The sequence below is a fragment of the Lycium ferocissimum genome, chromosome 1, assembly GCF_029784015.1.
Source record: "Lycium ferocissimum isolate CSIRO_LF1 chromosome 1, AGI_CSIRO_Lferr_CH_V1, whole genome shotgun sequence".
Classification (NCBI taxonomy): domain Eukaryota; kingdom Viridiplantae; phylum Streptophyta; class Magnoliopsida; order Solanales; family Solanaceae; genus Lycium; species Lycium ferocissimum.
Window position 1 is genome coordinate 23365664 of NC_081342.1, and position 72089 is coordinate 23437752.

The 72089-nt window shown below is 37.6% G+C and overlaps 5 protein-coding genes across 7 annotated transcripts; 2 read left to right on the top strand and 3 right to left on the bottom strand.

Moving 5' to 3' along the window:
- Positions 1-2814: 2814 nt before the first annotated feature.
- LOC132063421 (uncharacterized) lies at positions 2815-5201 on the bottom strand. Its single transcript, XM_059455951.1, has 3 exons — positions 4506-5201; positions 3481-4424; positions 2815-3315 (listed from the first exon to the last, which is right to left on the bottom strand). The coding sequence occupies exons 1-3, from the start codon at positions 4630-4632 to the stop codon at positions 2815-2817; spliced, it is 1572 nt and encodes a 523-aa protein (XP_059311934.1). The 5' UTR covers positions 4633-5201.
- Positions 5202-16255: 11054 nt separating this feature from the next.
- Positions 16256-23398, top strand: LOC132052657 (uncharacterized). Of its 3 annotated transcripts, none has more exons than XM_059444299.1 (6): positions 16256-16547; positions 16630-16722; positions 17757-18006; positions 18101-18197; positions 22548-22646; positions 22755-23398. In XM_059444299.1, exons 1-6 carry the CDS (start codon positions 16403-16405, stop codon positions 22953-22955), a joined length of 885 nt encoding a protein of 294 aa, XP_059300282.1. In that variant the 5' UTR covers positions 16256-16402; the 3' UTR covers positions 22956-23398. The 3 variants fall into 3 exon arrangements, with proteins under 3 accessions (XP_059300282.1, XP_059300290.1, XP_059300301.1); XM_059444307.1 differs by having other exon boundaries at positions 22581-22646; XM_059444318.1 differs by lacking the exon at positions 22548-22646.
- Positions 23399-23851: 453 nt separating this feature from the next.
- Positions 23852-25355, bottom strand: LOC132029541 (transcription factor MYB15-like). Its single transcript, XM_059418796.1, has 3 exons — positions 25118-25355; positions 24792-24921; positions 23852-24456 (listed from the first exon to the last, which is right to left on the bottom strand). Exons 1-3 carry the CDS (start codon positions 25266-25268, stop codon positions 23979-23981), a joined length of 759 nt encoding a protein of 252 aa, XP_059274779.1. The 5' UTR covers positions 25269-25355; the 3' UTR covers positions 23852-23978.
- A 13389-nt stretch (positions 25356-38744) lies between these two features.
- LOC132063430 (putative ribonuclease H protein At1g65750) lies at positions 38745-39747 on the top strand. Its single transcript, XM_059455963.1, has 2 exons — positions 38745-39032; positions 39082-39747. The coding sequence occupies exons 1-2, from the start codon at positions 38745-38747 to the stop codon at positions 39745-39747; spliced, it is 954 nt and encodes a 317-aa protein (XP_059311946.1).
- Positions 39748-44767: 5020 nt separating this feature from the next.
- On the bottom strand, positions 44768-46376 carry LOC132029547 (transcription factor WER-like). The gene is made up of 3 exons (XM_059418811.1): positions 46125-46376; positions 45831-45960; positions 44768-45704 (listed from the first exon to the last, which is right to left on the bottom strand). The coding sequence occupies exons 1-3, from the start codon at positions 46270-46272 to the stop codon at positions 45230-45232; spliced, it is 753 nt and encodes a 250-aa protein (XP_059274794.1). The 5' UTR covers positions 46273-46376; the 3' UTR covers positions 44768-45229.
- Positions 46377-72089: the final 25713 nt, after the last annotated feature.

The window sequence follows — 72089 nt, forward strand, 5'->3', positions numbered from 1 at the left end:
TTTGGCAATAGAAATCGGGCATCTTTGAAATAAACATGATGGGTCTAACATGGGATTGGCGCAACAAATACATCGACTACTTGCAAGATGGAAAGCTCCCGAGTGACCCAAAAGAATCACGGTCACTATGGACAAAAGCAGCACGGTTCTGCTTGGTAGACGGTCAATTGTATCGACGGTCTTTCTTCGGATCCCTGGCCAAGTGTTTGGGTCCCGGTGTAACCGAATATGTGATGAAAGAAGTACACGAGGGGACCTGCGGTAATTACTCCGGTGCTGAAGCTTTAGTCCGAAAAGTTATCAGAGCCGGTTACTACTGGAACCAGATGGAGGAAGATTTGAAGAATTTTGTCCGAAAATGTGACGGGTGTCAAAGACATGCCCCGATGATTCATCAACCGGGGAGTTCTTTCGCACTTGTGATGTCACCTTGGCCCTTCATGAAGTGGGGAATGGATATTGTTGGTCCTATGCCATGGGCACTAGGTAAGGCCCGTTTTATTTTGTTTATGACTGACTATTTCTGCAAATGGGTTGTAGCGCAGGCCTTCGAAAAGATTAGAGAAATGGAAGTTATTGACTTCATATGGGACCACATTATTTGTTGTTTCGGCATCCTGGCCGAGATAACTTGTGATAACGGTCCTCAGTTCGTTGGCGGCAAAGTCAATGATTTCCTCGAAGGGTTGAAGATCAAGAAAATCGTATCAACTCCGTATCACCCGAGTGCGAACGGACAGGCGGAATCCACGAATAAAACAATAATTCAAAATCTGAGGAAAAGACTTGAAACATCAAAGCATCACTGGAGGGAAGTACTACCGGAGGTATTGTGGGCTTACAGAACCACATCGAAATCAAGCACGGGAGAAACACCTTTTTTGTTGGTCTACGGGGCTGAAGCCCTCATCCCCGTAGAGGTCGGCGAACCGAGTCTCCGGTTCAGATACGCCACCGGTGAATCAAACGAGGAGGCCATGGCCGTAAAACTCGACCTCACGGATGAACTTCGCGAAAATGCGTTGGTCTGAATTACAGCCCAGAAACAGAGAATGGAAAGGTACTACAACCGGAGGGCCAATTTTTGACATTTCCAAGTCGGGGACTTGGTGCTTCGGAAAGTTACTTTGAACACCAAGAATCCCAACGATGGTAAGTTGGGTCCGAACTGGGAAGGGCCATACAAGATAACCGAAATAACGGGTAAAGGGTCGTATCAGCTGGAATCCATGAACGGACAGCGGTTGCGCAATAACTGGAACGTGGCGCATTTGAAGAGATACTACTGCTAAGGTATGAACACTTGCCCTTGTGTTATATTTTGCTCATCTTTCTTCCTCGCAAGAATTCAAGTACCGGATGAAGCTAGGTGTTAGGTCTGAAAACACGTGTTGCACTCTTTTCCTTAGTACAGTTTTGTCCCAAAATGGGTTTTCCGACAAGATTTTTAATGAGGCAACAGGTACAACGTGTTACTTGATAAAAACAAAGTTAAGTGTCCAGAAACCCGGGGGTATACCCTACGAGTGGGACTGGATAGTGCTTACCCGATCATGCAGCTCGGATAAACACTAGGAGACTACTATACCCACATCGAGGCCTACCCCGGTAAACAGAAAATGAAGCAACTCAACAAAGCAGAACACCGTTGGGTCCTCAAAATTTTGTTTCTCACCTCCGTCCAAAATCGGACCTTCTGTATTAGGTTTTGATGTAAGGACCAAACGATCAGAATGAATCGTGTCCACTTAATATTTGCTACGGCAAAATCAAAACCGGACCTTCTGTATTAGGTTTCGATGTAAGGACCAAACGATCAGAATGAATCGTGTCCACTTAGTATTTGCTACGGCAAAAACAAAAGGAAACAGACAAAATTCTCATATTATGTACGTACAAATACTTGCATTACAAAGATTATTGAAAATTCGGATTATTGCATTTCGTATATGTCTTCTTGTTAAAGCACCCTACCCCGGTGATTACCGCCGAATTTCGGCATCGCTTTATTCATATACCCTACTCCGGGCACTACAGTCGAAATTCGACAAAGGCAACAAGGTCACATTGAACCGAGCCAAAATCTTTAACACCCTCGAATGGGGAATCGCTACATCGAAATTGGTAAGGCGAGGATTCAGTGTCCGAACCTAATCTATGATACGTGAATAGCCGAAAAAATATCGGCCCTAAAAATGCCTAACGTGATTCGGAGACGTCTGAATTCACAACGCATAAATAAGTCGCACGGGCAAACCACTCGATCAAATTCCCAGACAAAACGTACCGGACGAAGACAAAAGCCAATATTCAGGCACAGTCCAAAAAAATGACTCCGAGTCTCTGCTTGTCTTTAAAACGGACCGACAATTCGGGCAAAATTCATAACAAGCATTCAAGCAAAAGAATTAAGAAAGTCAACAAGAAAAATGCACATTTCATATATGTAAGGTTTTTTACACCTGAAATTCCTACGAAGTTGAAAAACAAAAATCAAGCCAAAAAGGAAAAGACAAAATAAAGGCTAAGTACAGGCCCTGGTCTATCCGGTGCGGCTGGATCCAGAATGATCGGATATTGTCAGCTCGGAATCTTCGGAGTCAGTATCGAGGGCTCTCTTAGCTTCTTCCTCAGTCCTTTTAGCTTCGAGTATAAGGGCCGGGAGATCCGCAAAGCCATGCTCGGCTTTCTCAAGGGTGGCCCTCCGGGACTTCCACCGTTAATACTCCACCCCAATCGTGGTATGAGCCTCGGTAGCCTGTACACTCCTAAGGGCATCTGCCAAATGAGCCTCAGCCTGGGCCAGCTTGGCCACTAATTCATCTCTCTCTTTATCAAGGATTCTTTGGATTGAGTGTCCAACTCGAGCTCGGCTTTGAGAAGGTCATTAGCCTCGGCCGTCTCCTCGAGTTCGATTTTCAACTCGTCGCATATCCGGGCCTTGTCCTCGGCTTTTTGCTCGAACACCCTCATCCTCTCCTTATACTTAGCACTCTCAGATTCAAGCAGCCAATGCCTCTCGGCCATGTTCACAGCATCAGACTTGACCGAGTCAAGCTCCCCCCGAAGTTGAGAGATAGTGGTTTCGAGCTCACCAAGCCTTGAAGAAAAACGAGCATTATCTTGGCTAAGGCCAACCTTGTCCGCTTCCAGAAGCCGGTTCTTCTCGACCATCCCGGCTAACTCATCCTTTAATCGAAGGTTTTCGGCCTTCGCTGCTTCGAGCTCAGGTTGAAGGTTGAAAAGGGCAACAGCTCGGTTCAATTCATCCTCCTTCACTTGCAAAAGGTGCTGGAACTTCTCTGCTTCTCGACCCTGGCATCCAGCTGGCCCTTAAGGTTATCAACTTCTTGCTGGGCACGGATGAAGGCTTCATTGACGAGCACCACACTCTGTAAAAAAGAAACGAGAAGTTAAACTTATATAAACGAGAAGCTAAAATTCACATTGAGTTATGCAAGGATAGGCTGATAAGCTTACTCGATTGCCCGCGTGCATGCCCTCGTTAATGAGACTCTGCCAGGGGACTCCGATCATCTTCCGCTTATCCGATTCCGAGACGAGGGGCCTCAGATAGCTTGCTACTCCCACCGGACGAGATAAAAAGTTGCAGTCCTCGAGGACGGTAATCACGGCCGATCTTGTCCTCCTAGATTCCACACTTGGGGCCGGAAAAATGCGCACCAGGCTATCCCTTGCACCAGTTTCGGTGGAGCGACTAGCTTCCCTCGTGACTCGAGGGATAGGGAGATGTCCGAAACCGGCAGCTAACTCGGTAGCAGGAGGAGTATCCGAGAACATATCATCAAAGTTATCCGACCTCGAAGCTGGAGTCGGAGAAACTGGAGTTGGAGAATTTGGAGCAGCCTCGGTAGAGGCAGGGATCTCGGAAGTTGCAGCAGTCTCGTCGCCGGGCAGTGGACCAACATCCATTGGAGCCTCGGTCTCGGGGACCGGCTCAGCCCTCTGATCGGCTTCGGCAGCTGGAGCTTGCCCGGACCTTCTAGTCCTTTGCAGGGGGGTCTCCTCGGATGAAGCATCACCTGAAATGTCAACATATTCAATTGACCTTAGAGGAGTCGGGTAAAGAACTTCTTCCCCACCTGTTTGCAATGCCGGAGCTGACAGTCCTTCCTCGGCTGAAGGAAGTGGTGGAATGGTGACATCCTCTTCCGGAATAAAAGCAACGGAAGGGGTCGCACCGACCCTCCGAACGAGGAAATCGGGCCCTGTTTCATCTCTTAAAGTCCGAACGACGCTTCTGGCCCTCTTCTTCGGTTTCTGCCCTTTGTCCGAGGGGTTTCTCCTACTTTTGTTGGTAGCAGCAATAATACGGGATGTACCCGCTGAATCAAATTCGGGTGCCGGCGCAGCGGGTTCGGCTGCTGGCTCCGGTCTTGGGTCCACCGAGCCCTTGGGTAGACCTGAATACCGAAGAGGTTACAAAAAGGGGGGAAAGGAAAAGGTAGAAAATGCGATAAATTCCGACCCAAGCATAGTATTACCGTGGTTTTGAGCGACCCATCGGCCACGCGACAGGAGTCCCCATGTCCGTGCTTCATGGGTGTGTTGGCTAAGGAGAGCACCAACCCATTCGTTCATGTTTCGGACAACCGGAGGTATCCATGCCATGACTGGTATAAAAAAGGGGACGAATCGTGATAATATGAAAGGACAAGCGTTTGACAAAGCATTCAAAGGTAACTATTAAAAGAACTGAGACACTTATGATTATCATTCCACCTCTCCGGAAAGGGCATATAGTTGGACGGAATAATGTCCGCGGTCCTCACCCGGACGTAGCGCTCTAGCCAACCTCAGTCTCTATCTTCATCCATCTTCGAAAAGATTGGGTTCCGGCTTCGCTTGGCGAGCTTTATTACACCCCTCGGAACAACCTTGAGGAATATAATTAGATGAAATGAGCCATCGTAAACTCCTTCTTCAAGTTGTTGGCCAACAGCCGGAGGCAGGCCACGGTCCTCCAGACTATGGGACCAATTTGGGCCAAGGTTACGTTATATGTATGGCACATATCCAAAATAACCGGGTCGATTGGGGGGTCGAGCTTGAGTGTAAAAGGATAGGTGTAAACGTACAGGAAGCCCTCCCAATGATCGGTGATCGATTCATCAGGTCCGGGGGCAAACACTTGTACCGGACGGTTATCCCATCCGCAATCAGCCCAGACTTGATCAAGTTTGTCCTCGGTAATGGATGACGGGTACCACCTTACATCAAACCCTCTATCAGCAACCGGAGAAGGCTTCTCAACTTCAAACTCCTTGTTATAGTTGGGTTTGGACGGTACAATGTCCAAAGTAGTGGGCTCAACGATGGTTTTTCCTTTAGGTTATAAAGTTGGCTCAGTTCCTTGAGAAGAAACCAAGGGAACATCCTGGGAGGTGGTTTCGGTGTTGGCAGACATTTGGAAGTTATGGAAAAGGAGATTGGCGAATTCGAAAAGGGAGAAGGAACAAAGCAGCACTTTCGATAGGAAAACAACAAATGAAAAAGTTGGCAAAGTTGGTTTTCTTACACACAATGTAAGCAACGAATTGAGGGGAGAAAACGGTTGAAATCAGCAAGAAATATGAGATGAAGATGATTAGAAGTAGAGAAGAAGAAAGTGAAGAAGTAAAATGGATAAATGAAAGGGTTAAAGGCCTTATATAGGCATGGGAACCGAGACGGTTACAGATCCTAGCAATCGGGGGATGCCACATGTCCCACTATTAATGAGACGTGATTTGAAACGACGTGCGTTACGGCGGTTACCAATGTTGGCCGTTCGGGGTGAGACACGTGGGCGATGGCGGAGGGACGTGACATAAGCTGTTCGCCAAAATGAAAAGATAAGAACGGGCTTATGGAACCACCGGTTTCGTGACTCATCCACTTCCTGTTACTCCGGTAAAACTATGGTCCAGAAAGTGTGGGGACTATCTGTATACGGTAAAAATCGAATATATGCAAGACCGATGAGACCGGAGGCCGGAGATAAAAAGAGACAGACATGGTCACCGAGTCTGCCCTTAGAACTGATGGAATTGCACCGGCTGCGGCTGACCTGGGAAAAGTAAAGCAAACCTGTTTGGTCTGACATCTCCGGACCAAACTCGGCATCACAACCAGTCCGGTTTCTCCATGACCGAGCTGATCGTGGCCGTTAGTTTGGTTTCTCCATGACTGAGTTGATCGTGGCCGTTGGTCCGGTTTCAGCATGGCCGAGTTGATCGTGGCCGTTAGTCCGGTTAATCAGTTATAAAATCGCCACGCGTCAACATCATTCTGTCACATTGTACCGATGACCGAACGGGTCTCAGACCGTATGGCCCAACCTTATCCTTTTAGGGTTTACTTTATTCTAAAAAGGCTTTATGTTGTATACAAGGCCCATAAGGCAAAACTATAAATATTAGGCATTTCCCTACTTTTAAGGGTTAGCTTTTTTTAGATCAAGAATATTGTAATAGAAAATATATTGAAGCTCTCTCTCTCTCTCTTTTAGTCCGGATCTGTGGAGTATTGTTGTTTAGCTTCATTCTTCTAATATCACGATACTTAATTATCCATAGAAACATATACAACGCATGTATCCAAGTTATTAACGCATATATTCATATCTTCAAACCATTATACACGAATCCACACACACACACACACACACACACACACACACACACATATATATATATATATATATATATATATATATATATATATTTTCCCTCAAAAACCAATAAAGATTAAAGTTTGCCCACATATTCTATACCTCACTTACAAATTCAATTGATTACCTAATTTCAGGGTAAACAGTCTGTCACATTGTACCGACGACCATACGGGTGTCAGACCGTACGACCCAACCTTATCCTTTTAGGGTTTACTTTATTCTAAAAGGGCTTTATGTTGTATACAAGGCCCATAAGGCAAAACTATAAATAGGAGGCATTTCTCTACTTTTAAGGGTTAGCTTTTTGAGATCAAGAACATTGTAATAGAAAATATATTGAAGCTCTCTCTCTCTCTTTTGGTCCGGATACGCTCAGAGTATTATTGTTTAGCTTCATTCTTCTAATATCACTATACTTAATCATCCATAGAAACATATGCAACGCATGTATCCAAGTTATTAACGCATATATTCATATCTACAAACCATTGTACACGAATCCATATATATATATATTCCCTCAAAAACCAACAAAGATTAAAGTTTGCCCACATATTCTATACCTCACTTACAAATTCAATCGATTACCTAATTTCGGGGTAAACACATTTACCTATTTTTTTGAAAATTATATATATATATATATATATATATATATATATATATATATATATATTTTTTTTCGACTAAGGGGTGTCGGGTGACACCCCTTAACACAAGGTGGGTCCGCCCCTGGGCCAAACACCTACCCATTTGGCCATGAGAATTATTCACTTTTTTCCGAAATATTTTTTCAGTTTTTTTCACTTTATGGTGTTTGGCCATAAAAATTCCAAATACAACTTGAAGTTGTATTTAGAATTTGGAAAACAACCAAAACTTGTTTTTCACTTTTTTCACTTTTTCATTTTCTATTTTGGACTTCTACTTTTGTTTTTTTGTTTTCAATTTTTACCGCAGAAGTTTTTATGTGCTCAATTTTTACCCTAAAAGTTCATATAAGTTTTTTCACTGATGAGAGGCAACTTATGTTGCTCAATTGCTCTCCACTCCAACAACATTGCACATCATGTGCTAAAAAGCCTCTAAAAAAAATGAAGTAGGTGAGAATTTTGCAACAAAATCGTATTTAGAGATGCTATATTTTATTTAGAGATGCTATATTTTTTGTGTACACCAGTAAACCTCCCAGTTGCAGCCTTTTGATGGAAAGAAACCATCAATTTTGAGCACTCCATAAGCTAATCTCAAGTATAATTGCTATATTTCTCACACTGGTTATGTTTAGCAATAGCTTTGGATGGTTTTGCTAGTTTTTAGAAATTGAGGGTATAAATCATATTTCATGTTTTTTAGTAAAAGTACATTTCAACAATCAAATGTTATTTGCAAAAACTATGGTCAAACACAACTCCAACTTCAAAAATTCCAAAAAAAGTGAAATTGTTTTTGGTTGGCCAAACGCCTACTTTAATTTATAAACTACTGAAATATGATATGCGAAAAATTTCCTCTGCATTACTTTACTGCTAGTACTATATAAGAGTCTAGGAACACACAGCTGCTGATTGACAAGTGTGCTTGCCTAAAGGGTAGTTTGGTAATTTCTGTTAAAATGGAATAACATAATTGGCCAAACGGTATGTTACTGTAGCTTCTATATAGACTTTTGTATGTCTTGACAAAATTGCCCTTCTGCTTATGTCATATTCATCACTCATTCATTAACCACAAGGCTCACAACTGATCACGTATTCCCTCCATTCATTGCCTTTCAAAGACAACATATTCACTCTCTCTCTCTCTCTTTGCTGTTTTTATACACGCACACAAATGTTTCAAATTAATCTCATGTAGCATAATATTGTTTTATTTTTCTTTACCTTTTTTCACAAAAGTCTGCTAACATTTTACATTTAAAATCAACAACAAGAACTAAAATAACAAACTTAATCCACATTTATTCTTCACATAAAATCAATGTAACTCCAGCTCAAATTATCTAAGCGATATCAGATTATTTGTCACGACCCAGCTAAGGCGCCATGACGAGTACCCGGAGCTGACTACCGAGCACCACCCATCTGACTTATCATCAAACCCAACCTAAAGATACACCATTCCCGACACAAGTCTACCATGAAATGATCCTCAAACATCTCTTGAAACATACATGTACATAAGCCCACGAGCCTACAAAATGATACACATGATATACACCAAGAAAATCATGAGACATCTACTACCCACACATGTGTATTTACGAGCCTCTAACTAGAGTATTGAGATCATAGGGACGGGACAGGATCCCGCCATGCCCCAAATATAATATACCAATAAGCGGCAACTCCGGAGTAGTGGAGTGCTCCTGCAAGTCTGCTGAAATAAGCTCCTAAGCATCTGTGCCGTCTCCCTGTCTACCTGTGGGCATGAACGCAGCGTCCATAAAAGAAAGGACGTTAGTACGAACAATGTACTGAGTATGTAAGGCATGTATAACAACATAATCAAGAAATAAGAGAGCATAAGATGAAAAGATAACCTATAACTGATTGCCTCTTAAGGCGGAATCATGCATGCTGGCTTTTATAAAAAAAATATCATATCATAGATATATACATATATAAGATGCCCGACCATATGGGTACGGTGTGATCATCATTAGCCCGTGTCTGGGGCGTAAGCTGCCCACTGCAGTGGTGTGTTTGCCCGGCCAATTAGGCACAGTGTAATCATCATCATAGCTTCCCACTACGCTTATCGTAGTGGTGTCTGCCCGGCCAACTAGGCACGGTGTGATCATACATAAAAATAACTTAAGGAATGCATGAGAGCCCAAGTGAAAGCTACAACTTTATCGGAGTGACGTAAGGTCGGTAACCTCCGATTATAGTATGGATCAAACATCATCGCTAGGTCTCACCTTGGAGGAACTAATATCATGAGGTGAGACGACAACAACAAGAAATAACATCAATGAAATCATAAAATAGGATCATCTCATAGGCTTCGGAATCTTTAAAATAGCATCATTATCTTCGTCATTATCGTAGAACACATCTCATCTCTAGCTCATAAAAAGCTCTTGGGAATCATGAACTTCCAACTTTTGGGATGTAAGAAGGTCATGGAATAAATGGAGGATAGTGATATAAGAGTCATGCCTTTACGAAAGAAGGAACTAGCCTTACATACCTTTGTGTTTTCTCAACGACTAAACGGTCTCCTTCCAAGATCACAACTATACATTCAAGAGAATTCGTATTACATTAGATCATTAGAAACATGCTTAAGGCTAAGCTAAGGCGACTAAGAGCTAACAAAAATTGGGCAGCATTTCCTTTGTTTCAACAACTTCCTCCATATAATAAACAACTCCCAAGCATCAATAACAACACTCATAATATCATAATCAATAAACTTCTTCAAGTTAAACATTATTCAATCCTCACAATTCCCTTTCAAAATCATCCACAACCATAGCTATAACACAACACCATACTCATTCTTCACATAATACTTCCTCAACAACATTAGCATTATTCATAACAAGATTATACTTTCCTCGTACTAAGAATCCTAATTTAAATTAACTTACTACTTGAAATACCATTATTTCCATATTTGAGCTCATATTCTACTTTCTTCTCTAATCTAAGTCTTCCAACCACTCAATACTTTTAGTAACATGAAATAGATGTAGAACTCACCTTTGATTATGTGGGAATGGTCTTTGGATGAAAACACTTCACTTGAGAAAAACCCAACTTCAACACAAAAGGGATTCTTGACTCCCACAAACCCTAGTGAGCCTCTTTACACTTGATCCTCTTGATTCTTGGTGATTAATCTTTGATTTCTCTAGGATATGTGTTAATATGGTATGGAGAAGGTTCTAGAGCTTTTTTTGAGGTGTGGAGGATGAGGGAAATGAAAAATATGAACTTGGGTCCTCTTTTTATAAAAATTTAAAAGCTGCCCGACATGGTTTATACGGACACTTATACGGTCCGTATAAGTGACCGTATAATACCACCAGTGAGTGACCCTTCTCTGGACAGGTTATACGGACCCTTATACGGACCGTATAAGTGGTCGTATAACTCACATTTTTCCGAAATTGTTCCCGTTGCTTCGTTTGACTTCCAAACCTTATGGAACCTTCTTGGCACTTGTATAATACTTCATTAACCATCTAGGGAGCCTTATATCTTCTCCTCAAGACATTACTAAATAATCCTTAACTCGATAGTTTCCGAAACCTTTCCCAAACACAACTTATACTTCACTTCTCCTCGACGAACTTAGTTTCACCGGTTCATATAGCTTCAAAAGCTTGTAGTACGCACCCTAAGGCTATCAAGTACTCTCCTTAAGGTCATGTGGACTCCATGTCCTCCTTGAGCTCGCGTTAATCCATTCACAGCACATCACCACAAAATGTCCGAGGTGTAACATTATTCCACCAATAATTCTGCAGGTAGTAGGGTATTAGATTTCCTCTATAGGTATTTAAAAAATAAAAAACAAAGCTGATTAAACTATTATATGTAACTGTAAGTTTTATTTTTGTTTTTCGTTCTACAATGCAGATAATATTTCGAAGACGAAAAAAGATTTTGGAAAGTTGTGGTTTAAAATATGTCATAACATATATATAGTTTTTAGATTTTTGAAGCTTGTAATGTTAAATATATCATAACATTTTGTGTGACAACAAAAGATTATCATCATGAATAAAAATAAAGTTTAATTTGAATTACTTCTAAATTTGCAAGAGATAATTTTTGCTAAATGGACTAAAAAATAGGCTCAAATAATGTGAAATGAAGAACATACATCGCAACATAAATTGTTGGCCTATGCCATCTAGTTACATGATAATCTCTCCGTCCCAATTTATGTGGTATAGTTTGACCAGGGACGAAGTTTAAGAAAAAAGAAAGACTTTTGAATCTTGTGGTTTAAAACAAGTCAAAGATATTTGTGTTGTCATAGATCATTTTGTTAAGCGTAAAAAGTAAGGTCTAAAGTTGAATTGTTCCCAAATAAGAAAATGTATTTTTTTTTTGAACGAACTAAAGAAAAAAGTGTATTACATAAATTGGGACAGCGGGAGTAGTAGTCTGTAATTTTCAATATGTAACACAAAACTCAATATATATACAACCTAAAAAGTTGATATGCTTAATTTGTTTTGAAAAATTGTCGAGAAAAGATTACCACCTCACAATAAGTGATTAGAAAGTGGCCATATTCATATGCCTCGGTATTAAGCATCTCAATAAACAAAAAATAGTTTTCTTCAAATAGGAGTACATATCAATTTTATTTACGTTTATACTAGCAAGGATCATAAAGTACATATATAAACTAGTGTTTTAAAAGACGGGGGCATGAGACGGAGCTTTTTACTTATTACGGGGCGAGGCGTAAACCCCATGAATCTTTAAAATTTTAATTTATAATATAGTAAAATAGTATAATGACATGATAAAATATATATATATATATATATATATATATATATATATATATATATATATATATATATATATATATATATATATAACATGGTTAAAAAAGAAACATCGTAAAGACAGCAAAACTTCCAACATGATTTTACAAGTATAAATAATTGCAAATGAATTGAAAGTTATTATGAGATACAAACCATTTCTAACCCCTTAACTTTCAAATAATAAAAGAATCACAATTTCTAAAGCATACTACTATCATATATACTATACAATTTACCTCCCTAAAAGAAAATAATCAATAAGGTTTATCAAATTATAATTAAAACATCACTCCTTCATGCATGAATAAAAACAAAATTACTTTCAAATAGCAAAATAATAAACTATGATAATTTTGAGACACATGACAAAAACGTGAAGACTAATGGCAAGTGAAGATGTAAAATTCGGCTATATATTTTTAAAAGAAATGTTAAGTGATGTCCACTCTCGCAGTGTTCTCTAATAGTAAATATACAATACTATGGTTCGTTATTTGAGTTATTTTCAATCGTTTTATTTTCATATATGAAGCAAACTATTAAGGATCATTCATTTAATAAAGAATTATAAGGGTCAATAATGTTAACTGGGGAATTTGACACATAATTTGTGGGCGAGCCCTAAGCGTTGGGCGTTAGACGTGTTTAGGGCATACAGTCGGGCGCTTAAGGCGTAAGCTTAACAGAACTAAGCCCCACACGTAAGCCCCGAAAAGTTTTACCTGTGCCCCGTCCCGGGGCGAGCCCCGAGACGAGTCCCAGAACTGCTTTTTAAAACGTCTGTTATGTTCCTGAAATTAGGAAAAATTTAGTCCCTGCCAGACTTCTAGTGAAGAACGGTTTTAAGTGTGTTTATGTTTCAGACAAAGCTGTAATAAGTAAGAACGAGATGCACATAGGAAAAAGTTACCTTACAGAGGGCCTTTTCAAACTAAATGTAATGGTCATTGATAATAATAAAATTTCAGCTCCGTCTTACTTACTTGAGTCAAATGATTTATGGCATTATCGTTTAGGACATGTCAATTATAAAACCTTGCGGAAAATGATTAATTTGGATGTATTGCCTAATTTTGAATGCCATAATTTAAAATGTCAAATTTGTGTGGAAGCTAAGTTTGCTAAACATCCTTACAAGTCAATTGAAAGGGATTCAAATCCTTTAGACTTAATTCATACATATATATGTGACATGAAGTCAACTCCATCTCGGTGGAAAGAAGTATTTCATTACTTTCATAGACGACAACACTCGTTATTGCTATGTTTATTTATTTAATAGTAAAGATGAAGCAATTGAAGCATTCAGGCAATAGAAAAGTGAAGTTGAGGCTCAACTTAACAAAAAGATTAAAATGATAAGGAGGGATAAGGACGGCGAATATGAATCTCCTTTTGAAGTAATTTGTTTGGAATATGACATTATTCACCAAACAATTGCCCTTTACTCTCCACAATCCAATAGGATTGCAGAAAGAAAAAATAGAACATTAAAGGAGGTGATGAATGCCTTACTGTTAAGTTCCCAAGGAGATGATGAATGCCTTAACTATGGCCAAGAACAAGTCAACATGGCGGTAACTCTACCTAGAAGTATGGAGATCCCAAGATCTAGGTTCAAAGAGATCAAACAAAGTTATGATTGACAGTTCAATATTGTCAAACAAATTTTTAATCCATTCTCATGATGAAGACAATGTTTAGTACCAAGGATAAAGCATTAAGGTTTTTTAATGGCCTCTATGTTTGATACCGGATATATCAAATAGTGTTTCTAAAGGATTGCACGTTTAGGAATCACCTATGTAAGTGTAAAGTGTAAGCCCCTTCAAGGAGAATTCTGTAAGGCCAATTCTCTACACACTTATGAGACCAGGTGCAGTTCATGGCTGAAACTAACACAACAATGAGAACCAAAAGCGGTTAAAGGGTTAATTGTGTGACATGTGGTTGTCTAGGTATACATCAAAGTTTGACGGTTCAAAGATATCAAATCTACCGATTGATCGAGTATATCCGACATGTGTTCACAATGGAAAGTTCAAAGGGAAACCTACTTATCCAGATGCGATTAATCCTTGCTTGCAAATCACACAAGTTTTTTCATGCATGTTTTTATGATATAGCCATTCCCCATTCATGTGGGGGATTGTTGGGATTTAAAGTCACCAAGTAGTGATCTTTAAAGATGAAGTGTGAGTTAAGAAATGGAGGGAAACAAAATTGGAGGGAAATTGAAATTTTGGAAATGTAACTTTTCCAAGTGAGCATTCTCCCACATTGATAGTGGAAAGTGATTGCATGTGCTTATATAGAGAAACACTTCTTCTAGCTCTTAAAGAGTTGAGAAGAGAGACTCCCCTCGCGCCGTCGTCGCTCGGCTTCGGCTTCGGTCAAATGATTTGATTGATAATCTTTTTGGACCAAATTTATTTTCCACTTTCATTAGTTAATTTTCCGTTTCCTAATATTAATTCGTGCAGAAGTTTATTAATTAAGTTAATTCGCGGAATAAATTCCCAACGGTCTATTCTTTTCCGAACAGACACTTCCCTTCCAACAGACATTTTCGCATCTGTTGAGACCTCCAATGATGGCTATAAACAGAGGCTTAGCCTCATTATGATACATTGAAATCACTGAAATTTTACTCCCCTCTCTCTTCTGCTTTTTGCATATTTTTTTCAAAAGCAAAAACGTAAGTGTCCAGTGTGATTTGCTGCCGCCATTTGAGTTCGTCGAAGTTCTGCAATTTGCATTGCCGCTATTGCAGAAAGTTTTCCGTTCTATCCTGGGAGAAATTAATCCATTAACCTTGGCAACTATGAGGGATTAGATTTCTTAAGGACACACAAGAAACTTGTGGGCTCGGAAATATTCTGTTTCATCTGTTTTTTGTCTTCAGCGTTTTTCTGATTGTTTTTAAAACAGAAACTGGTTTGAGTAATTACTGCTTTGAACACTTATAGATAACAGAAAATGTATCACATAAATTGGACAGAGGGACAAAACTCAATATATATAGAACCTAAAAAGTTTATATGCTTAATTTGTTTTGAAAAATTGCCGAGAAAAGAGTACCACCACACAATACGCGAATACAAAGTGGCCATATTCATATGCCTCAGAATTAAGCATCTCAATAAACAAAAAATAGTTTTCTTCAAATAGTAGTACATATCAATTTTATTTACGTTTATACTCGCAATGTAAATTTTTAATTTATAATATAGTAAAATAGTATAATGACATAAAAATGATAAAATATATATAAATAGTTTTAAAAAATTAATAACATGATTAAAGAAACTCGTAGAAAGCAAAACTTCTAACATGATTTTACAAGTATAAATAATTGCAATGATTTAAAAGTTATCATGAGATACAAACCATTTTTAACCCCTTAACTTTCAAATAATAAAAGAATCACAATTTTAAAGCATACTACTATCATATATACCATGCAATTTACCTCCCTAAAAGAAAATAATCAATAAGGTTTATCAAATTATAATTAAAACATCACTCCGTCATGCATGGATAAAACAAAATTACTTTCCAATAGCAAAATAATAAACTATGATAATTGTGAGACACATGATAAAAACGTGAAGACTAATGGCAAGTGAAGATGTAAAATTCGGCTATATATTTTTAAAAGAAATGTTAAGTGATGTTTACCCTCGCAGTGTTCTCAAATAGTAAATATGCAATACTACGGGTTGTTATTTGAGTCATTCTCAATCGTCTTATTTCCATATATGAAGCAAACTATTGAGCATCATTCATTTAATAAAAAAGTATGATGGTCAATAATATTAACTAGGGAATTTGACACATAATTGTGTAAGAACTCTTAAGTGAGTCCTGAACGTTGGGTGTCAGTCGGGCGCTTAAGGCGTAAGCCTCATAGAATTAAGCCCTACACGTAAGCCCCCAGACATTTTGCGTGTGTCTAGAGGCGAGTTCCGGAACTGCCTTTAAAACACGATATAAAGTAATTTTGAAAACATATAGAGTAGTAATTACATAGGTAGAATTTTTGGAGCCCCAAATGGGACACCGGGTCTCCATTAGAATTGTTTGGTTTTCCTTGAACAGTCTAGCAGCTGCATACTGATGAAAGATGGCAAGTCTTCTGGAAGTCTGGACAAATTGATCAGTCACTAACAGTAACAGGATTCATCGAGCAAAGCAGGAGGAGTATGGAAGCGCTAATAGCGTCATACGCTGACGATTCTTCTGACTCCGATTCTGAGCCATCAGCTTCCACATCCATTGCTGAAGAGACAAGACTGACCCCTCTGCCTCCACCTCCTATTTCCCTTCTTCACCCGCCCAACTCTCTCGGTATCTTTCTTTCGAAAACCATCCATTTTTCCCCCCTCAGGATTTATGCTCACTAACTGTTTGATCTTTTGCTTCTGACAAGTTTCGTTGGACTCCTTGCCAACTACTCAAGTCAATCGCGTTCGAAGCTTTCCTCATGTTGAAGGCAATTATGCTTTACACGTCTACATCCCAGGTAATATTTCTTCTATCTTCCGCTGTTTTGTGACTCTGTACTATGTGCATCACCTCAGCTTCCCCATTTCATAATAATAATGATATTTAACAAATTCTCTAACAAGTTTAAAACCTATCGTTAATTAGTATATACCACTTATATATCGATCTTTCTCTTCCATCGTGGCCTATCTTTAGCTAAGTACGCATTGATATGAAGGACTTGTTGGTCTTTCAAGACAACTTCCTGAGGTCTACTCCGTCCCTTTTAACACCTTCACTTACTGTAGTTTAACACCTATGGACCAGTACATCTGTAGGTCGGCGAGCGTGTCCGAACCATCTCAACAGATCTTCTCGCATTTTATCCTCATGCCTTCTAGTTGCCATTCTGGTATGACCACATATCCATCTTAGCATCCACATCTGCAACACTCGTCTTGTGGATATGTTGGACTTTAGCAGGCCAACATTCACTACCATATAACATTACTGGTCTTATAGCTGTTCTATAGAACTTACCTTTCACTTTGGCGGGCATCGTTATATCACATAGCACCCCTGTAGCACTTCTCCACTTCAACCATCCGGTTTTAATCCTATGAGTAACATCTTCATCTATCATTCCATTCTGTTGAAACAACGAGCCTAGGTATCTAAATTATTTGCACTTTGGTCCTGCAATTCCGTCTAGTCTCACCTCAACTTCTCTCTTCTCTACTGACTAAACCTACAATGCACATATTCAGTCTTACTTCTACTTATCCTAAAACCCTTACTCTCTAAAGTGATTCTCCATAGTTCAAGCTTTTTGTTGACATCCTCGCTAGTTTCATCAATTAACAAAATATCATTAGCAAATAGTGTACGTCATGAGACCTCATCTTGTATTGTGTTGATTTACTCGTCCATAACTAGGGTAAACAAGTGGGGGCTCAATGCTCCTCTGAATAACTCAACAGTGCAATATTCTTTCATCTCTTTTTTGCCATATTTTTATTTGTTAGTTTATTGGTATGTTATAAAATGTTCTATAATTTTCTTTACTTCTAGTTCATATACCATCTGCAACAAAGAAGGAGCTGGCCAGTTTTCTGAAGAAGGTCACAGCTCTTGTACCTACTCTACATGCTGTTGATGTTGATGTACCATTGAGTAGTTTGTTGAAAGATGAAGCCTTGCTTGAAAAAATGGTGTTAGGTAGAGAGTTTCATATTAGTTTGGGAAGAACTGTCCCACTCCGCGTGCATCAGATTAATTCGATGGTCTCCATGCTTCGCCAGAAGCTTCAGTTTCAGAGGAGGTGAGGTGGCATTAGTTATATGCATACTATCTCTGATTTTGTTTTGGCAAAACCTGTGGTTTCTTTGGTAATCGTTGTCTATTAATGGACATAGGTATTTAATAGATTTTAACAAATGGGAGATCTTTGTCAATGATGATTCAACTCGCACATTTATGTCATTGGAAGTGGTAGCAGGAGGCTTAGCTCAGGTATGAAAAATGCCATTTCTTTAGTACTTGTTGAAAACATGGTTTGCTGTTTTGGATTGTCTCCACTTCTAGCTGAACTCTGCAGACTGCTTGAAGGCATAAGTATGTTCCTTGTATAGAAGTTTGTTGTTGTTACATCTTTTAGGCCCCTTAATATAAGATAGATATCGAGGCACATGCTTGTGTGTGCCAAATTCAATTTTCTGAGATGCAAGAGTTAAAGAATCCCCAGAACCTTCTGTAGACAAAACCTTGGTATTTATGTGGAGAAGGGTAGAGGGGTGGGCCCATCATTCGCCGAGTTTCGAACTATGTGCCGGTGGCCTTCAGGGGTTTCTTGGTTACACCCCCCCCCCCCCCCGGGCCCCCGCCAAACAAAAAAAATAAATAAATAATTACAACAAGCTTTGAGTTGGATCAAATCTTGCTATCCCAAAAAAGAATTACCAGGCTTCACAACTTGAGTTGGATCAAATCTATCTATCCCATATTTAATGATGGTAGATAAACAGTCCATGTGCCGTGTTCTGAATTGGTATGACCTCTTATGATGTCTTTTGTTTTTGAGAAAGATATGTCAATGCAATTGGAAGCTGCCTCTATGGTCACCTGTAAGGACTGGGAATGTGTTAAATCAGTAGGTGTATCATGTATGTACAGTATCAGTCAAGTTGATATTCACGGCTAGTCTAAGGAATTATAAAGCAGAAATACAGTCGTACAACTAAAAGAAGGTTATCTCTCTCTGATTGGGAAATTGGATAGGGCCTCTATGGTCACCTGTAAGGACTGGGAATGTGTTAGATTAGTAGGTGTATCATGTATGTACAGTATCAGTCAAGTTGATATTCATGGCTAGTCTAAGGAATTATAAAGCAGAAGTACAGTCGTATAACTGAAAGAAGGTTATCTGTCATAAAAAAAAATAACTAAAAGAAGGTTATCTCTCTCTGTCTCGGAAATTGGATAGAAGTTGCTGCTTATGTGCATTGTCATAACCTCCTATTCCCACTGCCACAGTCATCTACTATAAGGTCTGTGATGGTATCTTTTTCTCATATGGCCACTATATCCATAAGCTTTTCGTTACCGGCAAGGTTCAAATAGATTTTGTAAGAATGTACACAACTGATATTGTTTGTTGTGTTCACAAACATTGAAAAACTGAAACTAAAATCAACATCTTTGGAAAAATTAGCCTATGTGAAAATTTTGAAAGTAGACTGATTACTTTTTATTTTTATTTTTTATGGGTGGGGTAACTTAAGTAGGCTATGGGAATATTAACACCTAGAATTACGATAAAGACAGCAATTAACAAGATTATTTTTGAAAATGTAAGAGTTTATCGCTATTGTTCAATTAGCACTAAGAAAGTGCTGATCGGTAGGAGTATTACAAGGCAATAAGCAAAAGTTAGCCCAATTCTATCTTTACGGGGACTCAATGAGATCTATCAAAAATTCAGCATCATTTACAATTTCTTTCTACACCAGAAAGTGAAAAACATGCACGCAAATTAACTTGATCTTCTGGATGGGACTCTGTCTTCAAAGTACCGTGCATCCCTTTCTTCCCGCGGGATCCATCATATATATGCAGTGACTCTTCCATAATTTGTTCTGCCTCCTTTGAATTCCTTTTCTGCCCAGCATCTAAGAATGTTCATCGGAATACCTAAGCATCATCTATTTTAGACACACCATGTCTAAGAAAAGCTGCCAAGATTTATCTGTTATTGGTCAATGAAGCAATAAATGGCTAACTTCCTCTGATTTCCTGCCACAGAGAAATCATCTAGAACATAGCCGAAAACCCTTTTCTGCAAATTTTCTTGTGTAATATGGGACCTCCTCATGTTCAGAAGATGAGAGTGGCCTCCGTGGAGGATAAGATTGAGGAAGTGAGGTTGAGATGGTTCGGGCATGTGAAGAGAAGGTATGCGGATGCCCCGGTAAGGAGGTGTGAGAGGTTGGCCGTAGTGGGCTTGAGGAGGGGTAGGGGTAGAGGTAGGCCGAAGAAGTATTTGGCAGTGTTGTCAAAGGCGCGCTTAAAGCGCGCTTAAGTCCTGAAGCGAGGCTCAAAACATGTTGAGCGCTTCGCCTCGCTTTATTTGCGCTTCAGTGTCATCAACAAGGCTCTAAGACATACTTTTCCTTGATAATGAGCCGCTCTTGAAGAGGTGACACTAGCTAATTGATATTTCACGTTATCGTAATGTTTTTACAATTTTGTTGTCCATATATTTGTTGGTCGTGCTTATTATCATTAGTCTTGGACTAAACATATAAATATTTGTATTTTTTCACCATTGCGCCTTTTTTCATTAAAGCCCACACTTTATTTGCGCTTTGCGCTTAAAGCCCTAGCTGACCTTAGAGCCTTTTTGCGCTTTTCGCTTAAAATAACACTGGTATTTGGGTGAGGTGATTAGGCATGATATGGTGCAACTTCAGCTCACCGAGGACATGACATTTGATAGGAGGGTGTGGAGGTCGAAAATTAGGGTAGAGGGTTAGTAGGTAGTCGAGTGTATTTTTTTTCCTTTGTTAGAGTATTAGTATTATTCTTGTTTCTGCTTTTTTTCTTTCTTTTACTACATGTTGTTCCTTTAGCCTCAGTTATCTTATTATCTTGCATTAAATCTGCTTGTGCTACTTCCTCTTTTTCATCATTGTTTGAGGCGAGGGTCTATCGGAAACCACCTCTCAACCTTCTCAAGGTAAGGGTAAGAGCTGCATATACTCAATCTTTCCCAGACCCCACCTGTGGGATTACACTGGGTTTGTTGTTGACAAAATACTATCAAATCTCGGCACAAACTTAATGAAGCTTCGAGGCTAAATGTCCTTTACATGTAGGAACGTGTTTGACTTGATTATGGAGAAATTGAAGATATATTAATTCAACTAGAAATGCCCTTTAACAAAAATAAAGAAGTAAAGGTCATCCATTATTCAGAAGATATAGTTGAGCTAAGGCATGCATATTATTTTTGTCGAATAAAGCTATTCAAAATAATATGCAAAAGCAAAATCAAGAGTGACTTATACTCGTGTCAAATTGCAATGTGATTAACCAAAGTTTCTCTTAATTAGTAGAGATTGAGAAAAGAAATGGATGATGTCTTTATGACAGACAATTGTAATTGGTACGCCAACTAGTTTAGGGAGGAGGATAACAAATGGTTGATGTCTTTAGCAACCCAAGGTGTGGCCTAGTGCCTAGTGGTTAATGAATGGGGGGAGAATCATCAGGTCTCAAGTTTAAATTTAAATTCTGGCGGAGATGAAACACTAGGTGATTTCTTCCCACCAGCTCAAGCCTTGGTGAGTAGAGTCAGAGGCGAATCCAGCATTTCAAGAGGATGGGTTCACCATTTTATAGTGACATCAACTTGGTGTGCAAAACGTTAAAGGCTGCGTAGAAATTTAAAAAAAAAAAAAAAAAAAAAAAAAAAACAGAAGACACAAAAATGCAGTTAGTTGGGTTCGATCCCACGATCTTAAGGGATTAAACCCAACACTTAACCAGTGCTCCACTCAATCTTGTTTGACCATGTGTTCCTTCAGTTAATATTATATATATTTTAAAAATTATATACATAATATACCGAGTTTCGTCGGGTGACCATGGGTTCAGGTGACCCATTTTTTCTACATAAATTTGCCCCTGAGTAGAGTTACCCGGTATTTATGCTAGTGGGAAGTAGTAGGTACACGATAGAAGTAGTCGAGGTGCGCGCGAGTTGGCCCGGACATCACCGTCGGTAAAAAAGGTTAATATCTTTATGAAAGTCACTATAATAGGTTGGCCAACAAGTTTAGGTGGATATTACATTAACTTTGTTACCAGTAAAAAAAAAAAATTCAACTTTTATTATTTTATGTGGATTTTAAACCAAAACAAGGAGAACTGAGTATAGGGGTGGAATGCTGGTTTTGAAGTGAATGGATAAGTTAAAGATTAGATTAAAATAGGCGTTAGCTAATGGTGGCAGCAGCGCAGGGCATGCCTGGCTCTGCGCACTGAAGGAAAACTGCTATCCATTTCCTTACAATCCAAAAACTGCATTGTGGTGTTGTTAGAGGTTTTGGTGGTTCCTATTGTTGACTTTTAATCTTAGGTGTGTCTGTGGTTATTGTCTGCTTTAATTTCGATCAACTAATGCTCTACAGTGGTCAATTGATGTTCATCTTTTGATGTGTTCAATTATGGAACAATGAGTTTGAACTAAGATCTCTACGCTTTTTCTCTCTGGCATCATTCTTGTCAATTTAGATGTAAGCTTATTGTTTTTCCCTGTCCTCCCGTGGCTTGCTAATATAGTTCTTTCATCTTTGCGGCAAGGGAGGAAGCTTACTTGTATTTTGTGTGCCTCAGATAAGAAAGCAAATCCAAGGTGTTAATGAAGTCTACAAACTTCACAACCTTCCGGAATTTTACAAGGTTGACCACATAAACTATGTTTCATTTACTGCAAATTTCTCTATTCGTCAGTCTAATTGATGTTTCTTCTTCAAGTGAAAAGTTACAATTACTTGGATTTGGTGGCAGGATCCACGCCCTCACATCTCAGTAGCTTGGGCATTGGGGGACATCAGTGACACCCTGAAGAGAATGGTGGAAGAAGAGATGAAGAAATACACAGCGCGTTCGGGTTCACAGCAGAAATGTATTTTCACAAGTAAATTCAGTGGCATTTTGTGCAAAATAGGCAACAAGATGCATGAAATCTGCAAGTTTCAGGAAGAATAGCAGTTATTTGTAGATTACTAATTAACCTTTGCAGTTCAAACGACTATGCATCTCCCAGAAGGCTAATTAGAAGGACTTGTTATTGTAAAAAGTCGAACTGAACGAGAGGAAAGGCAGCTATTGTTGATAGGTTTGTCGTTTTAATGAAGACAACAAGAGAGAGGTCCGCTCCATTCTAGAATCTCTGCCAAATATGTGCTGAAAGAAGATAACAAGTGATGAGGGCATATTCCCAACATATCAATGATGTAGTAACTCGTAAAGGGGTTCGACTTGTCTAATTTTTTGAGTTCTAGGTTGATTATTTGAGGAAAACATATTTGAGAGTGAGCCCTTAAAATGCTATTCTGCTCCTTTTAGATGCATATCTGGACGAATTCTAAGCTGTATGAAGTGACCTATATCGCTATTTATGAAAAGATAAAAAACACTTCCGTCTTGGATGCCTTTCTTCAATAGTACCTGGATGTTATGAGGAAAAAAATCATCAAGTTCAAGAAAATCCTATTTTCTTGTCAATAGTACCTGGTTGTTTTGTGGGAAGAAGTCAATGAGTGCTATCAGTACTTTCCTTCGCCAATTGGTCTATGTTACTCAATTTTCCCTCAAAAAAGAAATATCTCCTTTTTGCTAACCTTCCATATTATATGGTATTTGATACAATTTCTAATATCCCTAAATCTTCCACAGAACGTGATTGATTGACAGTATCTCCATTCTTTATTTAAGGTATGGACTATTTTATACAGTAGTATTATTATAAATTAGGGAAAAGCAAACTGAGACGCGCATGAGGTCCAATACACCTCAAAGCATTGATAGTTATACGAAAATATGAATTCAGGCTTAGGACAATAAGATGATTGTTTTTAATGTTCTAATAATGAATTTGGACCTAGCGCAATAATAGATTCTATTATTATTTTTCAAGTTTTAATACAGAGTCGGATTATGGCTTTTAAAAAAAAGAAAGCAAGATAAATACCAGGACCTGCACATGGGTTTTAATTAGGTGGTAACATATCAATTTCGAAATAAATCAAACCAGAATGAATTCATGTCTAATTGATCGAAGCTAGAACCATCGGGAACGAAACATGGCTGGGAGTACTCAAGCCCTTCAGCAACACCAATATCTCTACATGTTTGATCAGGATTGCTCTCCGAGACAACTGTGTTTTCCATGTTAGAAATTTGTTGACCGAAAAGTGAATTAAGGTTGTAACAATCAAAATTCAAAAAATGATCCATCATTTCATGTTCTTCACATGTAATAATGCTGCTGCTGGGGGAAGAAACATCATCAGGTGATGGTCTTTCTTGAGCTTTTCCAGCATTTGTCTTGTCAGTTTCTTTTGTTTTATCTGCCCTTTTGCTTCTTGCCCTAGTCTTCAACGGGGCATCATTTTTCAGTCCAAAATGCTTCTTTAAGTGTGTGTGGAAAAAGTTTTTAACTTCGTTGTCTGTTCTTCCGGGCAATTTTGCAGCTATGGCTGACCATCTGCATAGGAATGCAAAAGTTAATTCTTACATACTTCTAACATACATTAATTTGATATCAAGATTAGAGGTTTTTTCAAATAGTTAATCTAAGTTTAGGACCAGGTACTTGACAGAACTAACAAGGACCATAACTAAGTTGATCAATAGGACTGCAAAGCAGTGAAAAAGGAAAGATAATTTTGTTGGACTGCAAAGCAGTGAAAAAGGAAAGATAATTTTGTTCTTTAGCAGCTCGAAGCAGTATAAGAGAACGGATTTTAATCACTGGACAGTAGACTAAACACAAAGATGTATAAAGCTCTGTTGAGTGTGGGGAAAGAGCTTAATTCTTACCTATTTCCAAGTTCTTGATAAGTTTTAATGACTATTTCGACTTCTTCCACGCTAAAAGGTCCTCTCTTAACATCAGGGCGGAGATAGTTCATCCATCTAAGTCTAGAACTCTTTCCCGTTCTTGAAAGTCCTGCAACCACGCAACCAAAATTCAAGACTAGACACTAATAAAAAACAAAGAAATTACCAATATGAGTTACTACTATAAGATACTACTACTATTGTTTTATATATGCAGGTAGAAATTAGAGTAATAATTTTTAGAATTATTGAATGGAAATGATTTGAAGTGTAAAATGATCCAAACATGGTTTTAGCGTTTGGACCTGCAAATTTGGGCATCTGTCTCCAATTCCAGATACCATATCTCATGATATAATCCCTCAGTTTTTGGTCTTCCTCTGGAGACCATGCCCCCTTCTTTATGATCTGCTCCGTGCTAGTACCTTTCTGCTTCTCTTGTGGTACCCTTGGCATGATAAATGTAGAGAGGTAGGATTGATTTTTGAGTTCAAGTCACCTACTTCAGTACTTGGATTGTTTCAGTCTTTTAGAAAAACTTGTGGTTTATATAGTTAATTTTTGTCATCCATTCTATTAGGATTAATTCTTTAGTCAATACCTTGTTTCCAAGAAAGAGCTAGACTCTCCACAACGACTTCATTTTTTTGTCTCTTATTCATTCTTAATGGTCTTCTATATATTTATATTTTTATCAATTCTTTGAAGGAGGTGTTAACTTTCCAAAGACTTGATAAAGTTATCCCATGTAGATGGGATTGAGTGGGATAAGATGAGACAACTTTTCCCACTTTTTACGTGGGATAACTTATTCCACCTTTTATCCCATGGTCTTCCTCTGGAGACCATGCCCCCTTCTTTATGATCTGCTCCGTGCTAGTACCTTTCTGCTTCTCTTGTGGTACCCTTGGCATGATAAATGTAGAGAGGTAGGATTGATTTTTGAGTTCAAGTCACCTACTTCAGTACTTGGATTGTTTCAGTCTTTTAGAAAAACTTGTGGTTTATATAGTTAATTTTTGTCATCCATTCTATTAGGATTAATTCTTTAGTCAATACCTTGTTTCCAAGAAAGAGCTAGACTCTCCACAACGACTTCATTTTTTTGTCTCTTATTCATTCTTAAATATTGTCTTTTCATGGTCTTCTATATATTTATATTTTTATCAATTCTTTGAAGGAGGTGTTAACTTTCTAAAGACTTGATGAAGTTATCCCATGTAAATGGGATTGAGTGGGATAAGATGAGACAACTTATCCCACTTTTTACGTGGGATAACTTATTCCACCTTTTATCCCATATAGATGGGATTAGGTGGATGCCAAAGCAGTTATCTCACCAATCAAACATGAGATAATTCCAACCCCATGAGACTAATAATCCCATGTCATCCTACCTATCCTACCAAACGACCCTGACAGTGTTGTTAGCGAGAAATTCCTCATGAGCACTTTTTTACCATACAAATTGTATTTTTTTTTAAAATCAAAAGTTCCACCTTGCTGGTGCCGGTGGCGGAGCCAGGATTTATCTTAGTTTAATTCAAAAATATAAAAAGTATAAATGAAGAAGCTAAGGGGGTTCAACGTCTACTATATATACATAAAAAATAATTTTCACCTTGTATATACTGTACAATTTTTCGCCAAAAGGGACCCCATGGGCTCTTACTAGGTCCGCCACTGGCTGGTGCGGGTTAGGCATTGCCCAACCTGGTATATTTATCAAAAACATAAAGTGCAAGGAGGAGGACATAAAACATAAAATAAGCAGGTGATACCATGATCACATCCCTCTTGCCAGAACTCGCCAAAAACATCTAGAGAAAGTTCAATAATTACATGAGATGGGGAAAAGATGGAAAAACACAGAGCCATAAGGATGACTAATAGTTCACTATTACACCAGATCATAGAAAGATTAACAAAAAAGATTCTTTTTAGCTCTGAATCTGAAATTTGGGATGCCATCTTGTTCCTGCTTCAGTGAAGCTCTGACCTGCCGAGGCAGAGAGAGATCTGCAGTGAAGACAACATGATTTCTGTTCCCAACACCCACATTAGCCATATGAACAGCTATACAATTCCCTTCTCTGAAAATATGGACAAAGAACTGACATAAAGCCCATATCTGATTTGTGATGCTTTGGATTTGCCAAGGAGGTCTAGACTTTCTGTTGATGATATCAATCACCAATTTCGAGTCAGATTCAATGATAATGTTCTTGATACCCCTCTCAATATACAACTTTAGACCATGAAGTATTGCTCTAGCTTCAGCCTCATTATTACTAGCTTTCACTTATTTAATTTTACTAGCTGGCTGTCCTTAATGATTTTGAAATGATCGATAGATCAATACGTAATAGGAAGTGACTTTTTATTTTGCTTCTCACAAGGTTCGCTATCCATTTTGGGATTCAACTAATTTCGCGTCGCATTGGGAAGTTTAACTTTGAGCGATAAAGCGCTCCTTACCAAAGACTATTCTGTATCCAAGGTTCAAAATCAAAACATCTAATTAAGAATGCATGAGTACTTATCACTCTGCCACAACCTTTTGACAGTATCAATGAGAAGTGACTACAGATGTGAAATTACAAGGATCAGCAGAAGTGCTTGGACAATTTAATTAGCATAAAAAGAAGACTAGGCATGTTATACATTTTCCAGCAAAATATTTTTCAAAGAGCAATTTTTATGAAAATTATTTTCCTGAAAAATGTTTTTATTAGTGTTTGGCTGGTGGAGTGAAAAACATATTTTTGAATTTTTTTTATTAAAAATCAATAATGATCTCAAATAAGAGATTGTTATGATGAAATTTTTGAGTCCTGAAATCAATTATAATGTCTAAATGTTAGTTCACCACTAAAAAATCACTATTTTCTCACTGATTTCCCACTGAGATTTTTTAGTGGCTATTTCCCATTGAATGTCGGTGGGAAAACATAAATAGTAGAATTTTTACATGAAAAAATTATGAAGTTTCCCAGCGTTTCAATGAGAACCTGTTTCCCACCATGCATTTTTCCAATGAGATTGTTCGGTGGGAGTGAGGTGGAAAAATCTTGTTTTATAGCACAAATTTCCCACTCATTGTTACTCCTATAACTTATAAGTAACTATGCTCATAAGTAAGGAAAGTCATGTTTCTTTCTTTTGATAACTGAACATCAGAAAATAACTTTCTCCTGAAAAATATTTTTCCAAAAATGACTTAATTCATACTAAACATACCTTAACATATAATAGTATATATTTTTCCTAAAAGTACAACACATTCAAGGAAGTTCACCAGATAAAACCATGAAAATTTTGTCAAATTAGTCAGAAGTACCTACGGGTGTATATAAGTAATCATAAAAGAAAAAGGAATAGCGCCATTCAAATCTCTCCTTGGTCCAATGACTGATCTATTAATTTTCTAAAAAAGTGTCTCAAAATTAGTCTTTTTTCTTATTACAGTAGTTAGAGTTAATCAATCTGTTAAGTTTGCTTAATAGGTTAGGTGGTTAAATTACTAATAAATAACTAAACTATAAAAGGGATCCTGTAAGTATTTTCATTACATTGAATCAATAATATTACTCCATATGCTTTCACCTTACACTCCCCCGCCTCCGCCCCCCCCCCCCCCCCACCCCATGCCTCCTCCTCTTCCTTCTTCTACACAATTTTAGAGTTCTTAAATGGTGAATTGAAGCTCTGCACTTGTCATATTCATATCTAGGATAGAAAGTTAATTCTCCTCTCCGTAAAAAAAGATTGTCTCCCTTTTAAGTAACGTAAAAAAGATTGTTTCCTTTCTATATTTAGAAATAATTTAACTTTATGAGATGATTTACAGCCACACAAATATCTAAGGCTTGTTTTGGATCACACATTTCAAAAGTCTTCTTTTATTTCTTAAATTTTGTATCAAGTCAAAAGAGGATAATTTTTTTGGGACCGAGAGATTAGTACAGATGTGAAGTATTTGGTCTGGAAGGTACGGTGACGTATGTTGTTCAACAAAAATAAGTGAAAATGATGAAAAACTCTACACACACGGAAAGAAAATATTGAAACCGCAGTAAATCGAATCGAAATAATCTTTATAAATATTATTTTTGGATAGATATATTCAAAGACACATTTCGAGTACGAATAAACTTTAATCACTTTGATAAAAGGAATTCCGGGTACTATTCCCTGCTATCCGTTTTTAAATGTCATTTAGTTTTGCCACACCTGTTAAGAGAATCATTTAATGTGACTAAACGTAAAAGTTATTTGCTTGTCCCTCAAAAGGAATGGTATAATTTTGAGACACTTTTTTAGAAAATTAATAGATCATTCATTGGACCAAGGAGAGATTTGAAGCGTCTTTGGATCAAATGTATTTGATTGTTTTATAGCATAAATTTCACACTCAATGTCGATGGAAAAAATCTCTTTTTTTAGTAGTGGTTGAAGCAAGTAATATAAAGTAAAAAACTAAGATAGTAGGATAGTTACTCCTAAATGTGTGAGTTGTATATATACGTTATTCATACACCGATGATACAGTGGGATACATCGGATGCAAACCAGATGCGTAGAGCATATATATGGGTTATTTCCCTTATTTTCTAAACCTTTGAGACCGTTCTTCAATTTATATTTCTTAAAAGATACTCTCTCTGTCTCAATTTATGTGACGCCATTTTTTTTTTTTTGGTCTGTCCCAAAAAGAATGTTACTTTTCTATATATAGAAATAATTTAACTTTATGGAATGATTTACAACCGCACATTTATATAAGACTTGTTTTGGACCACACATTTCAAAATTCTTTCTTTCTTTTAAACTTCGTGCCAAGTCAAATGATGCCACATAAATTGCGACGGAGGGAGTAAAACCAAATCTTCCAAAGTTTAACTCCGATAACTCCCTCCTCATATTTCTTTTGAAAATACAAATCAGTTCAATAACACCAAAGATAAAGTATTCTCCAGTCCACTACTTACCTCTCTAGACTTGCGATTTTCCCCGCTCCCTAGCCTTCGCTTTATTGTTTTGGCTTGCTACCACGTTCACTTAGGTTGATTAGGCATGAGTTTAAGAATATAAAATTCAAGCTAAAGATTTGTATAATATACTAAAAGTATTTTTAAATTTTGTTGTATAAACAATGCATGTCACACATATGAGAGCGTCATTAAAGGAAAAATGAAAATGTTGGAATAAAAAATTTACTAAATATATAAAATTGACATTTTTTTTTAATAAAAAAAATAAGACACATAAATTGAAAAAGTATAAAATAATCAATTGTATTAGGTTGAAGTTCTTTAATTATTTTGTTAAAATAAATAGATTTCTTGTGACAGGAAAACCTGAAGGAAAGATCCGATAATAAAGGAGGAAGAATCGGAGACAGAGAGAGTGAAAAGTGGTGATGTCAGTTCTCTGATGTAAGCCTTAGCTTGGGAATATTAATTCATTGATTTTAAAAATAAACTAAAGAGTTTCAATCACTTCCGTTATTTAATGTTATCGAGCACGAGGTACATTGAATACAGCCTAGTCATTTCTTAATTCTGGATTTGACCACAAACCACAATGCCGCGTTGTCACTAATCAGTGATCATAGTTCTGTATTTTGTGTCAAAATGTAAAGCTGGAAGGATTTTTTTCCCCTTCAAATAACCATTTTTCAGTCCCTGTACTTGAAAAAAGTACCATGTTCTTGAAGTTTTAAATTTTATAAGTACAATTCCAAAATACTATCATGATGTTTCATCTTTGGATTTTAAAACGGCCAAAGTCATAAATGGACTCCTAAATTTGTTCTGATTTTTTATTTAGACCCCCCAACTGAAACGTTGATCATCTGAACCCCCAAACATAAGATAAACTGTGCTATTTGAACCCCTCGTGCCAGTTGGGCACACGCGTGCAACTCACTTGCTGTGACAGAGCGTGATAGATCAAATTTTTTCTTTTTTAAAATTTTTAATCATTAAAAATTCATTTTAAGAAAAATTAATTTTAAAATCTATTTAAATAATTAAAAAAAATTGAAAAACCCAACCCATCCTCTCCGATAGCCCACTTTGCCGTCATTTGCGCCACCGCTCACGCCGGCTCCACTTCAAAATCTATTTAAACAAATCTCCGACGAAAAACGACACTATTTTTTTAATTATTTAAATAGATTTTGAAGCGGGGGCGTGCGCGGAATGAGGAAAGCGACAGTAGCGATGGCGCGGTGAAGTGGGCTATCGGAGAGGATGAGTTGGGTTTTTCAGATTTTTTTTAAAATTATTTAAATAGATTTTAAAATTAATTTTTCTTAAATTTTTTTTTTTTTGTTGACATGACTTATTTTTATTGGTCTGTTTTTTCATGTCACAGCAAGTGAGCTGCACACATGTGCCCAGGCTGCATGAGGGGTTCAAATGACATAGTTTATCTTATATTCGGGGGTTCAGATGGTCAACGTTTCAGCTGGGTGGTCTAAATGAAAAATCAGGACAAGTTCAGGGGTCCATCTATGACTTTGGCCTTTTAAAACTCCAAAACACTAACGACTAGCTTTAAACAAAAAACCAGATCGAAAAGAGTCTCGCTATTTCTACAAGCTGAAAGTTACAACTTACAAGGATCAGATTCTAGTAGTAAACCAGATTTAATTTACCCCCTTGCTTCTATTTTAATTGGATGAACAATGATTCTTGAAAGTGATTAGTTAAGGAGGTAGTAACACATAAGGTCAATCAACTATGTCACATGGCAATAAAATTCATGTGGACTAAATTAAATGTCATGTCATATTTTATTGATCAACTATTAATTGAGTGACTTTTGATGTGATATAGAGAAAGTTGGGTGACTTTTGTGTTACCAAAAAAAAAAAAAATGACTTTGAGAGATCATTATTCATAGTTAGCTGACCTTCTGAGTTACTCCCTCCGTCCCATATTACTTGTCCACTTTCTCTTTTACACGCCCTTTAAGAAATCATAAATAAAAGTGTACTTTTACAACATCACCCTTATCTCTCTCCAATAAATTGTACTCAACTAATATTAGTTACTTAAAAAAATAATTAATGCTAAGGTCAATATAGGAAACTTTAATTAATTCTATTTTGATTTTGTAAATGGACAAGTATTTTGAGATGTATACTTTTAGTAACGTGGACAACTAATATAGGATGGAGGGAGTACTGCTACCTTTATATTTTATCCTTTATGTGATAACTTGGTTGTTAAATGTTAAATACCTTGGTAAGTAATATCCATAAGGAAACTCATATACATGATCATAGAGTTTATGAAGGTCATACACTTATTGTCAATGTGCATTAATAATCCACTTAAATCATTTCCAAACTCCAATGACATCATTCACCACTAGTCACACGAAAGAGAATGAGTCAATGAACTATTAACCGTATTATCACTACAAGATTTTTTTTTTTTTTTTGGGCAATATAGATTGATTATTATTACAAAAAGCACTTTTGAAAAAAAAAAAATTATTGCATAAACTTTTCCCAACGATTTGGCAACAATTATTATCATAATCAATACTATGATAACAAAATTAAATTGTTTGACAACAAAAAAGTTCATTTGCCAATAATAAAACTAAGTTGTTGCCAAATATTAAATTTTTTGTTGCCATTTCTATAGTTTCTTGTAGTGTATAATTTATAGGCAGCCTATCCATATTCACATGCAAGACAACGAAGATTCATCAGGATTTGAATCAAGTTTCACAAGCAAGCAAACCTACAAAAGGGCTCCTTTAGCTCTCCAAGGGTTAGAATTTGCTACTGTATAGTAATATTTTATTCTTTATATTATGAGTACATATATGATACAAATCTTGTTGACCAAAACACACACACACATATATATATATATAATTGAAATTAATGTAGATTTCTTATAGCCACAAATTGTAAAGCAGGTATATGTTAGGATAGAAGTGTTGAATTCAAAAATAAATAGTTTGCCTGTTTGATAAAAATGTGATAATAAACACTTTTATGTTAATATGACTAAAATGCAATTAAAGTTATTTACAAGAAATATGAGTTTAAAAGTATTTCTGCATAAAAAGAGCGCAAATGACGGAATTAAAATAGAAAGATAATTAAAGTTAGGTCTTAATAAGACTATTTGGAGATTACAAAAGATATTACGGATAAAATAAAATATGATCAAACTAAAATTGTTATTAAGCTGTAAACCATACGTTGGGCCGACCAATCTATGACTTTTTGATTGATTAAGCTCATAAACACTTCACTTATATTATAAACAATTTTGTGTTTACCAAACATTTAAATAAACCAAAAAATATCTATAAACTAATTTGATCAACTTATACGTTTAGCCAAACATTCTTAATCATACTATGAAAATTGGCACTGTAGTATTGGCGTTCGCACTGTAAGGGCATGTTTAGAAAGCCACCATGTAATTGGAATTGAATGTAATTGGGTATAATTACACAGTTTGGCATTGTCAGACCAAGTAATTACATTGTCAGCATGTAATTGGGTGTAATTGAGGAGTAGTGATTACACTCTTCAATTCTCAAAGGGATTACGAATTGGGTGTAATTACAAGGTTGCTTATTGATACCTTCTTTTTGTTTTTATTTCTTTTCTTTTAAATTTATTTTTTATTTATCTTATTTTAATTTCTTTTTATTTTATTATTAAATATATGTTTCTTTTACATTATTTATATTTCATTTCCTTTCTTCTCATTTTCCAACCTTTACTTCTATGATTCCATGTAATTGCTCGTATCTTTTTTTTTTTTTTTAAAAATAAAAATAAAAATTTGGCATAACTTCATTATTATTCTAGGAGTAGTTTTTTGAAACTACACCTCCTAATATTAGAGAAAATGAGTCTTTGACAACTTGGCGCATAATGAGTATGATGTTAAAGTAGAATTTTGTTGTTGAAATGAGGTTAAAGACTTATGTTTTCCTTTTCTTTTGAATCATGTTTACTCAAGTTATGTTGGAACTTATTTTATGTTATATTGGAATTTGACATAAGAGTATTAATGAAAGAATTAAGGTGTGCTAAAGATTGATCATGTGTGAAAAAAGCTCTCTAGAAACCCTAGCTTCCTATGCAAAACCCTAACTCATAAATCTACACCGCGGACTAAATGGTCGCCGTGCTGTACTGGTCAGCCACCTCTGTTGGCTGGCCAGACTTCTACTACACCAACTCCAACCAATGACAATGCCCGCAATGACTTGACAATTCCTAAACTAGATTTTAGAAAAATATTTCAACCAATAAACCCTACGTCAAGTATTCCTGTAAAGAAGGTAAATTATCGTAATGGTGTTCCTGCGCTTCGTTGGAAAAGAAGATGGATCATATGGAATCTCTGGAGGGTTTGAAGCACTCATATGGATGGCCATCATTGGAGAAACTCAGGACACTTATCCCAGATCAATGTGGGATGAAAGGAAAGTGCCAGATTGGATTGTTCCGTGATGGACATGTCCTTATTAGATTATCTACAAAGGAGGATTTTGTTAATCTATGTTCGAAGGGCGTGTATTACTTGCAGTCAAGAGATGGTTATTCTTATCAGATGAGGCCTTTGATATATGATTTTAAAGTTGACGAAGAAACATGAAAGGTTATATCTTGGATATCTTTTCCTTATCTGTTGCCTACGTTCTTTGTGAAGGAAGCTTTGTTCTCTCTTGCTTCTGATGTTGGGATACTTTTACAAGTGGATCTGGCTACTATAAATCGCAAAAGGCCAAGTTGTGCGAGAGTTAAAGTTATCATGGACTTATTAACAGATCTTCCTAGTTATGTAGATATGGAGATAGAGGATGAGGAATCTAAGGAGGTTAGAGTTGATAAAGTGAAGATTCAATACGATTACCTTCCAAAGTATTGTAAAGAATGTAGGCTACAAGGCCACAATGAGAGTGAATGTTGGAAGCTCCATTCTGAATTAGCAGTCTTTGATGATAATGATGATGATGAGGAAGTAGCACTTGAACCTATATGGAAAGGTAAGGCAGTGATGGTCAAGAAGGATGTTCAGGCTCTTCATCCTAAAAAGAAACAGGTTCATCATAATAGAAGGAGATTTAATGCTAGGATGTTATCAAGTGGAAGGATCCTTGGCAATCCTGGAAATTGGAATATTATTAAAGACAATAGAGATTTCAATGGTCCTAAGCTGGATAATACAGTTTCAGAGGTGTTAGAGGTAAATACAAAAGAGAATAAGGAATCAAAGGTGATAGTTCAAATTTTTTTTTTTTTGAGGTATTACAATATCAGAGTTTAACAAATGATAATGATGGAAACAATGGTGACTCCAATGGTGAAGATTATGAACTTAAAAATGCTGATGTCCATCAGGGTTAGGAGTTGACTAATTCTAATGAGCAAAATAAACAAGGTGTTGTGATCAGCACTTCTCATGCTGATTCTTAGAGTCAAGAGTTGATTGTTGTGCAAAATGATCCAGAGGAAATGGTCGGAAAAGTTAGTAGTTTTGATACACAGATAGTTCAGGTTATAGATGACAAGAAGGAACATGAGGTGGGGCTATCAGATACAGCTCCTGATCATGCTGTAAGTATGGAGAAAAATGCAAACTTTGTAGTTCCTAACCTTGACAATCCATCAGACAGGGTGGAGGATCAAAGTGCTTCAAATCAGATTGTTCCAAAGATGATTGAGAAGCTGGAGCAAATTGGAGAGATGTATGAGGTGGATGATGTTGACATAAGCTCAGAACAGGTTCATGGTAGTAAGGAAATTTACAGCACACAAGACTCTACATCAAATAGGTCATCATCTAAAGGGAAGTCAGAAGTCCCTAGGAGGGTGGATGACAGCATGGATGAAGAGAAGACTGAAGTTAATCTTCATTTGGAAGAAGCAATCTCTAACATGAATAGTAAGTCAAGTGAAGATATTTGCATAATTGCAAACAGTCACCAGGTGGATGCAGCTAAATTCTTTCAAGAAAATGAAAAGGATGAATTTGTGGTTGATTTGGATAATGCCTGTACAAACAACTTGCAGATTGTTGGATCTTACCCTCCTGAGAGAATTTCTTCTTCCTAAGAAGGAAATTTGGCCCTAGCTATTGTTCCTGAAATTAAGGAAGTTCAGCCACTAAATGTAGATAAAAGGCTATCTCCTAACAAGGCTTTGCATGATGTTGTTTCTCATAATCTGCAAGATGAGAAGGAAAAGATGGCCCTGGGAAATCTAATGAAAGAAGATGCTGATGGTGCCCCTAAAGAAATGATTCTCCAAAAGGTCTGTAAAGAAGCAGGAATTTCTCCAAAAACACAAGGTAAAGGGGCAAAAAAAGGAAAGAAACAAGGTGGTTCAGAAGTTCAACAAGCAGTGAGGATCATGCCAAAAAGGGTAACTCAAAGAAATCTTCTAAATGATTGTTAAATCTCTTTTTTGGAATATCAGATCAGTGAATTCTCAACAAGCTTTCCATAGAGTTCAAATGTTACATAGACATCATAAGTTTTTCGTAGTGACTCTGATGGAACCTTTTCAACATCAGAGACAGATTCGGAAGTATAGAAGGAAACTTGGTATGCCTTATGCCAATTTCAATTGTAATGGTAAAATCTGGTTCTTTGTTCAAGACAAAGTGGATGTAGAAGTACTACTTGATACTGAACAATCTATTCTTTGTTAAATTATTCTTCCAAGATCTGAATAAAGCAATGGTGGTTTCAATGATTTATGTTAAATGTAATGAAAGGGATAAATTGCAGTTGTGGGATGATTTGTATGGTTTGGCTAGTAACATAGCATTCCCTTGGCTGATTGGTGGTGATTTCAATGTCATATTGAATGAAGAGGAAAAAATAGGAGGTTTGCCAGTTTCCCCACAACAATATGAAGATTTTGCATTCTGCATGAACTCTTGTGAACTGCATGAGATTCCTTTTAAAGGGAGTCCTTTCACATGGTGGAATGGTAGGGTTGCTAATGATTGTATCTTTAAGAGGCTGGATAGAATGTTTCATAATGAGTCATTTCAAGACTGGTTTGACAATTTAGAGGTGGATCATTTGTCTAGAACAGGATCTGATCATGCTCCTTTACTTTTAACTTGTGGGGATCTAGTGCGGAATTCTTTTAAGCCATTCACATTTCTTAAATTCTGAGTGGAACATGAATCCTTTCTAGACCTTGTTAGACAACAGTGGGAAGAAGAATTATCTAATGATGTGTTTCTCTCATTTAAACTCAAGCTGAAGAAGGTGAAAATTGCTTTAAGTAAGTGGAGCAAGGATACTTTCGGAGATATATTCAAGCAACTGGTTATCAGGGAGGATATAGTTAAGATTAAAGAACAACAACTGGTTATCAGGTGACAATGCTTGTGGACCATATGGTTTTTCTAGGATATTTTATTAGAAATGTTGGGATGTGATTAAAGTTGATGTGTTTAATGTAGTTAAAGCCTTCTTTGATGGCCAGACCCTTCCTAAGTCAATTACTCACACCAACTTAGTACTGTTGCCAAAGAAGAATGTGGTGGAATCATTCTCTGATATGAGGCCTATAAGTCTCAGCAACTTCATTAATAAGGTCATCTCTAGGGTGGTGCTTGACAGGCTAGATAGACTGTTACCAGTTGTGATATCTTCTAACCAATTAGAATTTTCAAGGGCAGTACTATTATTGAGAATGTATTATTGACACAGGAAATTGTTACAGACATAAAGAAGAGTGGGAAGCCTGCCAATGTTGTTATTAAATTGGACATGACAAAAGCATATGACAGAGTTTCATGGCTATATCTCTGTAAGGTAATGAAGAAAATGGGATTTTCTGAGGAATTCGTTGATTTAATATGAAGGCTACTGCCAAAAAATTGGTATTATGTCTTTGTTGAATGGTCATGCTCATGGTTTCTTTCAATCAACAAGAGGAGTCAAGCAGGGAGATCCCCTTTCTCCTGCTCTATTCATCATTTCTGCAGAAGTACTTTCAAGAGCTTTGAACTCCTTATTTGATCAGTTAGCTTTTACAGGCTATGGGATGACTAAGTGGAGTTCTGCATTGAACCACCTTGCTTATGTAGATGATACCATCATATTTTCATCTGCAGAGAGTAATTCTTTGCAGATGATCATGGATACTCTTCAGGAGTATGAAAGGATATCTGGACAATTGATAAATGAGAGGAAAAGTTCTTTCTATATGTTCAACAAGGTGTCAAATGAGCTGATTCAATAGGTGGAAACATTAACAGGATTTGTGAGAGGTCAATTCCCTTTTACATATCTTGGTTGTCCAATTACTTATGCAAGGAAGAGAAGATTTGATTATACTGATCTTTTGAAGAAAGTCAAAGACAAGTTGCAAACTTGGAAAGGGAAGATGTTGTCTTATGGTGGAAAAGCAGTATTAATCACTAGTGTTCTCCAAAGTATTCCAATCCATGTCCTATCTACTATCAGGCCACCAAAATGTGTTATAAAAGAGCTTAATAAGATCTTTGCAATTTTCTTTTTGAATAACAAGGAAGAAGGAAGAAGACACTGGTCATCATGGCTTAATATGTGCTTACCTAAACATGAAGGAGGGTTGGGGTTCAAGTCCATCTTTGACATGTCAAAAGCTTTAAGTGCTAAACTTTGGTGGAAGTTTAGAACTTCTAGCTCTCTCTGGGCTAATTTCATGTGGAACAAGTATTGCAAGAAGCAGATTCCTCAGTTAGTACAATGGAAAGGAGGGTCTCAGGTTTGGAAGATGATGCTAGAGGCAAGAGACAGTACTGAGCAAGAAATATAGTGGGAACCTAAGATTGGGGATTCTAATGTGTGGTTTGATAACTGGACTAAGCTAGGTTCTCTTAGCTTTATGGTTCCTCATAACTGCCCAGTCAATGATCATGTTGAAGATTAATGTCAAATGGCGCATGGAATGTCCAAAAACTCATGCAGTTATTCCCTGAAGATATTGTGCAGCATATAGTGCAGGAAATTGACATTAAGCATGGATCTAATGAATGGGATACACCATGGTGGATGATGACTAGCTCAGGAAAATTTACTGTAGGTAGTACATGGGAATTACTGAGACAAAGAGCCAAAGAAACAGTGCCATTTCATAACATGTGGATCAAAGTTGTGCCATTCAAGATTTTCTTCTTCTTATGGAGACTTTGGAAGTTTAAAGTGCCAATTGATCAGGTGGTGGCAAGCATTGGCATACTATCGTTTCTAAGTGTTGCTGCTGTAGTTTTGCTATTTGCCTGAATCCATTAATTATTTATTTCTCTGTGGAGATTTTGCTGCCAAAGTTTGGAGATACTTTAATGCAGCAGCTGGATTGACCATGAATTGTGTTCAAGTTAAATATGCTATCAGAAGTTGGTGTGAGGCAAAATGTCATTATAAGCTGAGACCTGTTTTTAAAGTTGTTCCTGCTTTTATTGTTTCGCAAATATGGAAATGGAGAAACAATCAATTGCATGAAGGCACCATGACTTTTAATAGGGTGATATATGACATCAATATGAACATACACTTGTTATGCAAGGTGTTGTTCCCTGGGCTGAATGTTCCAAAAAGGTGGCATCACACTGTGCAGTTTTTTGAAGACTATCAACCTACAATTGTTTATAAAGTGATAAGGTGGATGAGACCTGCAGCTGGATGGTATAAGTGTAATACTGATGGAGCTGCTAAAGGCAATCCAGGGCTAAGTTCTGCTGCCTTTTGTATTAGGAATGAGGAGGGAGATGTGGTGTATGCTGCTGTTAAGAAGTTACAGGATGGATCAAATTTAGTAGCAGAAGTTGAGGCTATTAGAATGGGATTAAAATACTGCTTAAATAAGCAACTATTCCCACTGATCATGGAGACTGATTCAATGGCAATGAAGATGATCCTTGCTGCAGAATGAAAAATCCCATGGGGTAGTTCAATGGTGGTGGAGGATATTAATAGAATGAGAAGAGATCAGATGGTGACTGTGGTGCACATACCCAGAGAAGGATATGGACTTGCTGATTTTTTAACTAACATGGTTTTTGATTTTTCAGGTACAATTCACTTTAATAGTTTTCAGGAATTACCAAGTCAAGCTAGGAGGATATTGAACATAGACAAAGCCGGAATTCCAAACTTGAGAATAAGAACAATACAAGATTGAGCTCTAGATTAATGATGTGTATACAGAAGAGCCACTTCCAATATGCATCGAACTTGTATGGACTGATGCAACAATTGTGTTAAGGTGGTATTAGTGTGTTCATCATGCTCATTCCTTAATATGGATGTTACTAAAGTCCATGATATGCTTCATGATATTTTGGTAATGGCACAATTTTGAGAGTGGCTTGGTTTACATATAGCAGAAGATGCCCACAGATGATCACAACTACATTCAAGACTGCCTGAAGAATGATTCACATGACTTGAAACATTCCACCTGTGAGGCTTTGAAGGTGTGATAGATGCTATCAAGTCAAGGCCCTTGGTTTTTTAGTTGTTACTAGTCTGTTTCAATATCCATCTGTATTTCCATTTCCACTTGCTGTTTTTTTCCTTTTCTTTGCTGTTTTTCCTTCTTTGATCAATCACTTTTGGGTTGATCTCCCTTTCTTTTGTTGTTTTATTCCTTTGATCAATCACTTTTGGATTGATATGTACATTATTTTCTTTATCAATAAATCTCCACCTTTCCGGTGGCTTTACTTAAAAAAGAAAAAAAGACATAAGATTATTATGTTAAAAAAATAGATTTTGAATATTTCTGGTTTCAATTTATTTGCTTTAGTAGTATTGACTTGTTATATCACATTGCATGCCGTTCTTTTTTATTTTTTTTTATTTTTAAATTAGAATTGATAGATTTTTTTTTTTGGGTCAAACATTTGAATAATGTTATGACATTATATTTATAAATAGTATTCTTTTTCTCAAACACGTCGTCTATGATTCTTACAAAATGTATGCTTTTAGTTTTTAGAATTAATTAAATATTAAAATATTATTAATTTGAGAAATATATATCAATTATTTTTTTACAACGTATAACATGAGTGATAAATATATGATTATTAATTAATATATTCTTAAGAAATAATATGTATCTTAACTACCTAATTAATATCATTTGTAAAGGTACATATTTGTCAAATATTTACTTTTAATTTTTTATTTCAAAAATTTGACTAAACTATGTAATTACACTTGTGCAACCAAACAATATACTTGTAATTACATTGTAATTATATTATGATAAACAAATTTGTGTTATAATCACTATATTGCGTATTTACTAAGCTATGTAATTACTACCCTAATAATTACACTAATTCCAATAACCATATGGCTTTCCAAACAGACCCTAAGCCCCTGTTTGGATGGTTGTTTCCTGTGGTTCATTAATGTACAGTATGGTATTGTATTGTATTAATGAACACAATGTTTGGATACACTATATCGTTTCTTATGGTTTAATAACATTTTTATTGTTTGGTTTGACTGTATGGTACTGTATAATAACATGTTAAGTTTACTAAAATACCCTTAACTAATATAACTATTAAAAATATCAATAATTACTAGGATAATCCCAATTAAAAGACAATAAATAACTGCTTTCACCTCTTCTTCCTTTTCTTTGACTCTATAACCTTGAATACAAGTGTTTGTTCAAATTACTTTATAGAAAGAAAAAAAGTTTGCGTGAATTACTTTATAAAAAGAAAAAAAAAAACTTGCGTGCACTAGATGAAGCTCTAACGCTCCAAAAGAAGCTTTCATTTCTCTCTGTTTGATCCATGCGTGTGTTGCTGATTTTTTACTGCTCTAATAGTGAGTCTTCATTCTTTCTTCTTCTCATTGTTACTGCTCTAATCTTGATCTTCCTCCTCGATACAAGAAACATAAAGCTTGAAGGATTTAGAGGCAGAATAGACTTCAGTCATTGGAGGGAATTGGAGGCAAAATTAAACATCTAGTTTAGATATATTAATCAAACTAGGGTAAAGGATAAAATAGGAATTTTAAAAAATAAGTAGGGGTATAATGGGAAAATAAAATACGTAACCACGGAAAAACCATCAAATCCATGATTACAAAAATTAGGACTTTTCATGGTTATAGAACCATGGGTTTACAACACCATACCACATAATTTTAAGAACAATAAAAACAAACATGATTTCATAGAAAAATATACATTAATGAACCACGGGAAACCACCATCTAAACAGGGGGTAAGAGTATCTAAAAGTTGAAGTCGTTGGTTGAGGAAAAAAAAAAGTTGTCGTTGGCGTGGAAAATCTAGTGCAAAGTGTGAACATTGACGTATGTGCCTATTAAAGGTTGTGTGTAACTTTATACTAGATAATACGATATCAGTTTACACAAAAAGGTTCCTTTGATTCAAGGTCCTAATACTTTTGCCTAGCAGGTACATAAAAAGGTAGAAGAAATAGCTCGATTATTATTTTTTTAATTTAATTTTTCTTAAATTCCTATTCTTTGTCAACAAAGACTAAAATCTCTGGTTTTAGGAAAAATTCGTCCCTCGTGTTCGAAGACCATAGGAAAAGGATTGATGGAATGACTTTTCTTTAAAAAAAGACACAGTTGTGTCGCTTTATTTATCGTGATCCTAGTCAACTAAGAAAAATGTTCTTTTAAATAGCGATGATTAATGAATTAATCAGGAATTATTTTCAACTAATTTGATTTTTGGATTTCTTTCTTATTCAATTGATTAGGTTTCTTTGGTGAAAGGCAATATGTTGACTACTTTTTAAAAGGCAATATGTTGACTACTTTTTATTTTCTGCAATTCATTTTTGCATGGATACATCAGCAATCAGACGTCACCCTAATCCCCCAGCACGCTCTTTTTGATTATGAAGATAGAGATCAGGCGACAGGATTATCTGTCATTATGTTGAATGATTTTTTTGGCTTTTAATAAAAATTTAAAAGCTAGAATAAATTAAAGGAAATTAGAATCAATTAAAAGAAATTTAGGAAGAATCTCCAGTAAAATTTATGTCAAAGTCAAACTACTACTCCAAATGCATCAATAGATTAGGGGAAATCAATCCTACTACAACTATATATTAAGGTTAGTTTTTAACTCTTTAACTACGGTGTGATTGTGTATGCTATTGCTGGGCGGAGCTTCTACAAAAATAATAGGAGTAACAAGATAAATAACAGCCATAATAAAATAATCGGAAAAGAATTAAAAATGTTCTTAAAGTACGCAGAATTCACCATATTTATTATCCGTTAATAGTTTGGCCTAGTTATGCTCCCGTTACTTTCTTAGGCCAAAAAGATCCTTATTTCACATAGAACTTAATCGAGGGCATATTTGGACGCATATGTCGTCCAAGTTAGTTCCTAATTGCAACTATGCATAACTTGATTGAATTGTAATGAATACCAATTTAAGGCATCACATATGCACATTTTAAGCAACTTAACACACCATTTTGTACAATTTAAATTAGAAGTTCTATCTAAAAATACAACAACCATAATATCATAATAAAATGAATTTTCTTATTTTATGACATCATGGTTGTTGTATTTTTACCTAGAACTTTTAATTTAAATTGTACAAATGGCATGTTAAGTTGCATAAAATGACGCAAAATGTGCCTATGTAATCCGTCAACTTGGTGAGAAAATTCACTACAATTTAATCAAGTTGCTTCATAAATGCAATTTTGCAAGTTGTTGCATAATTGCAGTTAGAAACCAAATTGGACCAAATATGCTTTAATGTATGCGTGTAGGTCCAAATATGCCCCCGGTTAAGTCCTGTATCAAACAAGGGAATATATGGCCCAATAAAATAACAATACGGGAATATTTGGTCCAAACTATTAACGGGGCATAAATATGGTGAATTTCGCATAGTAAAAAAACTTTTTGAATTCCCGGTAGAAAGAGATTTTGCTAATTAAAAAGCCTTTAAGCTACCCAATATCCCTTCCTTTTTCAAATATTTTTACGAATACACTTTTTTGATGTCAAAGTGTGTTTTTTTTGGAACTGCCATTTAGAAATTAAAAAAATTACTCATTGTTATAGGTGGATGTGAAAAAAATCTATTCTTCAAAACGAATTCTTTTTACTATTATTTATTTTCGTGCTAATATTGTCCTCCTCAAATAAAACATTATCGAGAAAGGCAAAAGATATGTGAAAATTGCATAATACTGGAAATAAAAAAAGGGGGCATTTTGACCCTTTTCAGTAAAATAAAAGAGTTTATAGGGTAAAGGGTCAAGTTTGTCCCCGAACTATGCGAAATGGAAGATATTTGCCCAACGTTAATAGTTGGGTCAAATATGCCCTCACCGTTATTGGTTGGGGTAAAGTTTGCTCCTAAATTATGCGAAATGGAACAAATTTGCCCTTATTTTTAAACGATGGAAGCTTAGCATCAGGTGATGCCACGTGACACACAATTTTTTTTTTTTAAACGGAGGATACAAACATTGGGTTTATCGAAACCTTGAGCTTCCCGATGCTTGAGACATTACCAATTTTCAAGAAAGATTGGGAGGAAGAAAGAAAAATAGAAGGTGAAGGTGAAGAAGATGGGCAGAAATAGAGTTCGCCTGGCTGATTTATAGACCTGTATAGCGCATAAGGAAACGCTAAAGGCCGTTAGGCCTGCAACGTGAGCCAAATCCCTATAGCGCATGAAATTTCTGTGCTCTAGGTAGTTTGGTTACAGTTTTTTTGCCCATTACTTTGGTCTATTTGACTTTTTCCCCTTTGTCGTTTAGGCTCCAAAATCTAATTTGTGAAAACTATAAAAACTTCCCTAGCTACTCTAATACAATCTTGCCAAATGAGTAAACTATAATTCATAAATAAGATATCGAAATATTCTAAAGCGCCGTAGTAAATAACATATCTCCATTTACTTTGATAAATAAATACTTGCTATTACAAACTTTCAAATGCACATAATTTAATAAGATTCACTAGTCCAATAAATCAACAATAGTAGTAACTAGCTATTACTTGATCCACATATTACACAACCTCTACATGTTGAGCATGAGACTTTTTTTGCAAAATATAAACTCATAGGTCAAATTTTAAAATTATATTATAAAAAAACCCGAAATCACAAACTTGAAATTGAAATTCTACCTTTTAGGTGAATTTGAAATTTAAAATCAAAATTTTAAATTGAAGTTGAAATTTGTTCAAATATCATAAACAAAAACCCAAAATTCAAATTGCATGGTCAAACAGCCCTTAAAGAACAATTAGAACTTAGAAGCTTGTCTAATCCCACTAAAAAAAAGAGGGCCAAAAAATGCTTGGTAAACTGAAAAATCAATGGGTTCTCATCAGTTATACATGTCTCAAAAGATAAGATGTTAGGCATCCCAAAGTACATCATCAATCCAGGTTGAACTCATATCAAAGTACTGGTCGAAGGAGTCGAAGCTCGAACAATCGAAAATTGTGCATGGGTGAGTATACTCAAACTGACACGTGGCGACTCCACCAGTTTCTGGGTTGCTCTCCAGGATAACCGGGTTAATTTCCGTGTTAATAATTGGCTGATCCACAACATTGTAACAATTCATAGAAACATCCATCATTTGATTTTCTTCCCATGTAATATTACTGTTCTCTGATGAATTACAACCATTTGGTGATCCTTTTTCAACATTTGTCATCTCATTTTCTTTGGTTTTCTTCAGGACCTTTTTATTGCTTCTTGCCTTATAAGTACTCTTCATTGAGGCATCATTTTTCACTCCAAAATGCTTCTTTAAGTGTGTGTGGAAGAAGTTTTTAATTTCGTTGTCCGTTCTTCCTGGCAATCTTGCAGCAATGGCTGACCATCTGGAGATAATACACGAGGACGACTTCAGTTAGATATTCTTTTCATTTATTAAAATTTCAATCTCAAGTTGTCGAATCTTCTTTTTTGAAAAAAATTCAAAGTTAGAAGCTAGAACTTTGTCTCACCTGTTTCCAAGTTCCTGATACATTTTAATGACTATTTCGACTTCTTCCATGGTAAAAGGTCCTCTCTTAACATCAGGGCGGAGATAGTTCATCCATCTAAGTCTACAACTTTTTCCCGTTCTTGAAAGCCCTGCGGACAAAAGTTTGGGAGAATAATTAATTAAGCACAACAAATTAATTAATGGACTTAGACAATTAATGAAGGGTTACAAGTAGTTTGTTTAATGCATGTTTAGAAATTAAAGAATGAATTATACGTAAAATATATTGGAAATTGTTTGAAACGAATCAAACCTGCAAATTTGGGCATTTGGCTCCAATTCCAGATGCCATATCTCATGATATAATATTTCAATTTTTGGTCTTCCTCTGGAGACCATGCCCCTTTCTTAATCTCCTTCATGTTTGTACTCAGCTGCTGTTGTGGTGGTACTCTTGGCATGATTGCAGAGACGTTCAAGTCACCCCTAATTCAGTACTTCTACAGTTTCAGCCTTAGCTTGTTTTTTGGAAACCTGAATTTATATAGGGATTTGTCACCCCACTGCATGGAATTCTTTAATCAAAGCCTTCTTTCCAAGAAAGCTATAGGAACTCACACCAACTATTACTCCTACTTCATTTGGTTTGTACTTTGTCCTCTAGTGCTTCTTTCCTCTATACTTTTACTTTTTAGTTTTACTTTTAGAGTTTAGGGCCCTGTTTGGCCATGAATAATTTTTACTTTTATTTTTATTTTTTATTTTTATTTCGGAATCATGTTTGGACGACATACAATTGTTACAATTATTTTGGAGTTTGAAGAACGTCAAATACATGTATTCATATTTTTCACTCCAAAGCACTCACAAAAAATCAACATTTTTTCAAGTTGTATTCATACCCAAATAAAACTCCAATTTCCGAATACCATTTTCAACTTTTTCCAAATACTATTTTTTTTTTGAAAATTTCACATTTTATGTTCAAACACCTACTAAGTTACATATTTCGTCAGTATAAAGAAGCATTTACAATGTTAGGTTATATAAATAATATTGATAGGTAATTAAGTGTCCTTAAAATGTATGATTTTATAATCTTAAAGATATTTACATGTAAATCTTCTTAAAATGTGATTTATACTCTTTCCGTCCCATAATAAGTGTCACCTTAGGCAATTTTGTTTGTCCCATAGTAAGTGTCACCTTAGGATACCAATGCATATATTGACAAGTTTTTTCCATCTTTGCCCTTGGACAAAAAATGACAAGTTTCTTTAATCAAGGTCAAAAGTTGGATTCACAATGTCAAATTTTGGGTTTCACATGAAAATGAAAGTTTTTGGCTTATGGAAGATAGGATTAGTAAGAGGCAAAAGAAGTAGTACTACTCTAAATAATGATGGTTGGATTCCCAATGTCAAAAGATGAACTACTTGTGCATGCTCTAATCATCAAGAGGAAAAAATATTTTTTTATATAAGGGTAATTTGGTAAACTTTACACTTCATCATTGGTTTCTTAATATACGTATTTTTGGCTAAGATGACACTTATTATGGGATGGAGGGAGTAACTTAAAAGTAAGAGAAAGTTACCTTTAAAAAGGTCCAAAAATACCCCTAACGTATGGGAAATGGCTTACAAATACCCCCCATTGACCTATTGGTCCAGAAACACCCCTCTATCCACCAATTTGGTCCAAAAATACCCCCACCCTATTTTTTTGGCTCAAGAATACCCCTCAAACTAACACCTTAATTTTTCAATTTTAAAAGGGAAAAGGGTCAAAAATACCCCTCTACTTTGGAAAAAGGGCTAAAAATATCCTTCGAACTTATTTTGGGTAAAAAATACCCCTCTCATCCTTAAAGATTTCAAATGTGCCCCTGTCTTGACGGAAATTATCCCCCAAAATAACCCAAAATTATTTTTTAAACCCACTCCATCATTTAAACCCGACCCAACTAAATAATAGCCCATAAGATCCCCGTATTCCCCCAATTTCCTCAAACTTCATACCTACGTATTGGGGGAATAAGGGAATCTTATGGGTTATTATTTAGTTGGGTTTGGTTTAAATGATGGAGCGGGTTTAAAAAAGGATTTTTAGTTATTTGGGGGAATTTCCGTCAAGATAGGAGTATATTTGAAAACTTTAAGGATGAGAGGGGTATTTTTGACCCAAAATAAGTTCGGAGGATATTTTTAGCCCTTTTTTCAAAGTAGAGGAATATTTTTGACCCTTTTCCCATTTTAAAATGCCACTTGGCTTGTTTTGATTGGCCACATATATTATTTAATTTAAAAATTAAACCTCACACACACACACACACACACATACATATAGATTTTGGCCATACTTGTAAGCATATCTGATGAGCAGCCATGAGTATTGTTCCTAATCGAGCCAACATTGATGTACTCAAAGCTACCGTAAGAAGAGTAGCTAGTTCTCCCAAGAAGGAAACCCCCTAATGCCACATGAAAGTTCGAAACTTAACACAAGAGAGAACGCAGACTATCAAATAATATCTGGACTAGCTCACTTACGGGAACATCATTTCCGATGAATTATTTATCAAAATAATTAATACTTGAAATTCAATTTCAACAACTTCTTTTATCATCATGCACTAACATAAAAGGTTATATGCAACATCTTGGACAATTTGGAACAAAAACTTGTCCAAGAGATTAATTAGCTCAACAACAACTACTCGATTTTAAATAGGCATCAAAATGCAAGTTGTTAATGCCTGGCAGCTAGGTCAACGGGTTTGGGTTTCAAAGTGGGTGGGGTTTAATTTTAAACTTAAACAATATATGTGGCCAATCAAAACAAGTCACGTGGCATTTTAAAATTGAAAAAATATCATCAAAATTAGGGTGTTAGTTTGAAGGGTATTCTTGAGCCAAAAAAATAGGTTAGGGGTATTTTTGGACCAAATAGGTGGATGAAGGGGTATTTTTGGACCAAATAGGTGGATGGAGGGGTATTTTGGGATCAATAGGTGGATGGAAGGTATTTTTGAGCCATTTCCCATACGTTAGGGGTATGGGAAATGGATAGAGGATAAGATGATGTAAATATTTCTTACACTAACGATATAACTCTGATTAATTTTATAATAATTGTTTGGAGGAGCTGGAGTTGGATTTTTCTAAAGATTGACAGTAGGGTAAGCTGCTAAGACAATGAGTTAAGGTTATAAAAGGAAAATGAATTCTTGCTTTCCCACTTGATCAGTTTGTCAAAGAATGTACGTACTCCAGGGGTGAATATAGGTAGGAAAAATGGGTCACGTGAACACATGGCCACCCGACTAAACTCGGTATATTATGTATATAATTCTTAGAATATAACTAATATTAACTGAAGGAACACATAGTTAAACAAGATTGAGTGGAGCACTGGTTAAGTGCTGGGTTTAATCCCTTAAGGTTGCAGGATCGAACCCAACTTAATGCACTTTTGTGTCTTTTTTTTTTTTTTAAATTCTTAGCAGCAATGGTGAGCCCATCTTCTTGAACTTCTGAATTCGCCTCTGACGTTAACTGACTGTATGATTTTATTTGGAAAGTGACATAGATAGCGGTACCGAAAGGCTAAGCAATACTTTCATGAAAGTGACAAATCAATTGGCTAAGAATGAATGCACTAGTATTACCCATCTGATACTCCTTTTGTTTGTGCCTGTAAAGTGCTTGAGAAGATAAATTGGAAGTGGGAACTTCTTTTGTTAAAAAACTTGGGCACTACAGTTTGTAATAGTAATTATAGTGCAACTATTAGCGCTCCAGTTTGTAATGACGCATAATATTATATTGGTGAAAAGCGCATCCGGAGGTAGTTTGCGTGATCGGATGCTCGGAGGACCCGGGAGATCCATACAGTTGGCTTCCACTCCTACCAACTCCTGTTATGTCTACCGACCTCGAACAGAGCACTGCATCATACACGAACGTTGGGGTCACAGAGAGGTCACATCCTCGAGCTTTAGGGGTTGAAAAGTCCAACTTTGGCTTATATAAGGATAGCTTAGGATAGAAGGAAGAGGATCTTGCTCACATTTTGTAAACCCTGTCTCTCTTTTCTCTCTAAGGCAATATAGACAAGAACTTCCATTATTAATCTGTTTCTCTTGAATCATTTTCTTGTTTGTTATCCCGCATTGTGCTACACTCGTGCTCACTGCTACTCAAAACCGGGAACATAACAGAGTTTCCAGGATTGGATACGACTCACTTGTTTTCAAACCCTGTAAAAAAAATCTCTAACTAATTTTCTGATCTAATCCGTTTTCACTGGAAAATAGTTTGGCACCGTCTGTGGGGATAGAGAGTTGTGGTGTCGCCCTAATTCATAGCAGAAACTCTCAAACTCACATTTATTTGGAGTTGTTCTATTAGAAAACACCTGATCACGTCTGGATCCGCTAGCATCACATCAAAGAGTAGTGTTCCAATCGAAGCAAGAGACCCGCAGGGCTCATGATCGGTGGATCTACAAAACTCTAACAGGGAAAATAAATCGGAGTTTGACAGATGAGAAGAGAAAGAGGAGATAGCACCGCCCTCGGTGAAGGCTCATGACAAAACCCCTATTAGAGAGAACTATCCTGACCATTCGGCAGAAAGTAGGGGAATGTTTCCCAGAGGGCGTCATTCCAGGAAAAGGAAAAGGCGCCTTCACTCTAGGTGGAGGGGATGTACAAAGCTGAAGACCCCCCATCGGAAATAACTTTGGTCGCGATCCTGGCATCAAACAGCGCAATGATAGAGCGCATGGAAAAGCTCATAAACTCTCTGACGGGGGTAAAATTGGCTGGTCGCTTGTCACGCCCCAAATTCGGAGAGGCGTGGCCGGCACCCGGTGCCACACTCAGCCCCAGTGAACCACTCTGATTCTGTAGCTCTGGAGGGATAACCCTCAACTTAGGCCGATAGGGCCTACCTGTAAACAAACAATACCAACAAGCCGACAAGGCCACACTCTAAATATGTATAAAGACTGGCTATCTCATCAGAATGGGGCTCACACACCCAAGACATATATACATATACATACATATATATACATAGGTATATGTATATATATATATATATACATAGGTATATATATATATATATATATATATATATATATATATATATATATATGTGTATATATATATATATATATATATATATATATATATATATATATACTGAGCAAGCCGACGAGGCTGCTATGAATGTACACAACCAACAGTGTCAAAGTAAACATACACAAAGTCGGCAAGGCTACAACACTGATTTACTATACACAAGACTCGTCTACAAGCCTCTAAAGAGTAAACAATTATACTATGGACGGAACAAAGTCCCGACCTACCCATCAAGTCTACATATACAATAGGAAGACTCCAAATAAACCTGGTAACTCCAAATAAAGGGAGCTCACCAATCAACTGATATCTAGTCCCGCCTACTGGGGAGGTTTGTCAGTCTGTATATCCGTACCTGCAGGCATGAATACAGCGCCCCCGGTGAAAAGGGACGTCAGTACGAAACAATGTACTGAGTATTTAAGGCAATGGAATAATTGAAACTGAAACTAAACTGAAAACAATATAATCTGGAGGCCAAAGAATGCCCAGAATATCTCTCTGATCTGTCTCATATGAAATGCAATACAATAATATCATATGTCTCACTGACCAAGTGGCCAGCAAGCGTAAAATCTGCGACCCGTCGGCCGTGCAAATCATGTCTCATTGACCCATCGGGCCGTCATCTGTCGAATCGACTGTCGGCCGTGTAAAATAAAAATGTCTCGACCAAGTGGTCGGGCTAAATAAAATGTCTCATTGACCCGTAGGCCAGGAATATCTGTCTCACTGACCAAGTGGCCAGGCTAAAGAAAATATATGTATATCATGTGTAGCGGTTCGCTTTTACGAGGGTTAAGGCAAAAAAGTTACTGCCGGGTTGTTGGTGCTCTAGTTGGATATTTAGTTTGTCGCCACCTAATTTATTCAAAAGGAAAATTAGAAAAACCGGGTTTAAAGAGTTTTTCAGACAGAGAAAAAGTCTTTTTGGACCAGAGTTCGAGGTAAGGGTTCTGGTGATCCCCCAAGGAAGGTTTTAAGCACCCTGGTATTAAGGATCCATAGAATACGGTTGACCTATGAGCTTCACTGTAAGGTTTATTCATTTGTTTATGTGTTTAAAGTTTTCCGCAAAATGTAGAGTTTTAGCATCATATGAGTGTAAGTTTAGAAACTTTCGGCAAAAAGTCCCCTTATAAATAAGGGGTTTTTGGTGGAAAAAATCCACGCAAGTGTTCAATCCACTTCGTTTTCGAACTAGGACACACCCGGGTTTGCCCCGAGTAGAGTCGCTACTATTCTAGTCCTAACGATATGAGTTTAGTACTTACGGGTTTTATATACTTATGAAAATATGGGATATATTCCCCTTTTTTTTTAATATACACATATATATAAATACAAGTTTTTTTTACGTTAAGTCCAAATTATTAAGTGAAGCCCAATAAGTCAACTTGGCAGTCCACATACCCAGATCCATCAAACTTCAAACTCAGGCCCAATATCAACCTTTCGGTCCAGATTATTTTGGTCCATAATATCACATTTTTTGTCCAAAATACAATAAATGGGCCAGTCTCCCAAAACTTCCATTTTTTAGTCCATGTAAAATAGCCCAATTCAGTTTAAGTTCAATCAGCTTAAGTGTCCAAATTTTTAGCCCAAGTTCATCAGGTCTAATTGATCCAAAATGTGCCCAGTTTTTTCAAACATGCAGCCCAAAAAAAAAAAAACGTGCCACCTTAAAAAATAAAGACCACTGATTTTGGTCCAGTTTTTGTGTGGATTTCCGAGTGCCCAAATATCATTCTTGTAAACGCTCCTTGTTTCAAACAAACCGCTTTTTTGTGTCTAAAATCTACATTCTTTGTCATCGTTTCCCAAATGACCCTTTTTGTACAAAAACTTCTTTGCAATCTCAACACGAGTTCCAATTCAAAAAATCACTTTTTGTTCTTATCCCAAAATCATTATTTTTAGCAAAATGCTCATGTTCTTAGAGGTCAATTATTTGAAAAAACCAAAGTTGATGGACAAGCACTTATTTTTTTTATCTTGATTACCTAATTAACTAGGTGGTGACCCTAATTCTACATCCCATAAGGTTTCACCAACATAAGGTTTAATTTTACAAAAGAAAAACCATACAACAAATAAGATGAAAGGAGAGGAAGAAATTCAATTACTAATGAGCTACCCGCCCCATTAGTGCTATTTTTACCCATAGCTGGGCCTTTAAATATTAGCTTCCCTTTGACTTTTATCGTGGATTTGATCAAGAAAGGGTATTGGGCCCTCGGCCCAAAAAGGTTTATGCAATAGAACTCGCCCATCAAACAGTGTTTCATGCAAGCAAAGAAAAGGGGAAGTATGGATTAGGAGAATAAAGGACTGATATAATAAATATGTATAAGGCATGTAACTCTAATGTACATCATTTAAGGGAATAGAATTTTAACTAGGCATATATATACCCAGGCAGATAGAAGACAGTACAAAGGTAGGCCCAAATTTGCATATAACCAACATGCCTTACAATTCTAAAAGCTCATTAAAACAAGACAGAATCGGCCTAACATAAAAAAATCAACAGGATCGTTTCCTTGACTAAAAATAGGCAATGCCATACTACTGAATATACATAATCATCAGCCAGTATACCATGATATACACACTCATGGAGATATCAGAAACAACCCAAAAGGGAAAGCTTTCACCCCCTTTATCCTGATGCCACACAAGATCCAAGGGATTTCTAGGAACCCCAGGCATAGTAGACACCAGGGAAGGCTCAAGTTTAATCCCCAAGTGCTGTTTTGTTTCTCCCTTTATGTGCTTAAACTCATAGTATGCAGGAGGAGAAATGTATGTTCAATAGTAATAACAAACAGCCCCAACAAGACACACAAATATTAACTAATACATCAAACAAGTTAACTATTTTAACATCACCTCTAATATCTTATTAGACTCAAATAGAACCAAGCACAATAATCTAATAAACTGTTGCACAGTAAAGACAAGAAAAAACTAATCCATAGTCTCATTTTGGATAAAACAAGTACGTAACCCGTGCATTGTGTATGCAATAACCACACATAGAAGTCCAGTCAACACTCAGCTGTATTCATGAGGACATTCTCTAGGTAAGCAACAAAAGAAAAGTGAGATGGGCATAGACCTAACTAATAAGCAGACTTAAATACAACCGTTAACACAACTACTAGGTCTTGTAGATCATTCATCAAAGTAATGGATCAAATGAATTATCAAGTAATAGTTTTAGAAGGTCAACTAAAGTATGGAAATCCACAGCCAAGTTAGTCTATATCTAAGAGAAAAAGGGATGAAGAGGAATAACACTTCACTTCAACAGATTCAAGCAAACTTGTCCTACCTAGATATGAGCTATACAAACAACATACTTAGTTATTCCTTTAGTAAACAAATGAGGCACAACAACATAAGTTCAAATAGGTGTTTAATAAGGATAGGTGTGAATAAGTTTTTAGACAAACAATAGGACATCTGGTAAGTTTTATCCTATCAAATTAAGTTAGTTTTAGCTATTAGCACAACAACAGGCCACACATGTCTATATTTAAAGACCAACTAATGACAAAATGACTCAAAATGCTCAGGTTTGAAACACATAAACTGATTTTAGTTTAACATCTAGTTAAGGGGGAGATTTCAATCCACAGAAAAACAAGAGGGAGCATTCCGATTACCTAGACAAGAACAAAAGATCCGTATAAGTCATTACTTCGGTACTTAGGGTGTTTAAACTCCTTTTAAAATTATTTCTCTTCAATCAGAACACTAGCACAGTTCATAAGCTAAAACAACTCCTAACAGGACTCTATAAATAGATTTAGCAAGTCATGGATTAAAACTAAGATTATAGATAAGTTTGACTGTTAACCTACTTAATCACATAACTACAGTCAAACATTAACATCAATGCATCATTTTACTATTTTTATCTTGACTCATACATTAACTTTATAGAGCATCACATAGATAGGACTAAACCTTAGTTAAGCTAAAACAGAATGTTTTCTAGAAATCCACATCAACTGAAGACTAAACACAAGGTATATGTTAGCTTATCTAGACTGATTGACTATTGTTTAAAACAAGTTTAAGCATGTCAACTTTCAAATCATCACAAATTAACCAGCAAGATTCATAAAAAAAAACCTCAAATCATATATATATAAGACAAGCACTAACCAGGATCAAGTCATACACAAAAGATTTAAAGCTGGCAGTATAACAACAATTATTTAGACCCAATAAAAAAACAATCATTGAATACTGTAGACTAAAACCTTGACACATGAATATCTTCAACTAACATAGCCAGTAAATAAGTTACAAAACATCATTGACTGAACAAAAACTAGTATTCAACTGGTTACTCAACTTTAACTAGACCAAATTAGCTGAGCAAACACAATTAACTACATTAGGCCTAAATTACACTAAACTAACAAAGCATAACTAGCAGAAAAAATGCAACACAAATAAAAGAGATAGGAAATTACCTTCTTGGTGTGCAGCCTAGAAGAGATTTGGACTTGGATATGCTGTATTGTTTTATTATGACCCTTCTGGCCAAACATTTGCCATTGCGGAAACATTCATTCATTTTGTAGCCGTTGCGGATTAATATTTTGTTCTTTGAAATGCGAAGCCTTTCATAGCCCTTATGGCTAGATATTTGCCCTTTCGGCATTCAAAACCTTATAGCCCTCGTGGCTAGATGTTTTGCCCTTATGGCCTTTTGATCTTTTATAGCCCCCATGGCTGGATACTTGACCCTAAGGGTATTCTGATTTTTCTTAGCCTTTGTGGCTTTTGTCCTTGGTGGTAGTTAAAATCTTTCACAGCCGTCGTGGCTGGACATATATTCTGAAAGCCGGATCTCAACAGCGGTCTGGACCTTCTTTAGCAAAACGTTTCCTGCACATGAAGCAAGGTTAGAAAAAGGATCATCTTCCGATGTACTGGAGACCTGCATCAAGAATGGTTTAGTTTTCCCTATTTTAAGTTGATTCGTATTGCCCGCGCTGTCGTATCATCGGCTTTCTGGACCCGAAACCCCTTTTGGCTCCGCTATTCGAAAGATAAACCTATTTTCATTATGCAGAAAAATTATTTTTTGTAATGCTATCGTAAGGGTATCTACTTTGTGGAAAACATAAAAGCATTATTAATTGTCATGACATGCGTTTTGAATGAGGGAGATCCTTTCTTCCGCGACTGAGGTTTTTGCTTCCTCACGCGGAATTTTTGAGACCTTTTCTCAAAAATTCTTCCCTAGTTCAAATTTCGGTCTACCAACTCTTTTGCCGAATCTTTCGGGAAATTTTGAGGTTTCCTCAAAATAAACCTCAAAATTTCTGCCCCAGTTTAAAGTCCTGGGTTAGCTGAATTTTTGTAGTGGCTTGCCGGCGCGAATTTTTGAGATTTTCTCAAAAATTCTGCCCCAGTTGGGCGTGCAACAATCCCTGCTTCTTTGCGAAGTCCTATCTCTGAAGCTCCCTAGGGGCTTCTTATTTTTTTCTTTTGATGCGACCGAGCTCAAAGAGCGCCTACGTATCTTGTTGCACCAGGAATTAAGGTCGAACGTAGTTCAGAAACAAAATAATGGATTTTTTATTTTTACTAATAGGGCGACTGGGGCCCAAATGGACTGCCTACGTATCCCACTGTGGGAAAATCAGGTCATTGCGTAGTTTATATTATAAAAACTATTTTTGCTTTGCCTATCTATTACAAAATGGTTACAGGCAAAAGGAAATAACTAATACAAGCAAAATAGCATAGCGATTACAAGAAGAGAGTACTATTACAAACTGAGAAGCTCCTTCTTCATACATAGTAGCGCTTGATTGCATCTGAGTTGATCGGTTTCGACCACTCTTGACTGTCCATTTCTGCCAGTACTACCGCTCCTCCAGAGAGCACTTTGCGGACCACGTAAGGCCCTTGTCCATTGGGAGAAAACTTCCCCTTTTATTCCTCTTGATGTGGAAAATCCTTTGAGCAGAGTTCGATTTGGAAGAGAGTCTGGTTCTGACTCGTTTGTTGAAAGCTCTTGCCATCCTTTGCCGGTACAATTGACCGTGACAGACAACAACTATCCTTTTCTCGTCAATCAAAGCCAATTGCTCATAACGAGCTCGGACCCATTCAGCATTGTCTAATTCTTCTTCTTAAACAAATCTCAGGGAAGGTATCTTAACTTCAGCGGGTATGACTGTTTCAGTTCCGTAGACCAGCAGGTATGGAATCTTTCCTGTTGAAGTTCTAGCCGTAGTACGGTATCCCAGTAAAGCATAAGACAACTGCTCGTGCCAACCCTTATGATTAACAGTTATTTTCCTCAATATCCTCTTAATATTCTTGTTGGCTGCTTCTACGGCTTCGTTCATTTGCAGCCGGTAAGCTGTCGAATTTCGATGGGTGATCTTTAATTGCTTGTAGACATCCTTCATCAGGTGGCTATTCAGATTTGCTCCGTTGTCTGTTATGATGGAATCGGGCACACCGAATCTACATATGATGTGGTTTCGCACAAAGTCTGCCACTACTTTCTTTGTTACTGATTTGTGAGACGTTGTTTCCACCCATTTGGTGAAATAGTCAATGGAAACCAAGATGAACCGGTAGATATTCGAGGCTGCGGGTTCAATGGGTCCAATAACATCCATGTCCTAAGTGACGAAAGGCCATGGTGCACTCATAGTATTAAGCTCACTTGGAGGGACTTTGATCAAATCACCGTGGATCTGGCATTGATGGAACCTTTTCACATACTTGCAGCAATCACTCTCAATAGTCATCCATAATATCCAGCTCGTAGAATCTTCTTTGCTAGTACGAATCAGTTCATGTGGGGTCTACATGTTTCCGCATGTACTTCTTATAGAAATTTGGTGGCTTCGCCGGCATCTACACATCTGAGCAGACCCAAATCCGGTGTCCGTTTGTATACCACTTCTTTATTTAGGAAGAAACCATTTGCCATTCTTCCGATGGTCTTCTTTTGTCCATTTGTAATGCCTTTGGGGTATTCCCGTCCTTTCAGATACATTTTGATGTTGCTGTACCATGGCTTGCCATCTGGCTCAGCTTCCACATGGAAACTTGCCGGGCATGTTCTTCTTTTAGACTTATCCTTAGCGGGTCGATGTGACTGCTTTCAGGATGTTGGATCATTGACGCTATTGTGGTCAGTGCATCAACAAATTCATTTTGAGCCCTTGGCGTATGTCGAAACTTAATCTTTCAGAACTTCTTGCACAATCTATGTGCCAAGTTCACATATGGTGAGATCTTTTCATTTTTGGTGGCCCATTCACTAAGACCTTGTACTTAATGAATCAGCAAGTCGGAATCTCTAATGACCAATAGTTCATTGATGTCCATGTCTAGTGCCATTCTGAGACCTTCTTATGTGCTTCGTATTCGGCCCATGTTGTTGAGTAACGGAACTTGAGCTTAGTAGCCATGGGGTAGTGTTGCCCATATTCCGATATCAAGACTGCTCCGATTTCGGAACCTTTGTAATTCACAGCTCTGTCAAAGAAGAATTTCCAGCCGGTATAGAATTCTGTTGCTCCTTCTTCTATAGCCAACACCCCTTCGTCTAGTAAATGGGTACGAAGTGGTTCAGGTTCTTCATCCACCGAGCTTGCGGCTACCAAGTCAGCCAAGGCCTGTCCTTTGATGGCTTTCTGGGCTATGTATACAATGTCGAATTCACTCAACAACATCTGTCATTTGGCCAACTTTCCGATAGGCATGGGCTGACGGAATATGTACCTCAAAGGATCTATCTTGGATATGAGGTTAGTGGTATTTGAAGGCAAATAATGCCTCAATTTCTGAGCTACCCAAGTTAGAGCACCGCAAGATTTTTCCACCAGGGTATATCTTGCCTCACAGGCTATGAACTTTTTGCTCAGATAATAAATGGCACGTTTCTTTTTCCCTTTCTCATCGTGCTGTTCTGACACGCATCCGAATGCCTTTTCAGCAACTGACAAATACAAGAGCAAAGGACTCCAGGCCTTAGTGGCACCAAGACTGATGGGTTGGACAAATATCTCTTGATAGTGTCGAATGCCTTTTGGCATTCCTCTATCCATTTTGTAGGAGCGTCTTTTTTCAAAAGCTTTAGGATGGGCTCCACAATGATGGTGGATTAAGCTATGAACCGCCCGATGTAATTTAGCCTTCCCAGGAAACTCATGACTTCTTTCTAGGTTTGAGGAGGAAGCAACTCTTGGATTTCTTTGATCTTTGTTGGGTTTAGCTCTATGCCCCTTCGGCTGACTATGAATCCCAATAACTTTCCAGCCGGTACTCCGAACGCACATTTATCCGGGTTCAATTTCAAATTAATCTTCCGGAGTCTGTTGAAGAATTTTCTCAAATGTGTGGTATGCTCCGAACTTTCTCTTGATTTGATAATGACATCGTCCACATAGACTTCAATCTCTCTATGGATCATTTCATGAAAAATTGTAGTCATTGCCCTCATGTATGTTGCGCCGACATTTTTGAAGCCGAAGGGTATCACCCTGTAATGGTACACTCCCCATGGAGTGATGAAAGCTGTCTTCTTAGCGTCCTCTCTATTCATTAAGATCTGGTGGTGGCGCAAAACAATCTACAAATGATTGTAACTCGTGGCACACAATTATCTATGAGTATATGGATGTTCGGGAGTGAAAAATTATCCTTTGGGCTAGCCTTGGTTAGATCTCAGTAATCCACGTAAATTCTTATCTTGCCGTCTTTCTTGAGCACCGGGACTATATTGGCTAGCCATGTAGGGTAGGATATCACTTCCACTACTCCAGACTCAATCTGTTTCTCTACCTCGTCTTTGATTCAGATACTAAGATCCGATTTGAATTGTCCAATTTTTCGCTTTACTGGAGCAAACCCCTCATTGATAGGTAGCCTGTGAGATACTATGCTCGTACTTAGCCCTGGCATGTCGGCGTATGACCATGCAAAGACGTCCACGTACTCCCTTAGCAAACTTATCAATTCCTCTTTGAGAGGGGTATCTAGGTGTGCACTTATCCTTGTCTCTCTCTTTGACATCCTCTTCATCACCTAGATTTATGGTTTCTGTTTCATCCAAGTTTGGCTTCTGCTCGTTCTTCAATTGTTCTACTTTCTCCGTGAGACCCTCGAGTAGCATTGTGGTCTCATCGTATTCCTCATACTCTTCTTCATCTATGCTGCTTGACTCATTGTTTCGCAACATGTCATGACATTTAAGGTTGCTTTATTGTTTTTATTACTGAAAAGAAATTCAAGGCGAAATCTATTAGTATGAAACATGCATGCAACAAATAACAGTTTCAATAAACCGAGGCTTTCATTAATTTAAAAATATTTGGAGTGCAAACTGTGGTCCTGGCTTAGGTCAAGCCATTTCCATTTTTGAAAACATTACGAGGTATGTAAGTGACAAAGATGGTGAGTAATCAGGCCTCAAACGATTCTCCCTATTTTCACAAATAAATTCATCTTTCTCTACCGAAGATCCGTGAGTGGGTGGTAGAGGTCCGGTTGGATAGCCGCTCGCCTCCGCTTATATACGCCGGGTGTTTCAGTACATTCTTCCAGAATCACAGAGCAATCTTCCTCTTGGAATAGCATCCTTATCCCTTCTTCAATGTCAGCATCCTCAGGCACAAACATTTTGTGGGGGGATGACTGGTACAGATTCGGGATGGGTTTGCAGAGGTCTGCAACCTCTTGTCTCTTCTTGGTAGGCATCTCCTCCTCTGTGGGGATGTAACAAATCCCAAAGCGAAAATTATCATGAAGGATAGGAACAGGCTCAGTGATGCCCTGTAAATTCTTTCCTAAACCTTTTTCGGGTTCGAACCCGTTCAGCATCATGGTGGAAGCAATCATTTTCTAAACCGCTAGCATGGGAGTTTCCGTGGAGTCTATTTTGTGAGCTGCTGCTACTAGCTCCACAATATGAAAATTCGTTCCTTTAGGTGTGGTTTCAATGACAGGTTCAGAATTGTTCGGGTAATTATGCATCTTTGGCTTCTCCGTGGATTACCACTTCTTCTCTTTCCCAGATAAATTTTACAGATTGATGGAGCGAGGATGGTACTTCCCCTGCCATGTGAATCCATGGTCTTCCTAGAAGCAAATTGTAATTGGCTGGTATTTCCATGACTTGGAATTCCGAACTCAGCAGGTCCTATTTGAATATTCAAATCAACTACTCCAGTGGTATCACAACGTTCTCCGTCAAATACTCTTATGTTAGTATGGCTTTGGCGAACCTTTTTGAGGTCATACCCTAGCTGATTCAAGGTGGATTCGGGGCAAATCTTGAGTCCTGCCCCATTGTGAATCAACACCTGGGTTACTACTTTGTTGCGGCACATGAAAGTGATGTGCAACGCTTTGTTGTGGTTTATGCCATTCTTGGGAAACGCTTTTTCTGTGAAAGGAATTTCATGTTTCTCCATAACATCGGCGATCATTTTGGCCAGGTTTTCACTGTTTGTTCCAGCCGGGACATGAGCTCCCTTCAACTCCTTCATTAGAGCCAGGCGGTGTTAGGGTGAACTTTGCAGCAATGCTAGCACCGATATTTAGGCCGGCGTCTTCTTTAAATGCTCAACAATGGAATATTCCTTTGGCTGCATTCGGCATCAAAAGTCTTCAGCTTCACCTTCAGTGATAGTCCTTTTCTGATTACCCTCCCTTCGGTGTCCCCCTTGGGCCAGGTCTTCAGGAGTATAACATGTCCTTGATCTTGTGATACCATGTGCGGCGGCCACTTGGACTACAAACTCTTTTCGAGGTGGCACCAGAGTTACCTGAGCAATGTGTGCTGTCATTGGTGCAGAGACTAATACCTTGAATTACGGGCGTTCCTATAGGGACAGTCACGCTACCGTGTGTTCAAGTTCTTTTATAGAATCGCGGATTGTGGGTCTTCCTGCGACCCAGTCTTTCTCTCTCTCAATCGTGTGAATTACATTATTGCCATGGTTCGGTAACAGATTTGTGTTCACATGCGGAGGGGCTGTTTGGAGCACAATTTCTTTCCAGTCAATCAAATCCTGTATTTTGTACTTGAGATTAATGCAATCCTCAGTACTATGCCCTATGCCATTGGAGTGATAGGCACATGTTTGGTCAGCTTGGTAAAATCGGTTCTTTGGGTTAACGACTTTTGGCGGAAGAATCATTCCAGCCACGCTTAACCTTTTGAACTAATCAGTCCGAGATTCCATTAGCGAAGTGAACACCCGAGGGGGTTTCTTCTCAAAATTTAGACGTGGCGCATTATAGGCGTTTAATGGGGGTTGATTCTGGTAGGTATTGGGTTGGTTATTTTGTGGGGTACGGTAGATAGGTGGGGGAGTCTGATAATTTGGCTGCGGAGCTTGGTAATTTGGGGGAGGTGATTGGAAGGTATTTGGTGGAGCTTGGTAGCTTTGGGGTAGTGACTGGAAAGTTGGTTGCGCGTAATATACGGGCACCGTGCTGTAAAGGGTGGGCACGTAGGTATTTTAGAGAGGTGAAGCATATGCTCCCATCGAGAAATCTTCCCTTCTTTTGGGCTTAGGTGTGTGGGATATGCTAGCCACGTCTTCTTTCTTCTTGCGCATGAACCCGGTTAAACTTGAACGAGCGGATTTTCCAGTCATGCTTATGATTCGGCCGGTTTTGAGACCGTATTTTATGGCCTCGCCCATTTTGACCAATTCAGAGAAAGGTCTCCCTTCCATTGAAAGCATTCTATCGTAGAAGTCTGTTTCTTGTGAACGGATAAAAACCTACACAAATTCTTCCTCGCCCATAGGAGGTTGTACTTAGGTAGCCTCTGTTCTCCACCTGCTTGCATATTCGCGGAAGTTCTTGGTGGATTTCTGCTTTACTGTTACACCTCGAATTTTTTTTCGTTCATGCACAGTGAATAGACTAACGAAGGGCATGAAGTATACGATGTTTCGATAAGTAAGAAATAGCATTTGATGATCCTAATTGAGATTTCGAAGGCATTCGAGGTAATAGAAAAAAGTTTGCCAAGAAAGGCAAGGCATACGTTAGGAATCGGAAAGGATATATGAGTAACGAATTAATACTGACTTAATGATGTTTTGGAGAAGAGCTATAACGTCCCTTAGATTGTTAATGAGGTGTTAAACAAGTGTTAAGAAGGTTCCATAAGGATTGGAGATCAAACGAGTTGATGAAAATGAGTTCAGATGAACTGGGCATTATACGGCCCAACGTACTGGCCGTATAATCAGTCCAGGATAGCACACCTCACTGGACCAGATCTACGGCCAGACATACGGTCAGTATAATTTATACGGACCGTATGTTGGTCCGTAGAATCCGGTCGGGACAGATTTTACACGTTGATATATAAGGACCCTCTCTCATTTATTTCATTTCATTTCTTTTCTCCACACCTCAAGAACCCTTTAGAATTCTCTCCACTCTTCATCCACAAGAACCCAAGAGAAATTGATGATCAACTTCATCAAACCAACAAAATTAAGTGTGTGAAACTCATCAAAGTTCATCTAAGCCAAGGAATCCCAATGGAAGTGAACTAGGGTTTTGGTGCAAGAAGAGTATCTCCACTCAAGGCTTATTCTTCCATTATCTAAGGTGAGTTTTATGGTATTTCCATGTTGTTTGAGGTGTTGAAAAGTTGAAACACTTGGATTGTAGAAGGAAATAGGAAATGGGTCATGAATGTAAGAATAGTGTCATTGTTGAGCCATAGTTTGGATTGAGCCATGATTATTGATATGTTGTGATTGTAAGTATGTTATGAATGACATTTAGAACATGGGATAAGCATCATATATGAGAGAACGTTGTAGTGAACTATGCCTATGGTTGTGGAGGAATTGAAGTGAAATTGTGAAATTTGGATAATGTAAATGAATGATGATTGTTGCTTATAATATTGTGAATGTTGCTATGGATGTTTGGGAGTTGACATGTAATATGAGGAAAGTCGTACAAACAAAGGAAATGCTGCTCAATTTTCTCTTGCTTTAGTAAGCACGTTCTTATAATCGTTTAGCTAATGTTGATACGAACTCCCTTGAAGGTAAAGACGTGAGCATTGAAGGAGAACGATCAAGTGATAGAATAGCTAAAGGAAAAGGTATGTAAGGCTAGTCCTTTCTTTCTAAGGCATGACTCTATGGTATGAATCTTCCTATCTTTCTATGACTTCTCTACATATATGTATATATCGAAAATGATGAGTCTACGTTATAAAGAGCTCTTATGAGATAAAGTTAAGAGGTGTGTTATGAATATGATGATGAGCCCAAGTCTAGAGATCTATAGCTCATGATATGATGTTTCTACAAAGCTAATGACCTTCATACGATTCCTCGATATTATTCATTGTTGCTAGACCCACCTTATGATGTTAGTCCCTTCCTTTTAAGGCATGAATTTTATGGCATGATTTTCCCTCCTTCTCCATGAATTTCCTATGTGTGGGTAGTATGGTCTCACGATTTCCCACGTGTATATATGTATTATTTTGATAGCCAAAGGGCTTATGTATATAAAGGTAAATATGTTTCAAATGAAAATGGATTTCCTACGAATTACGAGCATAAGAAATATGACTGTACGCAGAATGAGCAATAGAACGAGTGGTGCTCGGTGGTTAGCCCCGGGTACCCGTCATGGCCCTAGCCGGGTCGTGACATTTACCTTTTCCGGATAATACCTATCTGGCACTACCTCCATATTAAAATGGAATATTTCCATGAAAGCAGCGGCCATGTTTTCCCATGTGACCCAACGGCGTATATCTTGTGCCGTGAACCATTTTGAGGCTTCCTCGGGCAAACTCCGACTAAACAACCTTATGATGAGTGCTTGATTATCTCGGACACCGACCAACTGATCACAGTAGGCCCGCAGGTGCGCTTTAGGATTGGCCATCTCGTTAAACAATTCGAATCGAGGTACTTTAAAGCCTTCGGGTAAATTCAAATTGGGATGCATACACAAATCGTCATAGCTTAGACCTGTGCTAGTGAGGGTAGTCTTCATAGATTGTTCCAACATTGTGGTCATTTTCCTCTCAAGCGTTTCTTCCTGTTTTTCCTGTTTGGCCTTCCAAGCCTTTTCCATCTTTTCATAATGGTCAATTTCTTGATCAGGCGAGAAGGCACCCAGTGTGACAGGCTTGTGAAAAGAAACAGCAGGGCTAATTCGGTTAATCGGGGTGTTTCTGTCAGTGGGTAGTGGGGTAATGTTTGGTTGTATAGTGATGCCAGGATGGGTATTTTGTGGTGTTAGGTAAGAGGGGATAGAATGGGCAGTCCGGGGTATTTAGTTAGTGTTAAGTGGTGGTGGGATGTGGCTTGAAGCACCAATGTGTCCATCATCGGGGTAAACGGCATGGTGGTCACAATGGACCTGGCAGGGAAGTAATCTGGTAATGGTGAGTTCAGAGATGGAAAAAATGGCGGAGGCGTTCTTTCCTCAGCAGGGGCCTCTCGAGCAGCATCAGCAGCTTTGTTTCGTGCCACCTTTTCTTGAAGGTGGGCGATCTTTTCAAGCATCATTTTCATGACGTCTTTAGTAGGTGATGACTCAGGCAGCTCTCGCAGAGGTGATTCCTTGAGAGTAGGGGTAGTTTCGTTACCTGAAATACCAGTCATTTTCTCTTTGCCTTTGTCTTATAGGGATAAGAATGCTATTGCAGCTTTAGACGTTGTGAAGTATGCCAGTGTGAACACGAATCGACTTCTCTTTCTATAAGAAAAGAATAACTCAAAGGCAAACAAAGTTAGTTTGGTCAGAATAAAAGAAAGAAAAGCAAGATATCACATATAAATGGCAGTTTAAAGCACTTAGCACAGAAAGGATCATATGCTTGATTCAAATGCTCAATTGATCTCTTGTACTGAGTTTGGGATACTTGGGCTTTGTTTCAGTGAGGAGGACATAATATTTATAATATATAGGGACCGAGTCTTACGTAGACTGCCTACGTATCCCTCCGCAGGAAGTCAGGCCCTTCCGTAGTTCGGTTTACATCAAAATAATCCTAAACCTACCCGTGACCAGGCCTGATAGAGGCTTCCTGCGTATCCCTCCTTAGGACATTAGGTCGGTGCAGTTCCATTTACACAAAATTGGAGGGGGGGAGGGGGGGAGGGACAAATCCGTGTTAAATATAAAAAATGGAATCCCCTAAAACTACCCACAAAGCGACCTTTCTTTTGAGGTCAATATAGGTTGTTTGTCCATTCAACCTTTCCTAGCCCTAAGGCTCCCAAATCCTAATACTGAGAAGGGAGCACCAACTAAAGGGCTCCCTTGTGGACCAAATTTTCCAACTCAAATTTGAACGCATCGCATTACTCCATGTCATTCCCCAAAGCTCCGGAATGGTACAAACACATTTTATGGCGGCCCGCTCCTTCAGTTTGGACCCTTCTGGTTCTGATGGGGCGAATCTTCCCAATACTGATCAATTTTTGGAAGATCTTTGGCATAAGAGTCTCTGAACATCGTAAAGTCATAACGCCAAATACGAGTGTTCCGAGTAATCCCCTCAGTTGGAATGATGTTGTCATGGACCAATAGTGAATGCGGGCCCCACATCTTAGTGATGCTTTTCTCACCTATCAGTCTGATGAGTCTTCTTTTGAAGGCTAAGAATTCATTGAGGATATGCCCTGCCTGATCCTGGTGATAAGGGCATCTCTTATGTGCGAAGACCGGAGGGCAAGGTGGCAGCCTGTCGAAGCAGACACTGACTATTCCTTTGCTTCAGAATTTGATCATCATCTCCTCATTCGTGACTTGCTGAGGTGAGACTCGGTAGGGACAATCTAACGCTTTGACCGCGATAGCCCACCATTCAGGTGAAGCTGGCCGAGCATACTCCATTTGCTCTATGGGCTCTTCCCTTGGACTTGATAATGCAGCAGAAGCTCCTTCCCCTTTAAGGCTTGATGGTGCAGCAGAGGTTTCTTTAATTTTTACGCTTGAAGGCGCAGCAGAAGCAGCCCCCTTTGATGGCCATGTGGGCTCCTGTGGGTCCGATTCCATTTCTTCTTCATTGGACTCTTCCAGTATCGGGATGTACTTAGGAAGAATCCCTTTTCTCTTGTCAAGGACATTTTCTCCTTGAGCTTCGATAGGTTTTTCAGGTGAGTTTTTCGCCGAATCCAATAATTCATCTGCCTCCTTAATCTTGGCCTTTACTATCCGGATTTGCTTCTCGAGATCTTGAATCTTTCGTCGCAGCGAAACCTCATTCTTCTTCATGACCTCGAGCTCAGGCGCAGCTTTGTTGTTCATCTTTAGATTCTGAGAAAATCGTTGGGCTTAGCGAAGCTATTTTGTTCATTATTTTTCTTTGGGTGAGTGGACAGTATTCGAGATCAATTGAGAATTTAAACGAAACATATGGAGGCAAATAGAGCCACGCAAAATAGTTCATTGGATTATACTACACTCGCTCTTAAACATAACTAAACGTTTTGAAACAAAATGTGCCATTTGAACCAAGCCATTGCCTCATAATCATTAATGATATTATTCTTCCCCGCAGGGGTACAAACGATAAAGTAAAGGCAGTGCATAAAGATAAATCAGTAGAAATGTCCTCCAGTAGTGGATGATGAAGCCCGATCTCTATTAGTCTTGGCTTACTTTGCTTTTCGGAGGGTGAAGATGGGCTGACGTCAAAGTTTACTCCATAAGAAACCCTTTCTGTGTGAAGGTCAGTGGAGCAACATCGTCTAGAATATTCTTCATTCGATCGTCTAACTCAACCAAACAATCATTGGTAAGCTCCAACTCGTGCCTCAGACTCTCTTTGACAGCCTTATCATGCTCAATTTTCTCCAAATATTTATCATCTCTCTCATCAGCTTTTATCTGAGTCAGACGGGCTTAGATCTCAGCTTGAGAATCCTTTTCTTGAACACAACTATAGAGAATAGGCCTAGGAGGAAGTGTGCCTTGCAAGTCATCGCTCAACCAATCCTTATATTCTACGACATAACCCGAACGAAACCTCTCCTTAGCTAAGGTGTCGGGACCCCAAATCATGCGACCCTTCCATTCTCGGACACAATCCAATGCCCTTGGTGGTCTATCAATGTTGTAGTCTATGATGAAATCTCCCATGCCTCCAATCTGGGGTACGACTTGGATTCTCCCAAATTGTCTTAGAACCCGGGCAGGAGCATAAGGGCGAATCCCTCGAATTCCCATAAGCGGCACAAATGGACACTTTCTTCCCTTAACTACAACCTCGGTGGATACGAAGCCATGGAACATCCATTGGATGCACTCCTCTTTTAGTCTGGAGAAAGCGAATGTCCAACTTTGTCTGTTTTGTTCTCCGAAGTTTGGGTGAAAATCCTGAAGATTGTCCCTTTCATCCGGCCTACTCAGGTATTGTTCACCCCTAACCTTGACCATATGCTTGAGGATCCACCATTGCAGGAGCAAATTACAACCTTGGAAGTATTTGTAATGATTCCGGCAGAGACTCAAGGCTCGGTACAAATCGGCTAGTATGATTGGGGTTATGTCAAAATATTTGGTTTCTTCCTTTTGGGTTATGTTGTAGAAGGTGGCATGAGTGACTGAAATGATCGGGTATCTATGGCTAAGGACCAATCCTTGGGAAAGACCATAGTTCCCAAAAAGCAAATGGCAAAGGCCAAGGGTTTGGTAGCCGTCCAGTCGACATAAGTTTTGAATTTTTCGGGATGTTCCACAAATCCATTCGGGCTTCCAAACCTTCTGTACAACTCTCTAAAGGGTATAGTGGGGCTATGGGTCTAATTGGCATAATTTAGGGAAAGCATCCTACAAATTTGGGAGTAGGTAGGTTTTTCTGGGATCAAAGCATTTTGATCGAGTTTCTTCATTCTTTTCAACCCTGTGCCCACGCTAGTTAGCACGCCCCTAAACTCTTCCAATGTTGGTGTCATTTCAATGTCATCACCAAATCTGAAAATCATCCGGTCTTTACCCCAGAATCCGATAATTACTTCTATCAAGTCTTTACAACCGGTCACAGTCTCCTAAATGACATGAGATTCCTCTTTTCTCTTCCAGGGACATTTGGCCCCACCAAATCCGTAGTAGCTAAGGTGTGGTCCGAACTATCTCAAAGTTCAAATTGATTGACATCTACAAAAAAAAACCCAGTGTTAATCCCCCCCCCCCCCCCCCCACAAGGCAATGATTTCATTCATAGGAACATTTAGTATTTTCAAATAGCACATAATATGATATGCAGTGTTTTTCGGGTCGTAGACCGCACTTGACACGGGGTAGTCTTATTATCGGGTTTGGATACGTCTAAAATATCCAAACCATCTAGTCTACTTCTCATTTGGATTTGGCTTAGCTCTGTCTTAGGCTTATGCAAGAGTGGATTTTCTTGATTTGACCTTGGACCCGAGCGGACTACTCGGGGTGAACCGTTGTCAGCCGTTGGGTGACCGCACACCAACTTAACGTTCAAGGTGTTCCAAAGAGAGGGTGTTTCGGGTTTTTTAGTAAAGGCTAGACCGCGATCCCGCTTGTCCCCTTTGAAACCATGCTTTTTGCCAGGAGTGGCGGAGTTTTATGATATGATGCATGCTAATTTAAATTGCGGAAAGTAACACATAAATAGATACTTGTAAAATAAACCTTATTATAGTGAAATCCTTATGGTTAGAACCTAGATTATCCCCAGCAGAGCCGCCTTCTGTAATGGTTCGCTTTTACGCGCGTTAAGGGATAAAAGTTACTCCGAGATTGTTAGTGCTTTAATTGGATACTTGGTTTTTTTAGAGTCGCCACCTAATTTATTCAAAACAAAAATTAGAAAAACCGGGTTTAACGAGTTTTTCAGACCGAGAAAAAGTCTTTTTGGAACAGAGTTCGAGGTAAGGGTTCTGGTGATCCCCAGGGAAGGTTTTAAGCACCCTGGTATTAAGGATCCATAGAATACGGTTGACTACGAGCCCAAAGTAAGGTTTATTCATTTGTTTATGTGTTCAAAGTTTTCCGCAAAATGTAGAGTTTTAGCATCATATGAGTGTAAGTTTAGAAAATTTCGACAAAAAGTCCACTTAGAGTTTTTGGTGCAAAAAATCCACGCAAGTGTTAGCTTCATTTTCGGACTAGGACACACCCGGGGTTGCCCCCGAGTAGAGACGCTACTATTCTAGTCCTAAATATATGAGTTTAGTACTTACAGGTTTTATATACTTATCAAAATATGGGTTATATTCCCCCCCCCCCCCCCCCCCCCCCCTTTTTTTTAATATACGTATATATATATATATATATATAAATATAAGTTTTTTTTACGTTAAGTCTAATTTATTAAGTGAAGCCCAATAAGTCAACTTGGCAGTCCGCAACTTCAAACTCAGGCCCAATATCAACCTTTCGGTCCAGATTATTTTGGTCTATATTATCATATTTTTAGTCCAAAATACAACAAATGGGCCAGTCTCCCAAAACTTCCATTTTTTCAGTCCGTGTAAATAGCCCAATTCAGTTTCAGTCCAATCAGCTTAAGTGTCCAAATTTTTAGCCAAAGTTCATCAGGTCTAATAGATATAAAATATGCCCAGTTATTTAAAAAATGCAGCCCCAAAAAAAAAAATGTGCCTCCTTAAAAAATAAAGACCACTGATTTCGGTCCGGTCTTTTGTGTGGACTTCGTGCCCAAATATCCAATTCTCGCAAAACTTTTGGTTCAAACAAACTGCTTTTTTTGTGTCTAAAATCTACATTGGTGTCATCAGTTTCCCAAATGACCCTTTTTGTACAAAAACTTCATCGCAATCTCAATTCGAGTTCCAATTCAAAAAATCACTTTTTGTTCTTATCCCAAAATCATTATTTTTAGCAAAATGCTCATGTTCTTAGTGGTCAATTATTTGAAAAAACCAAAGTTGATGGACTAGCACTTGTTTTTTTTTATCTTGATTACCTAATTTACTAGGTGGTGACCCTAATTCTACATCCCATAAGGTTTCACTAATATAAGGTTTAATTTTACAAAAGAAAACCATACAACAAATAAGATGAAAGGAGAGGAAGAAATTCAATTACTAATGGGCTACCCGCCCCATTAGTGCTATTTTTACCCATAGCTGGGCCTTCAAATATTAGCTTCCCTTTCACTTTTCTCGTGGACTCGATCAAGAAAGGGTATTGGGCCCTTGTCCCAAAAAGGTTTATGTAATAGAACTCGCCCATCAAATAGTGTTTCATGCAAGCAAAGAAAAGGGGAAGTATGGATTAGGAGAATAAAGGACTGATATAATAAATATGTATAAGGCATGTAACTCTAATGTACATCATTTAAGGGAATAGAATTTTAACTAGGCATATATATACCCAGGCAGACAGAAGACAGTACAAAGGTAGGCCCAAATTTGCATATAACCAACATGCCTTACAATTCTAAAAGCTCATTAAAACAGTACAGAAACTGGCCCAACATAAAAAAAAATCCACAGGATCATTCCCTTAACTAAAAATAGGCAATGCCATACTAGTGAATATACATAATCATCAACCAGTATACCATGATATACACACTCATGGAGACATCATAAACAAACCAAAAAGGAAAGCTTTCAACCCCCTTTATCTTGATGCCACACAAGATCCAAGGGATTTCTAGGAACCCCAGGCATGGTAGACACCAGAGAAGGCTCAAGTTTAATCCCCAAGTGCTATTCTGTTTCTCCCTTTATGTGCTTAAACTCATAATATGCAGGAGGAGAAATGTATGTTCAATAGTAATAACAAACAGCCCCAACAAGACACACAGATATTAACTAATCCATCAAAAAAGTTAACTATTTTAACATCACCTCTAAGATCTTATTGGCCTCAAATAGAACCAAGCACAATAATCTAATAAACTGTTCCACAGTAAAGACAAGAAAAAACTACTCTGTGTCTCATTTTGGATAAAACAAGTACCAGAACCCGTGCATTGTGTATGCAATAACCACACATAGAAGTCCAGTCAACACTCAGCAGTTTTCATGAGGACATTCTCTAGGTAAGCAACAAAAGAAAAGTGAGATGGGCATAGACCTAACTAATAAGCAGACTTAAATACAACCCATT

Bases quoted from the DNA above. Each gene is read 5' to 3' on its own strand.
- LOC132063421 (XM_059455951.1), bottom strand. From the start codon at position 4,632: ATGGCATGGATACCTCCGGTTGTCCGAAACATGAACGAATGGGTTGGT. The intron at 4,425-4,505 runs GTAATACTATGC...TTCGGTATTCAG, and splicing joins ATGGGTCGCTCAAAACCACG to GTCTACCCAAGGGCTCGGTG. The intron at 3,316-3,480 runs GTAAGCTTATCA...GCTGGATGCCAG, and splicing joins GCATGCACGCGGGCAATCGA to GGTCGAGAAGCAGAGAAGTT.
- LOC132052657 (XM_059444299.1), top strand. From the start codon at position 16,403: ATGGAAGCGCTAATAGCGTCATACGCTGACGATTCTTCTGACTCCGAT. The intron at 16,548-16,629 runs GTATCTTTCTTT...GCTTCTGACAAG, and splicing joins TCACCCGCCCAACTCTCTCG to TTTCGTTGGACTCCTTGCCA. The intron at 16,723-17,756 runs GTAATATTTCTT...CTTTACTTCTAG, and splicing joins TTTACACGTCTACATCCCAG to TTCATATACCATCTGCAACA.
- LOC132029541 (XM_059418796.1), bottom strand. From the start codon at position 25,268: ATGCCAAGGGTACCACAAGAGAAGCAGAAAGGTACTAGCACGGAGCAG. The intron at 24,922-25,117 runs GTCCAAACGCTA...GCGTGGTTGCAG, and splicing joins ACAGATGCCCAAATTTGCAG to GACTTTCAAGAACGGGAAAG. The intron at 24,457-24,791 runs GTAAGAATTAAG...ATTCCTATGCAG, and splicing joins TATCAAGAACTTGGAAATAG to ATGGTCAGCCATAGCTGCAA.
- LOC132063430 (XM_059455963.1), top strand. From the start codon at position 38,745: ATGTCAAATGGCGCATGGAATGTCCAAAAACTCATGCAGTTATTCCCT. The intron at 39,033-39,081 runs GTGGTGGCAAGC...TTGCTGCTGTAG, and splicing joins TTAAAGTGCCAATTGATCAG to TTTTGCTATTTGCCTGAATC.
- LOC132029547 (XM_059418811.1), bottom strand. From the start codon at position 46,272: ATGCCAAGAGTACCACCACAACAGCAGCTGAGTACAAACATGAAGGAG. The intron at 45,961-46,124 runs GTTTGATTCGTT...TTTTGTCCGCAG, and splicing joins CCAAATGCCCAAATTTGCAG to GGCTTTCAAGAACGGGAAAA. The intron at 45,705-45,830 runs GTGAGACAAAGT...TATTATCTCCAG, and splicing joins TATCAGGAACTTGGAAACAG to ATGGTCAGCCATTGCTGCAA.